Consider the following 72,089-nt stretch of genomic DNA (forward strand, 5'->3'; position numbering starts at 1 on the left):
AATTATCTAATTTTCCTCTTTTTTATTGCTTTTTTTTTGTTAAAACATTAGGAATTTATCTTCTTTTGTGTATTTTTTGTAAGAAGGCGAGAGGTTGACTCTCTAAAAGGGTCATTCATCCCAAACTCAAAAGGAAAAATAATGGATCTCAAAAACCGGAATATAGAGAGAAGACTATGAGGCACTTAAAGCCTAATATGAAGCATATGTGTTTTGAAATGCATTATGATGAATGAAAAAAGACATGCGAACTGCACAGTGAATGTAGGCTTTGTACCCAGCAATGCAATGCAAAAGGTTTTGATTCATGAAAACTGTGCAACACTCATGACATTCTTTCTCTCTTGTTATACTTTGCTGGTCTTCTCTTTTTTTTTATTTTATTTTGAAAAGCACAGATTGACTGTCTCTTCCTAAAAGATGTGATGATTCATGCAACCTCATCTTGTCTTTTTTTTATTCATGTAATCAATCAATTGAAATATTGATTGTAGGGTTTGTCCCTTTCTTTTTGTTTAAAAACTTTGATTACTCTGCGCAACAAGGAAATATAAGGCTTCGGGACTGACTGCGTGAACCATTGAAAGATGACAATGAATTGTTACACTTTGGTATATGACCAAGTGAAACTTTCTTGATTTAAGATCATAAAGGAATGCCATGGGTCCATCAATCCCGTTGAAGATTGATGATATGGGCCGATCCCGAAAGGAGTTACGTAACAATGACTACCCTCAGATTCGAGAGAAACCCTAAGGACTTTCCGTGAGCGACTGACGTTGAATGAACCCCACTATCACAATTGCCTTTGGGCATCTTCTGCAAGCTTCTAGTTGAATGATTTTTCTTCTCAAATGTGCAAATGTAAACCTCGGGATTCTTTTTTTTTTTTCTCTTTTTTAACAATCACAAGTGTGTGTGTGTGTTCCATTTCAGAATCCAAACTCAAAAGAAAAATTAGTCCTTCCTTGATCCACATGGGCTTTATTGGGCTTGTAACGTAGTCAAGGGTTAAGAGGACTATGAAAGAAAAGGTCAGAGAGGCTCAAAGAGTATTTAAGGGTTACATAGGATAAGGACCTTGAGCGCCTTGCTCACACTGCTATTCATTTCAACTTTTTGGGTTGGGCTCTACTCCATTTGTCTTATACGTTGACCATCATTACACTTTTGTGCCTTCCTTGTGAAATTTGGAGAACTTTTGTCTCTTTTTACTTCACTCACCTTTGGCAAATTTGCTGTCTTTAACATCATTGGGGCCCAACCTAGAGCTTAGTATACCTCATGCATGAGTTGCTTGCATTGCTCTTCTTGCCAGTTTGGCGGTAGTTCCTACTCTAGTTTTTTTTTGTTTCTTTAGAAAATGGTTATACTTTGGCTCAGAGTGGTTAGCAAGGGATAAATTAGTGTTTAGGATGAAGAAGCATAACCATGTGTCATCTCAAATCTTGACTGGAGACTTTTACAATTTGGATTTGGGGACAGAACCTCTGATAAACATGCTCTTGATTGTTTTCTTTTATTCCTTCTCCCCCCCTTTTTTTATATACATATACCCTAACTTTTGCTTAGGCTTCCCTTTTGGGTTTTCAACCTACCGGGTGAGAACTTCTTATTTGACCTTAGGTTTGCTTGAAGCTCATGCATGGTGTCTGCCATTGCCCCAGTGTAGGGCTTGGAGGTATCCGATGATGTCGTTAGTCACGCCTTTGTAGCAAGAAGAAATAAAAAAAAAAAGAAGAAATGAAAGAAACTGTGCAAGTTCTTGAAAGAGAATTTTCAAGGACGAGAAATATTTAAAATATATTCAATTGACAGATTAAACCAAATGACTCTCACTCTTCACAAACTTTTAAGAAAGATAAGATGAGATCGCATGCATGTTTGTATTTATCATTTATTAATTTGAAACAAAGTCAGACAATTTTTTATTCATCATTTATGACACCATCACCTAGCGTGTAGAATGTGCAATTTCTGATTGGGCCGACTTAGAGATCAACTCTTGGAGCGTAGGTCACATGAGCAAACAAACTAGTGACATTCATTCATATCCTAGTGAAAGTTAAATAAACATGCAAAGATATAATCGTGAGAGAATGAGAGATGATGGAATCAAATTCATCCATATTATTAGCATTGAGATTGCTGTTTACAATAATAGCATCAACATGAAAATCCTAATTCATCCCTGGATTGTCCAACAACAAACCTTCAAATTTCCCCAAGCATCATGTATAGTATTGCTTGACGACATCAGAATTCATAGGCGAAGGAAACTCTTCACCATCCAAGTTTGTGAGTATCAATGTTCCATCCAAGAAAGCCTTCTTCACCATAAAAGGTCCTTCATAGTTCAGGCCCCATTTCCCTTGAAGATCTTTTTGAACATGTGACACCTTCTTCAAAACAAGGTCTCCCTCATAGAATTTACACGAGGGCATCCTTTTGTCAAAAATGTTCTTCATTCTTCTCTAATACAATTGCCCATGACTCATAGAATTCAATTTCTTTCCTTCAATAAGATTCAACTAGTTAAAATGCGCTTGGACCCATTCTGCTTCCTTCAATGTTGCTTTTGACAGAACCTTCAAAGAAGGAATCTCTACTTCGACAGGGAGGACAACTTCCATCTTATACACCAATGCAAATAGGGTTGCCCTAGTAGAAGTTCGCACAGAAGTTCGATATCATGCAATACGAATGACAACATTTCGTGCCAGTCTTTGTTTGCCACTGTCATCTTTTGAATGATCTTCTTGATATTCTTATTGTGGGCCTCAATTGCACCGTTCATCTTGGGTCGATAAGGTGTCAAATTATAACGTCGAATCTTGAAATCCTCACACAACTCCTTCATCAACTTGTTCATGCTCATCATTGCTTCCATCATCGTTGTCATCTGCTCCTCCATGGTCTCAGTATAAGTCTTCATCTGCTCTTGTACTTGTTCTATGTCACTCATTAGCTTAGTCTTGGCACGTGTCTGGTATGGGTGTCATAAAGCGCAATCTTTCTTACTTATCACTGATTTATTTTTCTGGTTTCAAGGAAAGAATGTAATGAGCAATGTGTAACAATGCTGCAAAACAAATATGCATGAATGCATGTAAATGATAAGTTGCTGAAGTATTGCAAATTTTACATGGAACGCTTAATAGAACATAGGGTCATATCAACTCTAATTTTTATTAAAAAATATCACATCATGTTAGGGTCAAAGTACAATTGGAAATAAAATGCGGGCACATCAACAGTTCCTAATTATGTAAGTCACTAGCTCAATCCGCTGCCCCAAATTTTGCAAGTTGGTCACTTCCAGACTTTTGACCATGACTTGATAAAACCTTTTCTTAAAAGACTAAGCTTAGTTCGACCCCATGTTCCAAGGAATAGAAATTTTGATGGTCAATACTTCGGCAACCTATCATAGAAGAGATATGATGAATGAGTAAGATATACTTATGCAATGCATGGCAGATGTATTTATGAGATCGACACAAAACACCCGAAATACCACCCTTTCTTGCTATCAAACACATTGGGTACCATGTTCACACGATTTTCGATCATTTTCAGGAAAAAAGAGTGTATAACTCCAAAATGGTTTGCTTATAGCTATTACCATGGTAGCCAACGCACATGACCAAGAACATGGTGTAAGCTTTCACGCATCATTGTGACTTTGGCAATACAAAAGAGAATGCAAGGCATGGGCAAATATATGTCAGGATCATGCATGAGTGAACATGGCATGCGAATGATGATGGCAGAATGTATGTGATTGTTTGAACAAAAAAAATCATTCTAAATGGATATGTATGAATGCAATGACTTAAGCGAATGCAGTTCATGAATATGATAAATGATGAATGTGGAAATGATATGTCCATTGCGATGCTATGAAGAGATGCATGATGTGATCAAGGAAAAAAGGTGGGGTGAGTCTGCTCTATGTCCTTAATTTAGGAATCTAATGGAAAATGTCTAAAATTTCATTATCTAGTGATAACTTCCAAGGGTAGTTTCATGTAACCTCATTGACCTTTGGAGATATCATCCTCTTAAGTAACAACATTATGGCGATAGGGACTTCCAGCGACAATGCATCACAAAAAGAGGAAAACTCTAGATGAGACTTCATTGTCATCAAGCAAGTTGGAGACCCAGCATGACCACAAATTGACCTCCAGTCCCTATGGATCACATAGACCCAGATATATGTTAACTGATATTTATGGATTACATGAATAGAGTTTTTCACCTCTACCTTGATAGCTCGTGGTAGTATTCATAGATGATATTTTGGTATACTCCAAGACTAGAGAGGAGCATGAAGAGCACTAGAGGATTGTGCTGCAAACCCTTAGGGACCAACAACTTTACACTAAGTTGTCCAAGTGCGAGTTTTGGTTAGAGAAAGTTAGTTTCCTAGGACATGTGATATCCTAAGGAGGTATAGTTGTAGATCCCTGTATGATAGAAGTTGTTCTTAAGTGGTAGAGTCCTAAGTTTGTGTTTGAGATTAGAATTTTTCTGGGTTTAGCGGGATATTACTAGAGATTCATAGAAGGTTTCTCCAAGTTAGCTTTTCCTTTTACCAAGCTAACTCATAAAGGTCAAGCTTTTTTGTGAGATGCCCAATGTGAGCATAGTTTTCAAACCCTTAAAGGGAAGTTGACAACTGCGCCTGTGTTAGTTTTGCCTAACCCAAGAGAACCTTTGAGGTGTATTGTGATGCATCAAAGATGGGTTTAGGAGAAGCGTTGATGCAAAATAGCCAACTAGTGGCCTATGCTTCTAGACAACTTAAGACTCATGAGAGGAATTATCCTACCCATGTTTTGGAGTTAGCTGTTGTAGTTTTTGCTCTTAAGATGTGGAGGCACTATCTATTCGACTCCATGTTTGAAGTGTTTAGCGATCATAAAATCCTTATGTATCTGTTTAGTGAGAAGGATTTGAACATGCATTAAAGGAGATGGTTAGATTTTCTTAAGGACTATGATTTTGAGCTTAGCTATCATCCCGACAAAGCCAATGTAGTGGATGATGCTTTGAGTAGGAAGTCCCTACATGTATCTGCCTTGATGGTTAGGGAGTTGGATCTCCTAGAACAATTTAGAGACTTTAGCCTTGCGTGTGAGGTTACCCCTAATAGTGTAAGACTGAGAGATTTGAGAATTACTAGTGAGTTGCTAGGAGAGATCAGAGAGGACCATAAGTTTGATCCTTTTATGAGAACTCAATTAGAAGACACAGTGTCAAGGAGAGATAGCAGTTTCAATGTGGGATCGAATGGAGTCTTGAGACTTTGAGGTAGAATCTGTGTCCCTAATGTACCCGAGCTTAGGAAGATGATCTTAGAGGAAGGGTATAAAAGCAACTTGAGCATCCACCCTGGTGCTACCAAGATGTATCAAGGTCTCAAGACAATGTTTTGGTGGCCAAACATGAACAAATAGATTAGTGAGTTTGTGTATGTGCATTTAGTCTGCCAGAAGGCTAAGATAGAACATCAGAGACCCTCAGGCAAGTTGCAACCCTTAGAGATACCCGAGTGGAAGTGAGACAATATCTCCATGGGTTTCATTGTAGGACTACCTAGCACCCCTAGAGGTTTAGATTCTATCTGGGTTATTATTGACAGGTTGACCAAATTTGCTCTTTTTATCCCCATCAATATCAGGTTTTCCTTAGAGAAGTTGACCTCCCTGTATAATGGTGAGATTCTTAGATTACATGGTGTGCTGTCTAGCATAGTTTTATTGAACCTTACGATATCGATTTTGTCAAAACCGATGTTGTTATGCATCGTATAACATCGGTTTTGGTCAAAACGGGTGTTGTAAGTTGAATTACAACATTGGTTTATCCCAAAACCAATTTTTTTTTTTGTATATTTCTTACTACACGACATCGATTTTCATAAAAACTGGTTGTATAGTGGATTTCAACATTGATTTTTATAACTGATGTTAACATTGATACACGACATCAGTTAAAAATCGATGTTGAAAGTCCAAAATAATTGATGTTAATGCCAATTTTCTAGTAGTGGAATGAGCACTCTTGATTTTAGCGCGTTGGACGCTAGTGAATAATAAACAGAGCATTTTCATCTTGATTTTTGATGATTTATGTAGATAACATTAAGTCATTTAATAACGTTGATCATGTCCACTTATCATAAAATTATTAATATATCAATAATTTATACTCCTTATTAATCATCAAATACCTAAGGTGGGTATGAATGGTCGTCTAGACCTAACAAAGCTAACATAATATTCTAAGACCAATTTTGATTAAAATTCTCAATTTTTTATTATGAAATTAAAATTATGAATTTGAAAATGTAGTAATTTTTAATTCTCACTAATTTATTATCAAACCAAATAAAAAAAGTTATGAATTTGGAAATGTAATATTTAATAAAAAATATAATATTTCAAATTCTTTCTTTCATCCTTTTATATGCATCCATGCCTCTTTCTTCTATATGACATTTGTTTTTCTAGTCTTCGGTTTGTTTCTTTCGTTTTATATTTCTCTCTTTTTTGTATGATTAGATGATCGTATTATATATATTTTTTAGTTTTAGGGATGCAGGAGAGTCACCACAAGAAAAATGTGTTATACCTACAAACACCTTTTACCTACGAACATGAATTAGTGTAGATAAAATTCAAAAATACTTTATTACCTACAATTGTTTAATGTAGGTTAAACTCAAAGACTTGTACCTACGTTTTTGGAACAGGTAAATCTCGGTAAAATATAAAAAGATTTTTACCTACAACTACGTGTTGTAGGTAAAATCCTATAAAAACTTATACCCAGAGTCAATAGTAGGTAAAACAAAAAGGTTTTTACTTACAAATGGATAGTGTAGGTAAATTTTTTATAAAAAAATACTTATGCCTACAACCACTTGGTATAGATTAATTAAAAAAAACTTGTACCAACGATCAATTGGTGTAGGTAAAACTAAAAAAATTAATTAATTATAAAGATGAAATGTATTAATTAATATTTTTAAGAATTTATTTTGATTTAGATTAATAATTATTTTAATGGATTAAATTAACATACACTAATTTTTAAATTATTGAATATGCATGTATGCAGAATTAATAAATGAAATTTTAAAATATTAGTAGTATTTAACTTAATTAGGTGTTTACTCTTATTTTACTTTTTCACAAATCATGATCGTTTTAATTATAACTATAATTTAATAAATAATAGACTTAGTCCATCTCATTCTAATTCAAAATATAATTTAATAAATAATAGAGTTAGTCTATCCCATTCTAATTCTATTGTAGCATTTTGATTCTATAAGAGAGAGTTGTGGAAATGTAAGGTGGGGTACAATGGATGGCCAAGTCCCAAAAAGAAAAATAAAAATCAACAAAAGAAGGACAGGGCAAAATAACACTCACAAGTCATAACATTAGAAGTAATTAGTAGAGATACATCCCTTGCAGGTGAATCCCAAATTTTCTTTCCATGCCCATTGTCGCAACGTGCCCTTTTGCGGGCGGGCGACACGTGACTCGCGGGATGCGTGTTCCACGAAAGGAATACGCGCGGAGTCGCCACCAACGTTTATTTGAGGAAAACGTCGGAAAAACCAAAGAAAAACTGGTCAAAATGAAAATTCTAAGTTCGGGAGTTGTATTTACGCTTGAGGAAGGTATTAGCACCTCTCACGTTTGTCTCAAAGGACAACAGCCTTTAATCGAATGTGCAAACATGACTTTGATTTTTTATGTTCCCTTTTATGTCCTTATATCCTTTATATTTTTTTCTCTTTTTGTGGTCGACAAGGATGTTCCCCTTTGCTCCTACGTATTCCTCAATTGTGATGGGGAAATCAGACCTACGTAGTTCTTGCTTATGCGTGAATCAAGTGATTCTTTTTTACTTAAAAGGTGATCATTTTAAAGCGTTGGACCTTGAAAATGATCCATTTTACTTAGTAAGAAACATAAATGATAAACTTTCAAAATCCTATTTTTGTGGACGAGCTTGACTAGGCGAGTCGATTTTAGCCTTAGTTTCACTTTAGTTATTTAGTCAATTCAATTAAGAATGAGAAATCCCAAAGAGAAAACGTCCGATTGATTTTTCGCTTTATTTTACTAAAAGGTATTTTTTTATTATTATATTATTATTTACCTCCTTTTTTGATTTCCAACCTGGTTGCGGCACGACCGATCGGTCGGAATTCATTTCAACCAAAATTAACGGATGATACAATTCAAACGATCGGTGGAAATTTATTTTATTTTTAGATTAAGCGAGAAATGACTTAAATAAATGGCTTAAGCACGTCAAAAGGGGGTATAAAAAGTAAATGAAAACAAGAATAAAAATGCATGCAACAAAATGTGGACCACCACGGGTACATAGAACGAATTGAAAAGCTTGGTTTGAGGTACTTACCCGTTGTAGACTGAAGAAAACGAAGAACGAACGATGGATCTTGAAGAACGGTCGAGAATCTTCGCGTAATTACTCACGGAAACGTTACAGAAGCGTCTTGGCTTGGATTTTCTTCACGGAAATAATTTTCCTCTGCAAATTCGAGAGAGAGAGAAGTGCCTAAGGGGCTGAACCCTTTTCTACTTCACTTCTCCCCCTATTTATAGAAAATTGGGGGAGAAGCTTGCCACCTAGCTCGCCCAGGCGAGCAAGGTTGCTTCCTCGAGAAGGTTGTTGCTTCTGGAGGAATCTTCTGGAGGGCCCAAGTGGGCCTGGTTGCTATTTGCGCCCCCATTTTTACTAAACACACTCCCCTTCCCTTTTTTTGTTGATTCTTTTTTCGTAAAGTTACGGAAACTTATGAATTTCGTAACGATACTTGTTTTCTTTCCGTAATGTTACGGAACCTTGCGGATTACATAATCATCCCCTTTTTGACTTACGGAATGTTACAAACCTCACTATTTGTGCAACGATGCTTCCTTTTGATTTCCGGTGTGTCACGGAACCTTACGGATTGTGCATCAATATTTTCTTTTGATTTCCGGCACGTCACGGAATTTCACAAATTGCCTAATGATGGATGCCAAGCACCTCAAAATGACCAAACACAAGTTGCATGCCACCAAGCAAAGGTCCCCGGACGAAATTAGGGTATGACACCCATAATTGAATCTCCATTTAGCAAGCCAATCTTAGCCGAGTGTGTATCCAAATCACCCCAAATCTTATTGTACATAGTTATGTATCTGTTTAATAAGTCTGGTAGTATGTTTGCTCCATTTCCTCGATGGATGGTCAATACTTATATATCATGAGAACAACATCATTCATAGTTGTGACTTTTCCAAATCCTAGCTCTCCAAGCTCCTTAGGCCTTTCATTCGACTCATATTCAGTGGTTGTTAGAGATACTCATTCTTTTCTTCTTTCAATTTGCATCTCTTTTTTCTCTACCTTAGGGTTTTCTCATTCCTATCTTCTACAAATTTGATTTTGATTTTTAGGTCATTTCATTTGTTTCTTACTTTGATTTCTATGGATGAATTTGTTCTTCAGAATAAATTTTAGGGTCTGCACGTCTTCATCTTATCATAATTATTTGCTTTACTTTTCATTTATTGTATGCTATGTTATGTACATATTTTATTCTATCACTTTTGTTATTTCTACATGTTTAATGGTTCGATATGTGTTCCAGTATGTACTCTACACTTTGTGAATATGTGTCCATCCTAGATTTATTGTGAAACATGTCTAAATTGGTGGTGGCTATGACCTGTTTGTGAAAATGCCTAAGAGAGACCTAAAGCACAATGACCATGGGTTAGCAAATAAAAATAAGGATATGATGTTTACAAGAATGTCTTAAGTGATCGAATATCAATAAAGGGCACAAAGCATGTAATTTCAAACTTCCATTAATTATTTGGTTTGCCCAAGTCACATGCTTACAATTCTTTGCCTTAGCCATGTTCTTTAATATAAAATGATTACCTTTATTTATAGTTTTGCTTTTCTAGGCTCTAATAATTGGAATACAATTGATAATGCTATTGAGGGATACATAATGAAACTTTGAGTTCTGGTAGCTGAATAATGACCAAAGTCATTTTATAATGTGATGAGAACTTGAGAAAAGTCGAGCATGTCTTTGAAATGATCTTTGGTATTATTTGTCATTACAATTCCCTAATTCTCACATATATTTTGTTGCAGCTCACAAGTGGCTGAACATCCGAGGAGTAGATGAAGAGAGCTTAGTTAAGACTTCCAAAAGATCTCGGGAGAGATATCAAAAGGCATCTTTGTTTGAATTTAGTCATAAGGGTGAGTATACTGGCCTGTTCTTTATGAGATATAAGTCTTCATTTTTTCATAAGCCTTGTGTACATTCATTCAGGTTCCTCTCTTTGCCAACATGGATGAACGCTTGCTTGATGCTATATGTGAGCGATTGAAGCCTAGTTTTTATATAGACGACATTTACATAGTGAGGGAAAGGAACCCAGTTAATGAGATGCATTTCATCATACGTGGGTGTCATACCCTAATTTCGTCCGGGGACCATTTTTTTGGTGGCATGCAACCTTCGCTTGACTGCTTCAGGGAACTTAACACCCATCGTTAGGCAATCCGTGAAGATCCGCGACATGCTGGAAGTCGAAAGGAAGCATTGTTGCACAATCCGTAAAGTTTCGTAACATTCCAGAAGTCGAAATGAAGCATTGTTGCGTAATCCGTAAAGTTTCACGACACTACGGAAAGAAAACAAGTATCGTTACGTAATTCGTAAAGTTCCGTAACGTTACGGAAAAAAAATCAGCAAAAAAAGCAAAAGGGGGTGTATTTAGTAAAAAGGGGTGTGCAAATAGCAACCAGGCCCACTTGGACCTTCTAGGGTGTTCCAACAGAAGGCAGTGCCTTTTGGTGGAAGCAACCCAGCTCGCCTGGGTGAGCTAGGCGGCAACCACCTCCCAATATTAACCTATAAATAGTAGAAAGAGGGTAGAGTAAATTCGTTCAACCCTCCTGGTATTTAGGATTCACTTGAAATTAGTGAGAAAAATTGTTTCCGTGAAGAAAATCCAAGCCGAGGTGCTTCCGTAACGCTTCCAAGACGTTTACGTGAGCGATTTCGTTAAGATTTTCCACCGTTCTTCATCGTTCTTCGTTCGTTCTTCGTCGTTCTTCGGTCTTCAACCGGTAAGTTCCCGAAATCGAACCTTTCAATTCATTCTATGTGCCCTTAGTGGTCCTCACTTGTTTCGCGTGCTTTTATTTTTATTTCGTTTGCTTTCTGTACCCCCTTTTGACGTGCTTTAACCATTTATTTAAGTCGTTTTCTCGCCTAATCAATAATAAAATGAATTTTTACCGATCATTTGTGTGTAATATCTTTTAATCTCTATTAGAATAAAATCCAACCGATCTTTCACGCCGTAACCACGTTTAAAACCAAAAGGGGCAAAATAATAACAAAATAATCAAAAATATCTTTGAATAAAATAATAAAAAAAATCAATCGGACGCTTTTCTTTGGGATTTTTCTTAATTGAATTGACTAATAACCAAAGTGAAACTAAGGCTAAAATCAACTCACAAATCAAGCTTTGTCCATAAAAGTCACCTAAAAACCATTTTAAGGTCCAACGCCTTAAAATGGTCCTCTTTGCTTTTATTGGTTAAACGTGGACTTTCGAAAGCTTAAAGTCAACCCATAACTTTGTCACTACTTTCAAAAAAAACAAGAGATCATTAATGGTCCAATGCCTTAATGTTTTCTTTCCTTTCAAAAGAATCAAAAGATCATTTAAATGGTCCAACGCCTTAAAAACGACTTTTTGTTTGGTCATAATATATCTTGCAAAAAAGATAAAAACAACTTAACCAACGTTTAGTTCTCGAAGAACTACGTAGGTCTGATTTCCTTACCACAATTGAGGAATACGTAGGAGCAAGGGAAACACCCTTGTCGACCACAAAAAGATAAAAATACAAAAGGCATAAAAAGACATAAAAAGCGTAAAAGAGAAAATAAAACAAATCAAAGTCATGTTTGTGAACTTGATTAAATGTTGTCGTCCCTTGTGACGGGCGTGTGGGGTGCTAATACCTTCCCCATGCGTAAATACAACTCCTGAACCTTTCACACTTAAAGTTCGTAGACCACACCTTTTCGGTTTTTCCGACGTTTTCCTCGAATAAACGTTGGTGGCGACTCTGCGCATTTTCCTTTCTTGGAAGAGGACCTGTGAGCCCCGCGTTGCCCTCCCGCCGAAGGGTAGGTTGCGACAGTTGGCGACTCCACTGGGGACTGTTTTTAGAGAGTTAGGCCAATCAATCAGTGTGCTTTCCTTACCGTGACTTCTCCTTTATGCTTTTATCTTTATCTTTTTCCTTATGTTCTTGTATAGATAAACTCTTTGATGCTTTTAGTGTGTTTTTAAAATGTATGCATGAGATAGATAGTTATTCATTTGATGCACACGAACACCAACACTATTTGCACACACGGTGAGTTGAAAAGGGGGGGCCCTATACCCGGGTCCATGGGAACATAAGGAGTGAAGGTGAATCTGTGGTCATGCTAGGTCTCCGACTTGCTTGATAACAGTGAACCCTCATCTAGAGATTTCTCTTTGATAACATATTGTTGCTGGTAGTCCCTACTGCCGCAATATGTTTTTCGAAGGGGATGATACCTCTAGAAACCATCAAGAGAGATATGACCACCTTGGGAATTATCACTAAAAGCCTTTTAGTTCCTCCAGTGTAGGTCCCTAAAATAGGGGCACAAAGCAAACACGCTGTGTGCCGTTTTAAACACTGCCATGCATGTAGTCCTAAATGTCATGTACGCCTTTGCTTATGATTATTTATGGATATTGTCGTACTATGTGCATCCCGTGTTGTGCCCTTTTTTCGCATCTGCATCATGCACGGATTGCGTCTTGATCCCCTCACTTTGTCAAACCGATGGAGGGTCCGTGTCGCCTTCTTAAATGCATACGTCGGGCGCCATGCTGCCCGAATGTTGTATCTAAGAAGGGGACAATTTCTCGGGCTCCCATATTCATAAAATGCATCTGTGTCATATTCATTTCTTCATGCATTCATCCATTCCACCCACGATAGATGTCGGAGTCTTGATTCACACTGGGTTTTGTTTCACTTTAGTAAAACATGGGATCGAGTCAGGCACCTTCACTTAAAAAGAGGTTCTATCAAGTCAAGGTCAAGAGCCTAGGAATCACCAGTCTGAAAGAGTTAGGGCAGTTGGTAGGTCAGCTCCAGCGACAAGCCCTTCGCAAAGCTTACAATAAAATCTGGGACCTAGCCATGGCAGAGGTCTCTACAGTGGTCATTGCCTCCCTCGCCTAATATTATGACCAGCCGTTAAGGTGTTTCACCTTTGGGGACTTCCAGTTATCACCCATGGTGGAAGAGTTTGAAGAGATCCTGGGATGCCCTCTAGGGGAAAGGAAACTATACCTCTTCTCAGGATTCTATCCCTCTTTAGCTAGAATTTCTAAGATAGTCCAAATCTCGACGCAAGAATTAGACCACAGAAAGCCAGTCGAAAATGGGGTGGTTGGAGTACCGAGGAAATGTTTGGAAGCAAAAGCAAGAATCTTGGCAGGCAAGGGCAAATGGGCCCCGTTCATAGACATCCTCACACTTTTGATCTTTGGAGGAGTCCTCTTTCCAAATGTGGATGGGTTGGTGGACCTAGCGGCGATCGACACTTTTCTCACCTTTCATGACCGCAAGGAAAGCCCGGTTGTCGCTATCCTAGCCGATCTATATGACACCTTCGACTGAAGATGTGAAAAGAGCAATACAAGGATTATTTGTTGTACTCTGGCCCTCTACGTATGGTTGGTTTCGCACCTTTTCCGCCAAGAGGTGAGACATGCTTGCCCGCTAGAAAGCCACCGCTCATGCACAGAGAAAAAAAAGGCAAGTTGGGACCGACTCTTAGCAGGCAAAGAAGGAGCGTCTGTCAACTGGTTCCCCCGATGGAAAGAAGGAAGAACCGGGGTTCTTATTTCGTGCGGAGGATTTCCAAATGTTCCCTTGATGGGGACAAGGGGTTGCATCAATTACAATCCCGTCCTTGCTATAAGACAACTTGGCTACCCTATGAGAGGGGCACCACTAGAGGAAGAGCTCGCACCTATTATTGCACGAAGTTTCAATAGCACCAACGCGGAGGCACTTCAGAAGGTCTGCAAGGCATGGGAGATGGTGCAAAAGAAGGACAAGGAACTCAGAGGCAGTAACAACGGGCCCATCGATGGCTACCGTAGGTGGTTGAAAGCACACATGCAAGGTCTGGATTGGCTCTCGAGTTTGAGAATCACTAAGGGGGTGGAAGTTGAAGCTCTGGTGGAGGATGAAGAGGTGCAGGCCCTCAGGGCAGAACTCGAGAAAGCCCAAACAATCAAGGAAAAGTTCAAATCAGCAGCTCTTAAGATCCGAAAGGAGAATGCCAAACTGAGAGACGTAAATATATCCGCCACCAAGGCCTTGGAACAAAAGGACCAAAAGGCAATGCTGTGGATGGACCGATTTGCTCTTACTTTGAATGGGAGTCAAGAACTTCCCCAATTGCTGGCCAAGGCCAAAGCAATGGCGGACGCCTACTCCGCCCCCGAGGAGATCCACAGACTTCTCAGCTATTGTCAGCATATGATAGACTTAATGGCCCATATAATTAGGAACCACTAGGAAGTTTGTATTGTCACTCAGATCTTGACTGGTTATAACTTTCTGAATAAAAAGAGTTTATCCCACGTTTTTACTCCAAAATCAGTGCGAATCAAATCACTCCCACATTTTATCTCTAGCATGCATTCATTTTCTTTTTACATACTCCTCACGTTTGGTTTTTTAGGAAAGACGCCATAACTAAACGCGCCCCAAGGCATCCCTATCGCACCAGATCCAAATCTAGGACGATGGGTGACCAAGAGGAAGTAGAGGAACAGATGAAAGCCGACATGTCGACTTTGAAAGAGCAAATGACTTCCATGATGGATGCCATGCTAGGAATGAGGCAACTAATGGAGAATAACGCGGCCATCGCTGCCGCTGTTAGTTCGGCTGCCGAAGCAGACCCAACTCATCCAGCTACTGCGCACCACCCTATCCCAAACGTGGTAGGACGAGAAAGAAACACACTGGGGCACATCAGCAACCCCCATATGCAATACAACTGAGTGGCTTACCCTTATGGATTACCACCTAATTACACACCGCCAGTCATACGTGATGACGCGGGTCATGTCCCTCCCCCTATCCTTGAAGGGGAGCCTCCTCGACAGTCGGACAAGGTCCACGAGGATCGTCGAGAGCATGCCCAAGGAGACATCGATTCCTACTCCCCGTTCCCCGCCGAGGGGTCGGCACCCGACGCACTACCTCAGCCCAACCTCATGGGAGAACCTCGAAACCCCCCAGCACAGCCAATATTTTTGTCCGCAGGAGGGCCACCCCTGGCAGCAAAAGAAAAGAGGAAACTCGATCTCATCGAAGCGAGATTGAGGGTTGTTGAAGGCTTTGGTGACTATCCGTTCGCGGACATGGTTGATCTTTGCTTAGTACCGGACATCGTCATCCCTCCGAAATTCAAGGTACCTAATTTCGATAGGTACAAAGGGACAACTTGTCCTAAGAACCATCTCAAAATGTATTGTCACAAGATGGGGGCGCATTCCAGGGATGAGAAGTTGTTGATGCACTTCTTCCAACATAGCTTGGCTGGGGCCGCGGTCATCTGGTACACCAATCTAGAAGCTTCCCGCATCCGCACTTGGAAGGATCTGATTACCGCCTTTCTTAGGCAGTATCAGTACAACTCTGATATGGCTCCCGATCGGACTTAGCTGCAGAACATGGATAAAAGGGAAAGCGAGTCCCATAAAGAGTATGCTCAACGTTGGAGGGACCTGGCAGCGCAAGTAGCCCCTCCCATGGTCGAAAGGGAAATGATTACAATGATGGTAGACACCTTGCCGGTGTTTTACTAAGAGAAATTAGTGGGCTACATGCCCTCCAGCTTCGCAGACTTGGTATTCACCGGGGAAAGGATCGAAGTGGGCTTGAAGAGAGGGAAGTTCGATTACGTCTCCTCCACAGGTACCAACGCTAGAAGGAACAAAGCAACTGGGGCAAAGAGGAAGGAAGGAGATACTCATGCCGTCACTTCAATGCCCGCATGGATCAAGCCGCCGCAGATCTCCCACGGTACCCATCAGTAGGCGCAACATCACCCGAGATTCTTAGCTCGCGTCGGGGACTCCTCCAACTTGGCCCATGTACAATCTAGGGCACCCGCGCCCATCCAGAGGGAGGCCCCTGATGCAAGCTCAATTGGAGCTTGTAGGCCTAGGATCTTCTTCATCAATGGATTCCTTTGCTTCTTGGAAGATGAATGGCAGCGGAATGGAGAAAGGAAGAGAGAGAGGAGACGCCACTTCAAGGAGAAGATGAGTCTAGAAGAAGCTCACCACCATAGGAGGCCATGGATAAGAGCTTGGAGGAAGAAGGAGATGAATAAAGGGAGAGGGAGAGAAGAGCACGAAATTTTGTGCTCTAAATGAGCTTTGAGATCTGAAGTTTAATATTCAAATGATCAAAGTTTAAAAAAATGCACACACATGACCTCTATTTATAGCCTAAGTGTCACACAAAATTGGAGGGAAATTCAAATTTCACTTGAAATTGAAATTGAATTTGTGGAGCCAAACTTTGGAGCCAAAATTTCACTAATTATGATTAGTGAATTTTAGTTATGGTTCAGCCCATTAATCCAAGATCAATTCCAAGATTCTCCACTAAATGTGCTTAGGTGTCATGAGGCATGAAAAAGCATGAAGGACATGCACAAAGTGTGACTATATGATGTGGAAATGGGGTGTAGTAAGCAAATGCTCACCTCCCCCTCTAAAATTTAATTGGATTGGGCTTCTACCAATTCAATTAAATTTATTTCCAACCACACACATCAAATATCCACTTAGTGCATGTGAAATTACAAAACTACCCCTAATACAAAAACTAGTCTAGGTGCCCTAAAATACAAGGGCTGAAAAATCCTATATTTCTAGGGTACCCTACCTACATTATGGAGCCCTAAATACAAGGCCCAAAAATAATGAAACCTTAATCTAATATTTACAAAGATAAGTGGGCTCGTACTTAGCCCATGGGCCCGAAATCTACCCTAAGGCTCATAAGAACCCTAGGGCCTTCTCTTGCATATCTGGCCCAATCTACTTGGAGTTTTCTATCCAATGCCCTTGCGGGGTAGGATTGCATCAGCCCCCCAAGCTCCAGCTCCAACCCCAACTCGCCCAGCCGGCAATGCCCACTTTGGCGCTAGTTCCAACGCGATAAGGAATTTTCCCCCGAGGCCAACTCCAGAATTCACCCTGATCCCAATGATGTACGAGGACCTCTTGCCATCCCTCGTCGCCAACCAGATGGCTGTGATATCTCCCGGAAGGATCCACTAGCCTTTTTTCCCAAAGTGGTATAACCCTGACGCAACCTGCGCATACCATGGGGGAATCCTAGGCCACTCAATCGAACGGTGAATGGCCTTCAAACACAACGTCCAAAGTTTGATAGAAGCAGGATGGCTAACGTTTCAAGAGGACCGGCCCAACGTAAAGACAAACCCGCTTGCCAATCATGGAGGGGGAGTAGTTAATGCCGTCGAGTCAGGTAGGCCCTGCGGGTCCAAACCTTTGAAGGATGTGACGACCCCCAAAAGGTTTATCCACTAGGCCCTACAAAAGGGGGGCGTAATTCCCCGCGGCAGGCACGAGAAAGATTCCTATTTGATGCATCTCAAAACGTCACATAACATTGAAGCATGTTTAGCAGTAGGAGACCTGTTGCAACAAATGATAAATCTGGGTCGGCTGGAAGTCAGCGATGAGGGGGGTGAAGAGCAGCACATATGCATGCAGTTCGCAGATGAAGAAGGTCTTAGAAGGCCTAAGCCTTTAGTGATACATTTCACCAGAGACGCTGCTCCCCAAACGCCCCGATAGCCCTCGGTAGTTAGACCTATTCCATTTCCATACAAAAACAGTCATGCAGTTCCGTGGAGGTATGCGGCTCCAAGCGAAAGGAAGGAAGAAGCCACCGACATCAGCTTGTTGTCAGCCAAAGTAACTAATATCACGGGGCTGAGCGGCATGACCCGCAGCGGTCACGTGTTCGCACCCCTTGACCTGCCGACACAGCTCGTAAACGCTAAAGGGAAGGCGAAGATAGCGGAAGGACAAAATGTCAAAGTGATCCCCGCTCCGGACGAGGATGTTCCAATGAAAGGTCTTTTTGAGAGAAGGGATGGCTGCGACAAGAAAGAAGTATCGCTCGAGGAGGCAGGCGAGTTCCTACGCATTATTCAACAAAGCGAGTTCAAGGTCATTGAGCAGCTTAACAAAACCCCGGCTAGAGTCTCTCTTTTGGAACAGCTCATGAGCTCTGAGCCTCATCGAGCTTTGCTAGTAAAAGTCTTGAATGAAGCCCATGTAGCCCAAGACATCTCCGTAGAAGGCTTTGGGGGACTTGTCAATAACATCACCGCCAACAACTACCTCGCCGAGGGGAGAGGTCATAACAAGGCTTTGCATGTGCCAGTCAAATGCATGGACCATGTCGTGGCCAAGGTACTCATCGATAACGGCTCCAGTTTGAATGTAATGCCCAAAAGCACGTTGGAGAAATTGTCGTTTAATGCTTCCCATCTAAGTCCAAGTTCCATGGTGGTTTGTGCCTTCGACGGCAGCCACCGAGAGGTGAGGGGAGAGATCGACCTCTCCGTACAGATAGGGCTTCATACCTGCCAGGTTACGTTCCAAGTGATGGATATTAACCCGGCTTACAGCTGTCTTTTGAGGAGCCCGTGGATCCACTCAGTGGGAGTCGTTCCCTCTACACTCCACCAAAAACTGAAGTTCGTAGTGGAGGGGCATTTGGTGCATTGTATCGAGGGAAGAAGACGTCTTGGTAAGTTGCCCTTCCTCTATGCCATATGTGGAAGCCGCGGAGGAGTCATTGGAAACAGCCTTCCAATCTTTCGAGGTAGTAAGCATTGCCTCCGTAGACTCCCTCTCTGGGTAGCCTTGCCTATCCAATACGACAATGATGGTGGCCTGAGTGATGTTGGGGTACGACTACGAGCCCGGAATGGGTTTGGGCAAGAATAACGGCGGCAGAACCTGCCTGGTAAGCACCAGAGGAAACCGTGGGAAGTTTGGGTTAAGCTATAAACCTACGCAAGTTGACATAAGGAAAAGTATCTCAGAAAGGAAGAACAGAGGCCAAGGCTCGCGGTTGGGGCAACAAGCCGAAGGGGCCCCACCCTGCCACATCAGTAGAAGCTTTATAAGTGCGGGTCTAAGATACGACGGCCAAGTCGCCACGATATGCGAGGATGACTCCCCGAGGAGGTCGGATTTGGTACGGTCATGTCCTCCTGGTTTTGGACTAGGAAATTGGCGAGTAGAGGAGCGCCCAGACTTTTACGCGACAAGCATAATGTAACCCTCTGTAGTTTTAAAGCTCTACCGGTTGGGCCTAGGCTTTAGAGTTTGCTTTTGTTAAGGCATTATGTCTTTTGTTCTTGAATTTATAATACAAAGATCTTTCTTCATCTGTTCCTGCGCCTCTACCCATTCTCATTCATTTGCATGTTTATTTCTTTACGCTTAAAACGCTAGATCCGATGACAAGTCCCTCGAAGGTACTAATACCCGGGACCCGGCCGTTGATTTTGAGCAAGAAGCGGGTCGAATGAAGAGTGAAGAGGACGAGGATGTGGGACTTCCCCCAAAGCTGGAGAGGATAATCGCTCAGGAAGACCGAGAAATGAGGCCTCATCAAGAAAAAGACAGAACTAGTAGACTTAGGAACCGACAGTGGGAAAAAGGAAGTAAAGATAGGCACGAGTATGACTGCACCCATCCGTGAAGAATTAATGGCCCTGCTAAAAAACAACCAAGACATCTTTGCTTGGTCATACCAAGATATGCCCGGTTTGAGTTCTGACATCTTACAGCACAGATTACCTCTAAATCCTAAGTGTTCCCCGGTAAAACAAAAGCTGAGGAGGATGAAGCCCGAGACGTCCTTGAAAATAAAAGAAGAGGTAAAGAAACAATTTGATGCTGGATTTTTGGCTGTCGCTCGGTACCCGAAATGGGTTGCCAACATTGTACCAGTCCCTAAGAAGGATGGGAAGGTACGAATGTGCGTGGATTATCGGGACCTGAATTGAGCCAGTCCCAAGGACAATTTCCCTCTGCCACATATCGATATCCTCAAGGATAATACGGCCGATTTCGCTCTGTTTTCCTTCATGGGCAGGTTCTCCGGCTACAATCAGATAAAAATGGCGCCAGAGGATATGGAAAAGACTACCTTCGTCACCCTGTGAGGGACGTTCTATTATAAAGTGATGTTCTTTAGGCTCAAGAACGCCGGGGCAACCTATCAACGGGCTATGGTGGCTTTGTTCCACGACATGATGCACCGAGAAATCGAGGTCTATGTGGACGACATGATCGCCAAGTCTAAAACCGAGGAGGAATACCTTGTCAACTTGCGGAAGTTGTTTGAAAGGCTTAGGAAGTATCGATTGAGGTTAAACCCTGCTAAGTGCACCTTCGGGGTCAAGTCAAGGAAATTATTGGGTTTCATCGTAAGCCAGAAAGGGATAGAGGTGGACCCCGAAAAGGTGAAAGCCATCCTTGAAATGCCAGAACCACGCACCGAGAAGCAGGTCCGAGGTTTCCTGGGGCGTTAGAACTACATTGCCAGATTCATATCACAGCTCACCGCTATCTGTGAGCCATTGTTCAAGCTCTTATGCAAGAACCAATCCATTCGCTGGAATGACGACTGTCAAGAGGCGTTTGGCAGGATCAAACAGTGCCTCATGAACCCTCCCGTGCTTATGCCGCCGGTGCCCGGAAGACCTCTCATCCTGTATATGACGATTTTGGACGAGTCAATGGGGTGTATGCTGGGGCAACATGACGAGTTCGGGAAAAGAGAGCGCGTCGTTTATGATGGAAGCTTGCTTGTGGGGCTTCTATGGAGGCTGGATCTTTGAGCTTCAATGGGGTCCTTTAATGGTGATTTTCCACCATGGAGATGCAGCGGAAGACAAAGGAAAAGAGGTGAGAGGAGGCGCCATCCATTAAGGAATAAGCCATGGAAGAAGGAGCTTCACCACCAAGATGAGTCTTGGATAAGAAGCTTGGAGAGGATGCTTCAATGGAGGAAAAGAAAGAGGGAGAGAAAGAGAGAGGGGGGAGCACAAAATTGAAGGAAGAAAAAGGGAGAGAAGTTGAACTTTGAGTTGTGTCTCACAAGACTCTCATTCATCAAAGTTACAACAAGTGTTACACATGCTTCTATTTATAGACTAGGTAGCTTCCTTGAGAAGCTTCTTTGAGAAAACTTCCTTGAGAAGCTAGAGCTTAGCTACACACACCCCTCTCATAACTAAGCTCACCTCCTTGAGAAGCTTCCTTAAGAAGATTCCTAAAGAAGCTAGAGCTTAGATACACATACCTCTCAAATAGCTAAGCTCACCTCCTTGAGATGAGAAGCTAGAACTTAGCTACACACCCACTATAATGGCTAAGCTCACCCCAATGACAAAAAACATGAAAATACAAAAAAAAAAGTCCTTACTACAAAGACTACTCAAAATGCCCCGAAATACAAGGCTAAAACCCTATACTACTAGAATGGCCAAAATACAAGGCCCAAACGAAGGAAAAACCTATTCTAATATTTACAAAGATAAGCGAGCTTATACTTAGCCCATGGGCTCGAAATCTATCCTAAGGCTCATGAGAACCCTAGGGCCTTCCATTGGATCTCTAGCCCAATCTACTTGGAGTCTTCTACCCAATGCCCTTGCGGGATAGAATTGCATCAGTTTACTACTTAAATAAAAAGTTCACGGCCTATGAGATGAACTACTCCCTGCTGGAAAGAACGTGTTGTGCTTTAGTCTGGGCATCCCACCGTCTAAGACAATACATGCTGAGCCATACCACCTGGCTGATATCCAAAATGGACTTGGTCAAGTACATCTTTGAGAAGCCTGCTCTGACGGGGCGGATCACCCGGTGGCAGGTTTTTCTATCTGAGTTTGATATAGTCTGTCACCCAAAAGGTGGTAAAGGGAAGCGCCTTGGCGGATTATTTGGCTCAGCAGCCTCTCAACGACTATCAACCCATGCATCTCGAGTTCCCGGATGAGGACATCATGTCCTTGTTCGAGGAAAAACTAGACGAGGACAGGGACAAGTGGATTGTGTGGTTTGATGGGGCCTCAAACGTTCTAGGCCATGGCATTGGGGCAGCATTGGTCTCTCTGTATAATCAATGTATACCATTCACAGCCAGGCTGGGGTTCGACTGCACCAATAACATGGCTGAATATGAAGCATGCGCTCTGGGCGTCCAGGCAGCAATTGACTTCAACGTCAAGCTACTCAAGGTGTACGGAGACTCAGCACTGGTGATTCACCAGTTGAGAGGAGAATGGGAAACTAGAGACCACAAGCTGATACCTTACCAGGCCTATATTAGGGAATTGGTTGGCTTATTTGATGAGATCTCCTTCCATCATGTTCCCCGAGAGGAAAATCAAATGGCGGATGCGCTTTCCACTTTAGCATCCATGTTCCAGCTGACACCGCACGGAGACTTACCGTACATTGAGTTCAGGTGTCGTGGCAGACTTGCACATTGTTGTCGATAAGCCTTGGTATTTCGATATCAAGCGATACGTTGAAAGCAAAGAGTACCCATAGGAGGCTTCCGACAACGACAAGAGGACATTGAGGAGATTGGGGGTCGGCTTCTTCTTGAGCGAAAGCATACTATACAAGAGAAACCATGACATGGTTCTGCCACGCTGCGTGAATGCTAAGGAAGTTGAGAGCATGCTCGAGGAGGTCCATGAGGGCTTTTTTGGTATGCACGCTAACGAGCACGCCATGGCTAGGAAGATCTTAAAGGTGGGTTACTATTGGCTCACCATGGAGAGCGATTGTTGTCTCCATGTGAGGAAGTGTCACAAATGTCAGACATTTGCAGACAATGTCAACGCTCCGCCCTTGCCTCTAAATGTCTTGGCCGCACCGTGGCCATTTTTCATGTGGGGAATAGATGTGATTGGGGCCATAGAGCCCAAAGCTGCGAACAAACACCGTTTCATCCTAGTGGCAATCGATTACTTCACTAAGTGGGTCGAAGCCGCGTTGTACGCTAGCATCACCAGGAGTGTGGTGGTCAGGTTCATTATGAGGGAGATTATCTGCTGGTATGGTTTACTGAGGAAGATCATCACAGACAATGGCACCAACTTGAATAACAAGATGATGGGGGAAATGTGCGAGGAGTTTAAGATCCAACATCACAATTCCACACCCTACAGACCAAAGATGAACGGAGCCATGGAGGCAGCCAATAAGAATATCAAGAAGATTATCCAGAAGATGACCATGTCATACATGGATTGGCATGAGATGCTCCCATTCGCGTTACATGGTTACCGAACCTCAGTACGCACATCAACCAGGGCAACATCGTTCTCGTTGGTATATGGAATGGAGGTTGTGCTATTGTTTGAGGTGGAAGTCCCGTCATTGAGAATCTTGGCAGAGTCCGGATTAAAGGAATTAGAGTGGGCCCAAGCACATTTCGATCAGCTTAATCTCATTGAAGGCAAGCGTTTGGCTGCCATGAGCCATGGGCATTTATATCAGAAATGAGTGAAGAACGCTTTTGACAAGAAGGTACGCTCGCGCAGGTTCAGCGAAGGGGACTTGGTGCTGAAGAAAGTCTCCCAAGCTCTGAAAGATAATAGAGGAAAGTGGGCCCCAAACTACAAAGGGCCTTTCGTTGTAAAAAGGGTTTTCTCTGGAGGGGCCCTGGTGCTCGGCGACATGGATGACGAGGAGCTACCTTCACCCATGAACTCCGATGTTGTTAAGCGATACTATGCTTAAGATCTGGGGCAATTGAGGAAGTCGCTGCATGTTTTTATTTTTGTGTGTTCTTCTTGGTTTCCCCCAGGGATTCCTGTCCTCTGTAATTCTCTCTCATCGCAGTCTTTTAAAAAGAACGTAGGATTGAGGTTGCGATCCTTGCTTTGTGCTTTAAAAGATGTGTAGTATTTGATAACCTGAGCCTTTTCGCGCAGTCCATGGGATGCCCCAAGTGCTTAATGGAAACTGAACCTGACAAGCTTTTGCTAAAAGATTATTGCATTTGAAAATGCTCATGCATACGCATACACATGCATATTTGTTATCTTGTGACAGGGGCAGGGTCGTTTTAGGAAATAGTCAGACACTGAGCCAAATCCAAAGACAGAGACGAATCGAGGTAAGCGGTAACGCGGCCACGATGTGCTGCGCAATGTCATTTCCTGCTTTTAGGTACTTAGGGACGGGCACGATTGGAGGCTAGGCCCATGATCAACGGATCGCCGTCCCATGTCCAGCTCCGGGTAAGCGAGGAGCGCTACTGGGAGGCAGCCTAGTATCCTTTAAATTCCTACTTATTATTGATGTTGTTTCTTTAAGGTGATGGTCGGATGCTAATTTACCCTAGGGGGTTCGAGTAAGCGAATGCCGACCCATAGAGAGCACGTACCTTTGTTTTTTAAAAAAAAAATTGCAGGGTTAGCTCGCCTGAGCGAGCACCCCCTGCACGAAATGATTTAAAAAGAGAAGGGGAGTGCAGTTTTCACCCAAGCAACTTCTCCCCCTCACTTAAGAACACTGCACTCACAGGATTGCTAGCTTTTTCTGACCCTATGCCACAATTGTGTGCTTTTTTGCTTCCATTTTAGTGTCCTTGACACTCCATACAAGTAAGTGCACTATCCTTTGGTTTCTAGCTTTCCATTGATGCCTTTTATGCTTTAAATTGTACATGATTTGACCAATTTCGTGAGACAACTTGGGGAAAATTTGTGCTTTGATTCATTGAATTTGGGGGTTGTAGGGGATGGCCTTAGGCCTAGGTTGTGTTCTGAAATGATGGGGCAAGCCACATTGCCCCCATTCCCTTGTTGTTGGTACCCAAAAGTGCACCCACCAAGTGCTCGGTGAAATGCCTCAATGGTGTTTGTGCATAAGTTTGTGAATGTTGCTTATAGATTGGGTTTGTGCATGTATGATTTCCATTTTTTGGATGTGGGGACAGCTTGCGGAAGTTAGGATAAATGCCAAAATATGATTTAGGCCTAGGGACCCAAGCCTTTTATTTTAGAAATGCAAGAAGGCATGAAAGTGAGAGCATGTTGGTAATGTTTCCCCTTTAGGCCGGCACTTGGTTTGGGCTGCACCATGATGATTTCTTTATACCTAGATGGTGTGAAAATGTCCTTAACCATGTACATGTGTATGTTGAATAGGTAGCCGAATGCTTTGCAAATGTGCATATATGTTAAATATGGCCCGAAAATGCTTCTCAAAATAGGAACATATGGCGCGAAATTGCCTTTCAAAATGTGAATAGTAGTACAAAAATTGCTTTTCCAATGAATGTGTAACATGAAATTGTTTTTCAAATGAATGTAAATATGTGTGACTATATATAGCATGAAGTTGCCTCTCAAATGTATGAACATGTATGTGAATGAAATGTGAGCATATAGCAAAAAATGCCATTCAAAATAGAGTAGGTAGGTAGCAAAATGCCTTGCAAAATATGTATGGATAATATTGACATATAGCGTAAGGAATTTCATTGCAAAAATGAAAGTAGGTGCACCTCATACGATGTCGTTCATCGAGGGAAAGATAGGTATAAATATATGAATATCCTAGGAGAACCTGCGTATTAACGTGTAAGCATTCCTTTCAAAATTCGTGTGGATATTCATGTTTTGTTGGAAAAAGGGTACGCTGTTTGGCTTTATCTGGCTTTCATTTTGATTAAGTTTTCTTGAACTAACTTTCCAAATGTTTTTGCAGGAAATGGCTCTGAAGAAACTCTCCATGAAGAGGTCTAGAAGAGACGCCACAGGAGAAGAATCCAGTGCCGACCCAGAGTTTGATAGTCATCGTTTCCGGAGTGTCGAGCACCAGCAGCGCTTCGAGGCCATCAGGGGATGGTCGTTCCACAGGGAGAGGCGTGTCCAGCTCAGGGAGGATGAGTATACGGACTTTCAGGAGGAGATAGCTCGCAAACGTTGGACACCGCTAGTGACTCCCATGGCTAAGTTTGACCCTGAGATAGTCCTAGAGTTCTATGCTAGTGCTTGGCCCACGGAGGAGGGAGTTCGGGACATGCGTTCGTGGGTAAGGGGTCAGTGGATTCCCTTTGATGTAGATTCCCTCAGCCAGTTCCAGGGCGACCTGCTAGTTTTGGAGGAAGGCCACAAGTGTGAGTTCAGCCAGAAGAGGAACCGGGCCAACGATTTCGATAAGGAAGCCATCGCCCAGCTGTTTGCATACCGGGGCAGGATTTCGCCCGGACCGTTGCAGGGAGGCGGGTGCGGATCATGCACACCAGCATGACCACCTTGACCCAGACATGGATGATAGTGCTGCTCAGCAATGTCTTGCCTAGTGATCACAACTCCGACCTCCCTCTGCCTAAGTGCCAGTTGGTGTATGCCATCCTGACACGGATGAACGTCCACGTGGCCCAGGTGATTGCTGACGCCATTTATTTGTTTGCAGGTATGGCGCCTACCAGGCACCCTCTGGACCCAGATAAGTCCAACAGGGCCCTGGGGTTTCCGGCGCTAATCACCAGCCTCTGCCAGTCCTACGGAGTTCCCATCACCCCCAGTAAAGTAATCCGACCGCCAATCACCCGAGCCTTCATCGAGAAGTACTGCACGCCTAGGCAGGCGCAGGGTGATGCACATCAGGCCGCAGACGCATCGCCACCACCTCGGCAGGCCGATCCAGCTGGGTCACTGGGCGTGGAGCGTTATCTACAACATTGGGTTCACCAGCAGGCGGCCAACCACCGTGGATAGGTGCAGATACATGAGTGTCTCTACCGGTTCAGCCTCAGTCAGCAGGAGCAGGGTTCCACCCCTTTTGTATGCCCTACTCCGGAGCAGTTTAGGGCTGAGGTTGCATGGCCCGGAGACTGGCCCGATGCCCAGGCAGGGGAGGAGCCTATAGGATCCCCCGGTGAGGTAGATGAATCCCATATGAATGAAGATATGACTGACCTGCTCGGTTTCTTGGGAGGCAGCGGAGCCACGTGACCAAGGTCACCGCACTTTTGTTATTAACATTACTGCTTTCGGTTATTGTTTATGTTGTTATTAACATTACTGTTTTCAGTTACTGTTTCTGTTTCTGCTAGAATTTGGCGTTATGGCTCTCAGTTATTTCGTCACTGTTTTTATTGCGACTTACCATTGCGTGTTTTTTCCATTTACCTTGTGGTTAGACGTGAGTAGGCAGTGTGCGCCCTCATCCACACGACCTTTTCAAAAAAAAGAGGAGAGAGAGAGAAAAAAAAAGAAATAAACAAATGATAATAACTTAAAAAAAAGAAAAAAAAAAGAGAGAAAAAGAAAAATAAGTTGTCTAGCTGAAAAGCCAACATGCTTTTGAAAAGAAATAACTTCCAGCTTTTCTTTGAAAACAATTCATTGATCATGTCCGGTTTTTGAAAAAAATGTGTATATACCTGAAGGGTGAATGTTGTGAAAATTTTCCCAAACGCCCCAAAATGGACTCGGATGAATGCATGAAATGATAAAAGAACATATTTTGGAAACACTGGGTTGACTTAAATAAGGAAAATGAATCTTGAGCCCTAGTGTCACATGACCATAAAACTTGATGCTTGAGTGTCCACATGGGTGCATGCATGACCAGTTTTGCATAAAATTTTCTAATCATCATTGTTGCATGTGTATCATGGAAAAAAAGTGGGACATCCCCTTTATCCCCAAACCGTTGGCCAAACCCTGACATATACCATATCCAGCTGTTCTACAAGCCTTGAGCCAAAATCCAAACTTACCATAAACCTTGACCCAGGGTGAGAATGTCAATCCTTGCCCTCGGAAGAAAACAAAGAAGGAAAATTCCCAATCAAAGAGTGAGAGAAAGCAAAAAAGAAAGAAAATTCCCAATCAAAAGAGGGGAAGAAAGCAAAAAAAGAAAGAAAATTCCCGATCAAACATCGGAAGAAAAAGAAATATGCAAAAAGGTCTTTGGACCAGACAATATCTGAACAATACAGAATTGTCACCAAGTAAACAAGAAAAGAAAGGAAACCACGACCTAAAGTGGTCCTCTCCCTTTGATTGCCAACCAAAATCCTGTGCGTCGGTGACTTGTTCGCCTCACACTAAACAAAAACAGAAAAGGAAAAGGCCAAAAAACACTCAAAGCCAAATTTCCCACCAAAAAAAAACTCATTCCCAAGAAGAAGTCCTATTGATCCATGATCACGCATGTAATCTTTGATTTGATAGGAAATGATTTGCAAAATCAAGTCATGACATATCTATGGTTCGGAATTAGGATGAAACACTTACCTGTGTGAGGTTGATACACTTTGAGTGATTTTCTTCTATTTTTGTTGGACCCAGTGTTTCCTCTAAATGGTCGTTTAGAAACAAAATGCTAACATCCAAAATCTCATTTATGGTTATCAGAAAATTTCATCAGCATACTCTCATTCCCCAATAGACACATTGTTCTTCATAAAAAAAAGCATATGTTGCTCTGATCAGTTGGAAGTTTTGTTTCTTTACTAAAGCATGTTCGCATATTAGTGAAAAAACATCGAGACTATTTTAGTCTCACAGTTATCAAGAACTACGTAGGTCTGAGTTCCTCATCACAAATTGAGGATATGTAAGAGCAAGAGCCTCGCTTTTGTCGGCTGCCCCATAATTTCTATCACACTGACACTGAAGTCAGGTGACGTGCGGAGATTTACATCGTCTTCCTCACAGTCAATCTCTGTCAATACCAACCCGTGAAGTTAGGGGGCAGGCAGAAATACCCAAGTGGTTATCCGTATAAACTTTCTTTTGCTATCCATTAGACCCAGAGCACGATAGCACGCAGAGACTAACGTCATCTTCTGCACCCTTTGTCAATCGCGGTCCGAGCCCGTTGACACGCAGAGACTAATGTCGTCTTTTGCACCCTTTGTCAATCGCGGTCCGAGCCCGTTGACACGCAGAGACTTACGTCATCTACCGCGCACCATCAATCTCTGTCAATACTAACCCGTGAAGTTAGGGGGCAGGCGAAAATACCCAAGTGGTTATTCGTATAAACTTTCTTTTGCTATCCATCAGACCCAGAGTACGATAGCACACAAAGACTAACGTCGTCTTCTGCACCCTTTGTTAATCGCGGTCCGAGCCCATTGACACGTAGAGACTAACGTCGTCTTCTGCACCCTTTGTCAATCGCGGTCCGAGCCTGTTGACACGCAGAGACTAATGTCGTCTTCTGCACCATTTTTCATTCGTGATCCGAGCCCGTTGATATGCGGAGACTTACGTCGTCTACCGCACACCATCAATCTTTGTCAATACTAACCCGTGAAGTTAGGGGGCAGGAGGAAATACCCAAGTGGTTATCCGTATAAACATTCTTTCGCTATCCGTCAAACCCAGAGCACGATAGCATGGAGAGACTAACATCGTCTTCAGCACCTTTTGTCGTCCTGACCCATGAAGTCAGGTGACATGCGAGGTTACCTTATGGTTACTCGCACCTTTCGTCGACCAGGGGCAAACAAGCCCGTTGACACGAAGAGACTAGCATCGTCTCCTGCACCTTTTGTCATCCTGACCCGTGAAGTCAGGTGACGTGCGGGGTTACCTTATGGTTACCCGCACCTTTCATCAACCAGGGGCAAACGAGCCCGTTGACGTGAAGAGACTGACATCATCTTCTGCACCTTTTGCCATCCAGGGACAGCGAGTCAAGTGGCAGGCGGAGATACCTTATGGTCATCCACGCCTTTCATCAACCGAGGGGAACCAATTCGACGGTATCAGGATGATGTTGGTCGTTCGGTGCTGATCATTTTCAAAATTTTTGTAGGTTTTTACACTCGTCGTCTGGAAACATTCAAGCCCAACAACGCACAAGATTCTTCTCTGCTGGGCAGGGACGATCGAGTGCAATGGCAAAAGGAAGTGTCGTGGTTGTCCAACTTTGTCATTTTCGAGACACTGAAGTTTATTGGCGCTTCTGATGCCTTTTCTTTTCTTTCTGAATGACAGGTTCCGCTGGCAGGGATATTGACCGGCCGAATGATGTTCCGCTCGAACAAAATTAGTGTCTTATCTTTACTTCGCTTTTTTCTCCAATAAAAGATAAGTAAAGAGGGGCAACTGCCATACCCTAATTTCGTCCGGGGACCATTTGTTTGGTGGCATGCAACCTTCGCTTGACTACTTCAGGGTACTTAACACCCATCGTTAGGCAATTCGTGAAGTTCTGCGACATGCCAGAAGTCGAAAGGAAGCATTGTTGCGCAATCCATAAAGTTCTGTAATATTCTAGATGTCGAAAGCAAGCATTGTTGCATAATCCATAAAGTTTCATGACACTACAGAAAGAAAACAAGTATCGTTACATAATCCGTAAAGTTTCGTAACGTTACAAAAAAAGAATCAGCAAAAAAAAGCAAAAAGGGAGTTGTATTTAGTAAAAAGGGGTGTGCAAATAGCAACCATGCCCACTTGGACCTTCCAGGGTGTTCCAACAGAAGGCGGTGCCTTCTGGTGGAAGCAACCCAGCTCGCCTGGGCGAGCTGGGCGGCAACCACCTCCCTCTTTTCCCCTATAAATAGGGGAAAAAGGGCAGAGTAAATTCGTTCAACTCTCCTGGTATTTAGGATTCACTTGAAATTAATGAGAAAAATTGTTTCCGTGAAGAAAATCCAAGCCGAGGCGCTTCCGTAACGCTTCTGAGACATTTTCGTGAGCGATTTCGTGAAGATTTCCACCGTTCTTCATTCGTTCTTCATCGTTCTGCGGTCTTCAACCGGTAAGTTCCCGAAATCGAACCTTTCAATTCATTCTATGTGCCCTTAGTGGTCCCCACTTGTTTCGCATGCTTTTATTTTTATTTTTTTTGCTTTTCATACCCCCTTTTGACGTGCTTTAACCATTTATTTAAGTCGTTATCTCGCCTAATCAATAATAAAATGAATTTCCACCATCATTTGTGTTGTAATATCTTTTAATCTCTGTTAGAATAAAGTCCAACCGATCTTTCACGCCATAACCACATTTAAAACCAAAAGAGGAAAAATAATAATAAAAATCAAAAATATCTTTGAATAAAATAATAATAAAATATCAATCGGATGCTTTTCTTTGAGATTTTTCTTAATTGAATTGACTAATAACCAAAGTGAAACTCAGGCTAAAATCGACTCACAAATCAAGCTTTGTCCATAAAAGTCACCTAAAAACTATTTTAAGGTCCAACGCCTTAAAATGGTCCTTTTTGCTTTTATTGGTTAAACGTGGACTTTCGAAAGCCTAAAGTCAACCCATAACTTTGTCACTACTTAAAAAAAAAACAAGAGATCATTAATGGTCCAATGCCTTAATGTTTTCTCTCCTTTCAAAAGAATCAAAAGATCGTTTAAATGGTCCAACGCCTTAAAAATGACTTTTTGTTTGGTCATAATATATCTTGCAAAAAAGATAAAAACAACTTAACCAACGTTTAGTTCTCGAAGAACTACGTAGGTTTGAGTTCCTTTCCACAATTGAAGAATATGTAGGAGCAAGGGAAACACCCTTGTCGACCACAAAATGATAAAAATACAAAAGGCATAAAAAGACATAAAAAGCGTAGAAGAGAAAATAAAACAAATCGAAGTCATGTTTGCACACTTGATTAAAGGCTGTCGTCCCTTGTGGCGGGCATGTTATTGAAATTCCCCGTATGTAAATACAACTCCCGAACCTTTCACACTTAAAGTTTGTAGACCACATCTTTCCGGTTTTTCCGATGTTTTCCTCGAATAAATGTTGGTGGCAACTTCGCACATTTTTCTTTCTTGGAAGACGCACCCGTGAGCCCCGCGTCGCCCTCCCGCCGAAGGGTAGGTTGCGACAATGGGCGTTTAGAGAGTGTTACTACAGATGGTGGAAGAAGTGGCTTTTTCAACAAAGGTCTTTTGAAGGAAGCTAACTTTTATAGAGAAGAGCTACTAACATGGGCATTGGACCCCAAATCTGCTGCTAGCTTACCAACATCCACAAGGACAATGAAAGCTATAAATGAGGTGGAAGCATTTGCTTTGGAAGTAGAGGAGTTGAAGTTTGTTGCTTCCCAATTTAGGCATATTCACAACAGATAGGTTTAGCATACCTTCTGTTTCTATTCGTAGCAGTGGAGAATGTGGGCTGTTATCTACGTTCAAGCTGCATGGAGGAGGCATTACAGGAGAAAGATTGCAAAACATCGCAAGAGGGAGGAAGAAGAATTTTGTAACAGATTCCTTTGTTAGGTTAGAACATTGATCATATTCTACGAGCTCAGCAGCACAAACCAGACATGTTGTAGGTGATGCTACAGGCTGGATCATCCCTCTCGACGGTGGCACCACCTACACCACCTAGGCTTCCAACAAAACCTTCATCGTAGGCGACACTCTTGGTAAACAAAAAGTTTCACTAGTATTGTAACTGGAAAACTTTTTTATGAATTGGCTTAATTAATCATGGTTACATGTTATGTTGTATTACATGTGTTGCCTGTAGACTTAAAAGTTTTGGATTTCGTTTTTTTTTTTTTTGCAGTGTTTAACTTCATCACAAAGGTAATATGATGGTTCATAACTAATGGTATATGATTTTTGGCATAATTTTAATAATCAGAACTACCACAAAGGTATGCATGTGATGTTTATTGTGAAGGTCAATATCTTATATATATTTGCTTCTACAAGAGCTTCTAGAAAAGGATGGTGGAAGCAAGATTTTGGCTGATCTAATAGAAGAACTTTAGGAGCCAACTTTTGTTTTAGAATTGAAATTAAAGATAAATCCAAAACCATCCATATCTTAAAGGAGGGTAAGCTAATTTATAAAGGTTCTCTATTTGGAAGTACATTAATGTAATAAAATTATTGACGTTTCTCGGATCTTTTCAGGAATATGGAGAAGTTGTAATGAAATAGTTGGAGAACTTAATTTTTTCTAATCCGAGTTTGCATAAGGCTCTTCTGAACTATGAAGGTATGTTAGTCTATGCATATTGCTTCAGGAATGGGTGCTTCTGGTTCTAATTTTTTTACATGATTATGGTTGAATTAGTATAGAAAATGAGTGGCAGCAGATGAAATGGGGAAGCTAACTCTTATTTTCTTTCTTTTGTTTTGTTTCATTGATTGCATAGACATTTAATTTTCTTTTTGTAGTCTCATAAAAATCACTTGCTTTTATTTTTTTTCTTGCATAATTGTACTTAAGCTTGAGAATATGTTCTTTTAAATTGAAAGGGTACTTGATGCAATGAATAATACGTGATGAATAGCTCCAACTAGCAAAAGGAACTATTTGTTTTCTTAGTCGGTTTATAATTCGTCATCTATTGTAGGAAGAACTTGGAGAAATAACAAGGGACTTTGATTGCCTTAGTCACTTATATATTAGGCGGAAACTATTACAGGTTAGTATTCTACCTTTTTAAGCCACCTTAACTAAATTTTTGAAGTATGTGAAACATTTACCTCTGGGCTATTATATAAATCCAAGAGAAACATTCTTACTATTTTTGAACTATCTCTACTCTCCACTAGGAAGTTTTGGATCTCTTCTTCAAGGTTTGTAATTAGTTTGCAGTCTTCTCGCATCTAAAAACTTGTTTGGTGATAAAGAACTCATTTGGTAGTCGAGCCTCACATAAATGTATGTACTCCTATTGTGGTTGCTATTTTGAATTTCAATTGCTTGAACAAGAAAGATGGATAGGACAAACAAAAAATTTTCCCTTGACAATTCTCAACAAGGAAAAAAATAATTTCTAACAAAAGTAAGAATGATCACGAGCATTCAACATAATTCTTGTTTTGTTTAAGGGTGAAGATTTAACATTCAACATGAGTCTAGAGGTGGGGAACATGAGTTTAGTGGTTGCATTGTAACAGTATATCATCTTCTTTCGGATAAAGTTCATGGATGGATGAAAGATACTTTTTTGTGAGTTTGTGTTGTTAAGGCATAGTGTTTTGTTATCTTTTGAAGATCAATTCTCATTGTAGTTTAACTAGCAATTTTTTTCTTTTCTTTTAGCCTATTCTTATTTTTTTGTTAAAAATCATAGTAATGTTATATAGTGCAATTTATGGCTTTAGGGCTGTACAAATAGTTGTTAGGGGTAATTGCAAGAATTTCAATTTTTATTATTTTTATAATGTGATTGTTATTGAGATTATTAAAATCATAGTGTTTTTTATTTGTCTATTTTTTTCATCTTGATAATATTGGTTTTTATTTTTCTTTTCCTTGTTTATTTTATTTTTATAACTTACATATTCTTCCAATTTAAATGTCATTTTCCACATGGTAATTGAAAAAAAACAGCCGTGATCATAACTAGAAAATTTATTATTATTATTATTATTATTATTATACAGTTTTTATCTATAATTGAAGACGATAGGTACAAGTTAAAGACTTTTACCTATAGTTGGGAGATGTAGGTAGAAGTCAATGACTTTTACACACTACAAACACTTTTACACACTACAAACAGTAGGTACCATTTATAGTGACAATGAAATATAGTTGTAGGAAAAATTATATCCGTAGGTAAAACCTATAGAGACAAACTATTAGTCATCACTATATGTCCCCTCAAAGTTGACGGAAGAAACATATGCAAGGACAAAGTCTATCATACATTTATCCATAAATTTTTTATTTAAAGTGACCGTTTTTGTCCATAGGTATAAGTCATTTTATTCATCAAGTAATGATTTCATTCTCTTCCATTTTGTTGGTCATCCGCTACTTCAAAAAAAAAAAATACACATTCTCTTTTACAATAATTTTAAAACTGATATATTCTCTTCCGTGTTGTTGTGGTGATGAGATTTTTTTAAAGGTGGTGGGCTTTATATGACGGGGGTGTATGAAGCAAAATTATGATTGTAGTTATTGGTGACTTTGATGGTAAAGACTTGGTGATAGTTTTACAGTGTTGCAGTGGTTTTTTTATTTTTCCTTTTTGTTTTCTGTTTTCTTATTCCTCTTATTCTTTTTTTATCATTATCTCCTTTTTTTTATCTATTTATCTCTGGTTTCTTTTTCCTTCCTCTTATTTTGGTTCATTAGATATGTATTTTTTATTAGAAATCGAGACCTTTTGAAGTTGTATTAGATTCAAGTATGATTAAAGTATGCAATATTTCTTTATCAAATTGTATGTACTTATCGAAGAGATAATTAGTTACTCTTTTTTTTTTCTTTTTTGAAACAATATAACATATAATGTTTTGTCATATTTTTATTTTTATCAGGTTATGAGTTCGGGCTGTTTTGTGATTAAAAAAATAGATAGGTGATAGAAGATAAATAAGATGATTTGACCTCGCTTTCTGCAATTGGTGTAGGGGAACATATTCATGTTAGAAGTTCATATTTTTCTGCTATATTGCATAAGTTACTTTGTCTTCTAATGTAGGTGCTCTACACAACATTTTATTAAATAACTATTTGATGTCTATTCCTAAAAAGTTACATGTTAGAATAATGCTAATATCTGAAAATTAAAGTTTTCATTTTCATTTTCTTGTGATGACAACTTTTTCTTTTTAATTGAAAATAGTTTCTTCTCAATATAACAACTTCTCCTTTTTAATTGAATATTTTTTATCTTTTATATTTCATTTTCAAAGTTCGCTAGTATAAGATTGTTCAATTTTGATTTCCATTTTCAAAATTTATCTTTTAAATATATCATTTTCAAAATTTATCTTTTAAATATTTATTGATATATATATATATATATATATATATATATATATATATATATACTAGCATACATTTATCAAAATTTAAACTAAATAATAACTATATGTTAGAAATTTAAAATTTCCCTAAAAAAATTAAAATAATATAAAAAAATTTCCTATAAATTACAAAACGTAAATTTTCGTAAATTTAATATACATGCAAAACATGGGACACTAAGCTAGTAAAAATATAAAATAATGTTTTATTCTATGGGATGATGTCATACGACATACCATATTTACTTCCTTCAAATAATTAAATTAATGCATATTTTTTATAATTTAATTAATATAGATTTTGTATTTATTCTATTTCCAATAGAATATTAAATTAAGTAAATAAATTACAATAGATATAAGAATCGTGTAAATAGATATGATATACTTTTATATTTATTCTATTTTTTAAATTTTATATAATAGATCATGTAAATTGATATGATATATTTTTTGTTGATGAAAGTAAAATGTGAAAAAAATATCCAATTACAATTATATTGTAATAAAACATCACTCAATTTTGTTATCCCAAATCAATGGTACAAAAAAGATGAATAAAATAAACTTTTTTAAAAAAGAAAGTCAAAAGGAACATTCAAGATATCGCTAAAGTGAATGATAGCCTAGGTAGGATAATACTCTCAATTATAACAATTTTCTGAAATATGTCTATATGTAAAAATATATTTAAATATTTATTGACATATCTATTAACATATATTTATTAAGATTTAAACTAAATAGTTAATAATATATTAAAAATTCAAATAATATAAAAGTTACTTCTATAAATTATAAAATTTATGCTGCATGATTCAAGCACAAATTTAAACAACCTATGTATAGAGTAATGATAAATCCTCCTATGTGATAAGTATTAAAGAAAAAATAAGAATATTTATTGTCTTGAAATTAAGTATAAAACATATTTAACACTTATCCTAAAAGATAGTAGGAGGATTTGTAAGAAAATATAGTAAGAGGATTAAGTATTCTATATTGCAACTCCATACGCATAATCCTAGAGGAAATATCTATTTCATTTTATTTTTAAAATTAATTAAAGATATTGAATATATGTGTTTTTCAATCGTTATACCAAACTTTAAACCAAAACTATTTTAAAAAAAAAATGCAGAGTATTAAAATGAATCAATGTAGAGATACCATTGCTTGGAAAGGGCAACCACGTGACACTACCGAACAAATGCTCCGACCAAGTGATTAATTAAAACTAAAGACTTCAGTTTCGAGAGTGAGAGAGAGAGGGTTTTGAAAATCCCACTTCAGTCAAAATATCCCATTATTAATAATTAAAAAATATAACTTTTTTTTTTGTAGTAAACTAATAGTAATACTTTTGTTTTCCCCTAGTTAGGGTTACGCCTATGGATGATGTTGCTAACACAAGGGAGATCTATGTGGGATGCCTTTCCTTCTACTAATGCTTGTAACCATGTCTTCATCCGAAACCTTGTTGTTCATTGATCTTGCACAAACGTTCCACCCACTACGCCTCTTCCTAACAATCTCGCTGCAAGCCATGCCCATGCTCTCTGACCCTGAAGACGAGCTCATGGGCTCATCACAATCCACAATGGTTGAACGAGTTGTTTCATCATCACCCATCTCTTGTGGGATTAGGAAATCGGGACCAAGTTGCAAGGACTTGCATGTTCTCAAATAGGGAGAGAGGTCCTTGTAGTGTTTCAACACAAAATCCACCTATAAATATAAATATGCACATACATATGAGCTATACAAAATCAAAGGATTTGTGTTGATACTTAAATTCTCACGTTTGATTCAATGGGAAAAAGTTAGATCACTGATCGATCACTTGAATCATAGCTATTCATTTTATTTTTTTGTTATATAAAATCATTCGTGTGATTTTTCCTATCTATTTAAGTTACGGCATCTCTAATAGTTTGAAATTTTAAGATCGGGGGTTCATAACAATATGGAAAGTGATGCGTGAGTGCTTCATGGGATTGGACACCCATTGATTGAAGGATAAATGAGTGTAATTGTGATAAGTGATATATACGATGCAATAAGAAAATAACGATAAAGAAAAAATGTGTTAATGAAGTGCTTGCACTTTGACATATCCAAAGAATATTACTCTAATAATATATACATTCTTAAATCGTTGATGTTCTATTTCAATCAATGTTTTAAATTACAGTTGTGTTGTCTATAATTTTTACATTGTGGAAAATAGCAATCAATGTGGTTATAATTGCAATCGCAGAGAGTGAAAAAACTTTGATGTTGCAGCTAAAATTGTGGTCACAGATCATCTCTTAAAATCATGATGTGGCCACAATTACAGTCCTAGAGAAAAGAAAAGCCTTGATATTGCGACGCAAATTGCTGTCCCAGGCCAATTTTAAAACCATGATTTTAATTAATTTGCATGTATGTAATAAGGGGCACCATTATAAGTTAAATTGCAAAAGGGTTTTAGATTGTTATTCACATAAGCAAAAAGGCTGGAATATTTGTTTTTGAGTGTACCTTGCATCCTAAAGAGCAATGGATAAAAGATTCTTGGAGACTTCTATCACAGGAAGTGCAGTAGTTTGCTGACCCCTTGAATTGCCGGTTTTGTGGTCTCTTCTTGATGAACACCACCTTAGCACTATTGATGGTATAAGGCTAATAGAATTGAAAAGTTTTTGAATTAGCAAACCACACCATTGAATCATAAGTTTAGTAAGAGCTAAGAAACATTGAATTGGAATAATATTCTAATGAATCAACCTCTCATATATTGCACTAGCTACTACTTAATTATCTAGAGTTATACCTGCACGTTTGAGCAATCTATGAGTTTCTGAAGATCTTCCAATCTGACAACATCATGATAAACATAACGGCGAACCTGAAGAAGCCTATGAAAGCGATGTGATGGCAAGCAGTGAGGGCAAATACTGGTGCAACAATCTAAGCAACATATGTTCTTCTCATTCTTTTTAGCATTCTCATGGTGAGAGCACCCGACAAAGAACTTTTGTGCATAAAGGGCTTCCAACCATGCAGGTTTTTGGTGTCCCTACATCAACCACAACCAAGACAAACCTTGTAAGATACTTGAACCAAAAGGGTCATCATAATCATTAAGAATTTGTACATATAGACAGAGGAGAAAACAGGGGAATTCTTCAAACCATGATCATGTGTGTGCAAAGTGCAAACACTTAATTGCAAGGCTAACTCAATGATCTTCTCCTTTTGCTGTGACCAAGGCAGTGAGAGAGAGGGACTAGAGCATGGGAATAACAGTATTTATGGAGAATCACAAGATAAGAAAAGGATATAAATTTATTCTTCCTTGAATAGGTAGACACCATTTTGTCCATAGGGGAAGGGTTATTATATGAGAGAGAGAAAACCGTAAGTCATAAAGAATCAAGTTGAGATACGAGAGAGGAACGTGCGCGTTGTTTCCGTGTTTCTCATTTCTCTATTTTTTGGCCTCTAAAGTATTCCCTGCTCTCCTTGGCTTAAGAGCTCTTTTAATATGTTAAACAACCTAAACTTTCTTTGAACCAGCTGCAATTGCAATTTTTTATTTTTAGATTAAGTATCAAATTGATCTCTGAAAAAAAAATATGGGAAACACTTTGGTTCCTCCAAAAAGTTAAACATTAGTCCTTAAAATCACAACCGTTATATATTTTAGTATTTTAGTTATTTTCCTTAACTTTTATTACATGATTAGTCCTTGAAAAAATCAATCATATACCAAAAATAAAAAGAAAATAAGGTAACTATTTTGAACATTGATAAGTTAAAACTGAATGAAAATCATATAATTTTGTGGAGTATTTAATATTTAACGAGTCTCACTCATAATTTTATAATTTTAAATAAATTTTAATAAGTGATAATAAATATATTAAAAAAATATGTTTAATTTCAAGCATTCTTCATAACAAAATCATCGATAATCTAAATTAATCTCTTCAAATACAACTCAAATATATGGAAAGACTAAAGCATATATATAATCTCAATTTAGGGATTATAAATTGTGATGCATAAACTAAAGTCTTTGCTCTGAGTAGTACTGGATTTGGTATCTTTAAGCAAAATCTTAAATTCAAATCTTGTGGACTGAAAAAACGTGATTGGGAGTAAAAAAAATTTCCCTAAAGGTGGCCGGTGAGGATTCTTGATGGAGATTAGTCATCAACAAAATTGATAAATACTTCATACCAATAACATGAATAAAAAAAAATTGGAAATTTTTTTAGCAATATGGACACTTGCTCTGCTTTTAATTGTTAAATCATCACCACTTTGATTGTTTTTCAATTTTTAAGAACAAGTTACTATTGGACTTTGAATTGAGAGAGCATTTGTTTTTTTTTTTTTACTTAATCATATATTCGATTTCATACTTCAATAATGCATGTCGTATTTTATTTTCTTGGTTAAACGCATTCATGCTCTGCCGCATGGGCTTTAAACGCACTCTAGACGGATTGAACTTACTTCATAAACTCACCTAATCCAACATAATTTTATTAGATTTTGTGGGTTGGATTGAGTCATTAGATTATATTAATTTTAATTTCTTAAATTCAATTAAAATTAGATTTGTGGGTTTAGAATTTTGGATCCAACCAAAATCCAATCCAACTGAATTTAACTCACATATAATTAAATTATTAATATGAAAACCTTAAACTGAATATATTCTCAAGGTAATACATTAACACATTATTCCAAAGTTTATCTCTTTTTCTATTTATTTTAAAATAATATATTTTTTATGAATGATATTGTAAGTATATATTTATAATTTTTTTTTCTATTGATCATATGAATAGTATAACTTTTTATGAATATTAATTTTTAAAAATATCTTTACTATTTTTAAATTTGATGATTTCTTTAATTTTCTTCTAAGACATAAAGATGACAGTTTTTTTAATGATCACTCAATCCAATCCAATTAAAGTTAGATTGAGTTGAATTGGATGACAAAATAAAAAAAGGTAAACTCAATCTAAGTTAACCTAATTAAATTTAATAGAATTGAGTTTAAAAAATAGATAAAATTCAATCCAATTTGGGTCAGTTACATCCTTACTATCTGGGTGACATCAAAATTGAATGGACATTTAATTGTACGCGGGAGGCACTGTAACATCCTGGAAATTTCTACCCGGAATTTTTGGAAACGATGTATTTTGAATGATTATATATATAAGTATTATTCAGTGTATATGCATATATGTTCTTGGTAGAAATAGGAGTAGTGGGGGCAAGATACGCGGGTTAGGCTAATTAAGGAAGAGAAATCCATAACTGGGAGGTTATGGGTTAATTCTTAAGTAATTAGTCTAAAAATTATCGTTTTGCGTGCGACTTAGAATTTAACGAAACCAACCTCTGAACCACGCTCGGGGTTTTATTCTGAGCGTTTTGATATATATATTGCTTGCTTTCGAAAACTGGCCCCGGCGGACACAGAGAAACGCGAGGAACTGGAACCAGAGAAACGACATGCAAACCGAGGCAGGATTTTAGCGTTTCAAAGGTCAGATTTTCCCCACTTTTGTGGCTGAGTATGGGTCACAGTCAAAAGGGAATGTGGGCCCTTCTTGCTCCACTCAAATGGAGACATGTGGCATAGCTTAAATAAAATAATAGAAAAAGAGAAAACCCTTTTATTTAAAACCAAAAAGCTTTTCTCTCTCTTCACTCAGCCCCCACACTTTTCAGACAGCTCTCTCTCTCCCTCACGTTGCCATTTTCTTCTTCTTCATTCTCCATTGAAGCTCCAAGCAAAGCTTCAACCTTTGGCCATCATTTCTGCCCCAAATCGCGAAAGGAGGGCATTTTCGGGGTCGTGAAGTGCGTGGCTACGAGTGGGACTTCGAAAATTCAGGTTTGGGTGGACTTCTTTCTCTCTTAAATTTCGTGGGTATGGGGTTTTGGGAGATATGATGGGTAGTCTTGCTAGGTTTCTGCTGTATGATGATTATTTGTGAAGAAATTTGTTGAAAGCTTGTTGAAATTGCCATGTTGGATGAGTTAAACATACCCATTCTGTTTTAGGGTTTTTGTGATGATGTTTGTGATGTTTATATGCTAAAATTGCTGATGGAAAACTGTTAGAGATGAAGGGTAGAACTAACCTAGGGTTAGAAAGTGAGAATGTGATGTTATGAGTGGAAAAAGAGTGAGGCTTTGAGGGTTGGAAGGCTAAGTCTGAATTCTGTGGTAAATGGAGGTTAAAGTGAGTTAATACTAGCTTGAAATGTCATTTAGGACTTGGGAGAAAGCTTGGACTGTGCTAGAGAGAAAAATAAATGACCAAAGTGAACAAAGAGCCATTTCTAGGGCAAATTTGGGTGTTGAAGAGTCAAACTTTGATTCGGTGAGATTTTAGGTGTAAATCCATTTTGAACAAGTCTAAATAAATGTTATGGACTGGTGTGAGGTGAGACTTTGCTTTAAATTTACCTCATTCTAAATTTCACTTTTCAAACCTAGAAAACCCATTGAATTGAGGGGTTTTGGACACCTAGATTCTGTGTTGCTGTGTTTTGAAGCTTGACTTTGGGTTAGACATGATTGATACATGATTTGGGACTTGTAGGAATTGATTTGGGCAAGATTGGATGAGAGGAAGTGTGATTTTTGAAATCTGCACTTATGCAGAATTTTGCTGTCAAAAATGGGTGCAGCAGAATTTTGGCTTTGTGTAGAAAAACGCTTGTGTGTGGTTGGCTGTGGGAAGAGTAGTACAGAATGAGTTCTGGATGTTTGCTAGTAGATCCCAACGGTCACAATGTAGGCTTATGTACTAAAGACTTCCAGTAAAATTTTTGAGTCGATCCAACGGTTAATGATCCGGAACGAGGGAATTGTTACTAGGGTCTTTAAGTGAGAAAAGCTGTGATTTGGTTGGTGTTTTGGCAGAGTTTTCTGCCTTTGCTCTGTCTTGCTTGGCTGTGATAGCTTGTGCTGTTTGAATGTTGTTTTGCTTGGATGTTGTGGAAGCTTGGGAGGATTGATGGGGACCCGGTGTTGAGAGAAACGAGGATATGGGCTACGTGGGAGTACATGAGCTCAGTTGGAGGTGGGCAACAGGGGATGGTGGGTTTATGCGCGCTTTGTGGATGTGGAAAACTTGTTGTGCACCATCGCCCGACCGCCACCTAGTACCACATGTGATGGGTACCCCATAATCCTACAAGCTTGAGATGAGGAAGTGTAGAAGGGTGAACTTCCTGCTTTTATTGTTGACCACAGAGTGGTACCTGGAGATATGTCACGGGGGTCAGGAGACCTTGGGGACGTCAGGTGGGGTGCTATTGCCCAAAACCAAGCTTGACCAATCCCGATCCAACCCGGGCATAGTCGGTCAGTGAGAACCTGTGATGTACCTAAACAGGCGAGCTCCTGGCAGTCAACAGATAAAAGGAACAAAGACCACAAAGCAAGGAAGCTTGTGGTGGCTGGCCAGCTGTGAACTTTGATTGATATGTGGGTTATGGCCTCTGGTAATCGATTACCAAGGGTGGGTAATCGATTACAAGGCTTAAAAATGAAGACAGGAGGCTAAGATGGTCTCTAGTAATCGATTACCAAGGGGTGTAATCGATTACCAGGCTTGAAAAACGAAGTCAGGAAACTAAGGGAGCCTCTGGTAATCGATTACCAGCCTGTGTAATCGATTACACAGAGGGATGGGTCACTGGTAATCGATTACCAGGTATGTGTAATCGATTACACAGTGCATTTTTGCATATTTCATGTCCTGAGGCTGTGTAATTCAAGTTTAGCCTCTGGTAATCGATTACCAAGGCTGTGTAATCGATTACCAGAGATGGAAAGCCTTAAAATACCCCTTTTACTTGCATGTAGTGGTTATGAGACAAATTGTGTGTAGCGCAGTTAGATTCTTGTGAAAGAGTCTACCCCTCTCTTTTCTTTCTTGTAGATCGTGATGGCGGCGCAGCTAATCCGTGATCGAGTAGAGATGGAGTGCCTAGAGGGAGCTTGGGAGACCCTCGAAGGCAACACGAGGTGCCGATTTCGGGGCACCATTCGATTCACGGCTACTTCTTTGGTGCATCCAGATGAACCTGCACGGACGCTTCAGCGCACGGTGGAGTGGATACTACCCACGCCTACACCCTATCGTCTAGTGAAGCCCGTCCAAGTGATCGAGGTAACGTCATCCGAGGAAGACCCTGAGGAGGATCTTGAGGAGCTACCTCCTGAGCCTGCTGTGGATACTCTTGACTTTCTAGAAGGTGATGAGGATCCATTTCTTGAGGTGGATTCTCCCGAGGAAGTCATGTCGGCATCTGAGGCAGATTCTACGGAGGATAGTGGCCCGGGGGAGATGGCGATCAGCGGAGGCTCTTCATCATAGTGGATAGCTCTTCGGACTAGTTTTATATACTTTTTGAGGGTGGGTGTATCTAGGACTGACTGTTAGGTTTACTCTTTTGTTTTTGTATGGGTAGACCTGATGTATAGGAAATTTGATAATTGTATACATGTGGCTGAAGCCAACACTGTGGACACCTTTGCTCTGGATGACACTATATATTTTGTAAAACTCCCATATTTTGGACAGCTTTAAATGATGAATGCATTTATAATCGATCTTGTTATTTGAAAAGAAAGCATTAGCAACTTTATTTGTAAAAGAGTTTATCGACTGTATTTTATCCTTTATTTTCACGTGACGACCTAAAGTAATGGCTGGTAAATTCTTCCTTTTGAAACAGCAAAATAATTTAGAGAATTATGAGCGGTAAGAAAGAAATGACTCCGAATAGAGTTGTGAACTGGCCATTCAGGACTTTATAGTGAGGATTTTCCTTCTACACCTAGTTATTGTGAAAAAAGAGAAAGATATGAAAAGGGAAAAGAAGAAAAAAAAATTTACCATGATTTTTGTTTATTTAAATTATTACTATTAAACCAGTCATTAATTTAGGGACGCCACAGGCACCAACAAGGGATGAGGGGGATTGTTCAATATTTGGTAAAAAAATTCTTGTGAAAGAAAATTTAGTTGAGTATGAAGATTAGGGTAAGTCTCAACTCTTAATACTTAATGAACACTTAATATAATATTTATCAATAAGGTTCTCATATTTATAGCGGAAATCGATCCTATTTCCTTGTGACATATGAATTCGTTTTCTTATTAGCTGAATCAACTTTGTTTTAATTTAGGTTATGTCTCACAGAACTAGCTGAAAGCTAAAAAAGTTAGCTAATAATTAAAAATTGAAAAATGATTTTATTAAATCACAAGTATTTGATAAAAATTATATATCAAAGTACCTGGAAATTATAAAAGTACATAAATGGACGTATTTATGCAATGTTTTAATACAAATTTTAATTTGATTTCATTAATAAAAATATATTTTGTAGTATTTTATAATTTTAGTATTAAATTAATTGTAAACACTTGTAGCTTTTTGTTTATAAAATATTTAAAAAAACAAAAAAAATACGTAAAATTATTATATATCATTGTCAATATCATATATAATAAAAAGCTAAAAATACGAAAACCCTATCATAGGTAAAAAAAAGGGTAAAGAAACATAATAAATGTTCAAGGATAAAAATGGAATAAATATAAAAAACTAAAAGCCAACATTTTATAAAACATTACTTGAAGTAATGTTTTAAAAAATAATAGAGGTTACTAAAAAGTTTATTTACTAAACAGTAAAACAAACTTTTCAACTAATAAAAAAGTTAAAAATTAGATAAAATGTTTTATCAAACACACTCTTAATATTTGCTCGATGCCTCTTAAAATATTGAAGATTGTTAGAAATATTCTATTTGACACTCTCTTTCTAACACTTGTTATATGATTAGTTAAAATTTGTTGAAAATACCAATTTTAATGCTCACTTCTCATTAATAATTTTCTCTTTGATTTAAAACTGAACACCACCAAAATTAGTGATTTCCATCAAATTAAAACCAATTACAGAACAAGTGTTAAAAAGAATATTGCTACCATTCTTAAAAAAATATTTGCTCCGTAGGCTAAGCTTTAAGCTTCTAAAATAATCGTATCCCCAATTATATAGAGTTATATATGCATCCATTTTCGCTATAATAATAAAAATTATTTTAATAAAGATTTAATTTTTTATATAAAAATAAACAATTTATCATGCTCAATAGTTTATGATTAAATATAAGCATAAAATATCTTTTAACTAATGACATTAATTATTTATCCTTATATAATATCACTACTAGAAATAAGAGATTCTACATCGATTATTTTCAGCATACTACATCGATTTACGACCGTCGTCGTTGGGGACGTCGTAAAAAGGAGAAGCCTATTCTACGACAGTTGCTTAAGACCGATGTAGAAATGTTGGGTATTCTACGAAGGTTGCGTCTAAATGACCAATGTAGAATGCTCAACATTCTAAGACGGCCCTTGACATGTGATCATCTTAGAATGGTTACCATTCTATATCGGTCTTTTCAAAATCGATGTAGAATGCTCAGCATTCTAAGACGGTGTTTGACACGTGACCGTCTTAGAATGACTATCATTCTACGTCGGTCTTTTCAGAACCGATGTAAAATGTCTTTTTTTATTTTTTATTGGAGCTACTTTTTATTTATTTATTTACACAATAGAAAGGTTCTTCAAATACCTACAATAAACACATGAGAATATGAAATTAATTAAATTTTATGCAATGAATTTAAAAATTTCAAATCTTTTGTACTTTCTAACATACAAGTTTGTTGACATTACTTATTTAAAGTTCTTTTCAAGCTGGACTAAGCCAGTTCCATGCATTCACAAGAATAGGAATAAATACTCACTTTGCTAAAGAACAATAGTCAGTGTGGATAAATACTCACTTTTTCTTCACAATTTTCACAAGAACATGAATAATTCCTGTATCAATCACTAGCTGGTGAACAAGATCTTCAATATTGTGCATCAACATTTCCAGCAACTAGAAAATCAACAGATAATACACAAGTTAGTACCACACCATAGTACATGAAACCAATTAATATAAATACTCAAAAGAAAATCACATAACCAATCTTCTCCATTTAAGGTATGGTGCGGGTAAAAACTATTTAGAAAATTCTCATGAAAAATTCAAAGATTTCAATATTTTTTATCCAATCAATTTAAGTCAGTTTCTCACTTGTTGTAGCATTGACCCGAGCTGCCATCCTTTTCTACATAAAAAATATAGGAATTCAATCAAATATAAAATTTATAAGATAGTTCAGAATAGAAAGAAAATATTAAACAAAGAGTAAATATCAATTAAAATTAAATTATGTCCACTTTCACTAACTAGAAACACACGAGATCTATCTATATAGAGACAAAATACAAACTTAAATAATAATTAAGCCAAACTGAAAACCAAAGAGAAAATAAGCATTTGTACCCTTGAATGAACAACACTACAGAATATAGTACTATAAACTAAAACTTGGATTCCATATTACATTAGACTATTAACCATATATATAATTTCACAAGGGAAGTGCAAGTTAATTGATCCACATCACACAAAAAGTTGTTATCGCAAGACTTAGAATTATAAGACAATTAAAGTGACCTCAGAAATAGATGAAACTCACATGTTGTGGCAGAAGCAGAAGGGTAGTGCTAAACTAAATGGTTAGCAAGTAGCGACAAATTCTGAATTGCCTGTATGTCATGAACGACCTGCAACACTGAAAAATTTAAGGCGAGCTAATTCAGCACTTAAACTCAATTTCAATGTCAGTTCAAAGAAATGGAATTTAGAAAAATGGGCAAAAATTATAATCTTCATGCCCATAACCCAAATGATCAGATCTTAATACTTGACACATCAAACAAGTAAGTGGAATAAAAGAAAAAATGAAACATCAAAAATCAAACTTGCAGTGCGTATGATGTATGGCCAATATAGAGCACACTCAATAAACAAAATAACTACAACACTAATAATAAAAAAAATATTTTTACCTTATACAAGGACAAAGATTATGAGGAAGATACCAAGGATTCGCTTATAAGCCTCAGAGCTTCAGCATTTCAATTGCAACCCAGACCGAAGATCAATTTGGTGTTAAGGTAATTGTTGAACAAACAAACTTCTTTAGCACCGCCATCAGACCTGTCCCTATCCCTACTCTTCCAAAGGAGAAGCTGCATTTTGATAACCACACCTTCCCCTTGTCCACTCGCCTATGCTTCATGACATGTATGATTCAAGTTTTTAATTTAGAAAAATCTTGAATTCTTCGATACTTTCTTTTTGGGCTGATTTAGTATCTATTTATTGGCATTGTCAGTAACAAAAAATTGCATTAAAAAAGTAAGAGAAAATAATATGTACATATACTGTGAGTATATTTTATTATTATTATTATTATTAAATCATAAATTATGATAAATATTAATTTTTAATTTTAATAATAAATATTTTTAATAGGAAATAATAAATATTTTAAAAGCTATATAAAAAGATATTTTTAATTAATTGAAAACTTAAAAAGGTAATAGTTATCACATTTCTTAAAAAGCCAGTGTGAGGGATAGATGATGGAAACATATAAAAAGATAATGATTTTCTATTAAGACATGTAGAGAAGTGGAATTACAAACTCTTACTGACGACTCTTGCTTCTTAGTGAAGAATTCAATTAGTTAAAAATGTCAGGTAAAAGGGTGATGTTACGTTAAGGTAAGTTAAGGTAAGAGGGTGATGTTTCGTTAAGGTAAGTTTGTAGAATAAATCCAAAAGAGCTAAAAGAAAAACTATACAAAAATATGAAAAAGGAAATAATAGCACAATAACCTATAATGTCATCTCACAACCATGAGCTACTCAATGGCACATACACAATGATAGCGCAGTAACCATGCAAGTGAAACAAAAAGTATAATATAGACGGTAAATTAGGAAATTAATGAAGAAAAATTATTATTCAATCAAATGTTTAATTATTTTAATGAGTAAAGGAAATAAAAATAAATATTACTATACTAGTATTTTATGTTATCAAATTTGTATGACTTCAAAAATATAGATTAACAATATTTATTTAGCATGGATAGATACTCCAATTTTCATAAGCCAGGAGTAGTTTCAAGGCGGTTTAATTTCATCTAAACCTTGGTTTCCTTGTAGAAAATGAAATCAGATGCACATATCAAAGGAAGTAGTTTCAAGGCGGTTTAATTTCATCTAAAAATCTCTTACCTTTGACTTACAATTTGCCACTTTTCTATATCTAATGCATCCATCCCCACATAGAGGAAGATAAAGATTTCAACAATGAATGACAAAGTGGCAAAAACATGCCTGCGACAGGGAAATTAAAATAAGTTAAGTAGTATCATTAGTAGCTATCTTGTACATGTCTAATGAATGTGTTGAAGAATTTCATGTACTTGGTTGTCACTCTTGAACTCTCTATCACATTATGCCACGTGCAGTGAGACATTACAATGTCGCAGAAGAAAACAGTCAGAATGGCACCTAAAGAAAATAGCTGCCAAAGAAATAAATTGGTTAGCATGGGAATTATTTACACTAAAAAGGTGGCCAAGTTTCAAAGAAAATTCTTACCTCATATAGTATATACGAAAGGTATGCCATGTGTACTATGAGAGCAACCTCATGGTCTGTAGAATGCCTGGGATTTGTCATAAAATTTGCAGTTCAATAGAAACTACATGAAAATTAGAGTATGTAAGAACCAACAACTAAGAGTTACAATGGATTCTAACAACTTTTTTAACTGAATTGCAGAGTAGCCTTCTCAGCTACCTGTATGTCTCTAACACAATAAAAGCAAGAATACAGAAGACTACAAGAGGGAGAGGGAGAGAGAGAGAGGCACATCATTCATGCATGCTTTTAAAAAAAGTATAATACCTTATTGGTACTGGAAGCATTAGTAGGTGTTAGAACTAAAGATTTCCCTAGAAAAGACAACAATGGTTTTACATCAGTAGATGAACCAACATAAGCTTTGTGACGATCATCCAAGGGATTTTCACATCTTTATTGAAGCTGTAGTGACAAATGTTGCTGCCCAGGTTGTATAACACTAGAGCCACTGAGCTGCTACAAGGATACAACATGAACAAGTATTACCTTAAACAGATAAATAGACAGAAAGTGAAAGGATAAGCAAATAACTTGTCTATTATAAAGACAGAACATAATCTTGTTATTCTGCTATAACCTTATCAAGTGACAAGTATTAATAATAGGATTCTTTCCCTACAATTAGCACAGAAAAACAAATACCACTGCAATAGGTCTCCACTGAATAATCATTAACAACCTACATAAAAGGATAGTCACACATAAATGGGAAACAAAAACACCTCAAAGCTATCTAGTTGGATATACAAATATACTTCGAAAGCTATGCTCACACCAATCTTACCTAATGCTCAAGCTAAACAACAGACAAGTTAATAACAAAAAAATGAACAGTCTGGACAAACATCCAGGTTAGTTTAATGAGAGTTTCAGATACCAGTAGGACAATATAAGAAAATAAAGATAGTATAAAATGTTTACAATTAATGGTTTGTAAATTGTAAGTATAACAAAAAAATATATACGGAAGGTAGGTGGCAGAATTCATTTAACATCACATCACACAACAACTTCAAACAAAATTAAAATCAAAATCATAAATTTGAGCCTTAAGTTAGAAAAGAGCATACAAGTCAAATACAAAGGGAAAAAAGAATTTACTTTTACCTCCACATGTCCTATTGTAGCCTGTGTAGAATGATGATTACTAATAACAGAAGCATGACTCGCCCCATCAACATCCAAATGACCAGAGGAAATCCTAGCGAGAGCCAGCTCAATGAAGGAAACTATTTCTGAATGTGTATTGCACAAATGGAAAATTTGAAGAATATGATTGCAATACTGAGGCCACTCAATAAGACGATCCAGAAACTGTTCCAATGCCAAACTTCCAAACAAAAACATCTGTAACATGTGAAAGCAAGGTCAAACCTGATATTGAATGAAAACTTGAAAGAAATTCACTCTTCAAAACAACACAAACTTTAGAAATCTACAGGCATGCACAATGCATCAAGAACATAACGAAGAGCAATCCCCAAAGATAGATGAGTTACAAGCTGATGCCTGATCACAAAACCTGAAACATGTTAAAAAACAAAAATGGATTGTAAAATGATTAAAAAAAAGGTATTAGAGAATAGGCATATAATTCCAAAATCGTGCAAAGATTATAAAATGATTATAAAAGGTGAATGTCTTCAATCGGATGCAAGTATTTGCAAATTCTTCAACCAGCACATGATCGATATTCACGTAACTGATTTTTTTTTACTTTATCCTAGTCTCGAACTAACCCTAAATTTTAGGACTTCGGGTATCTTTCCTTCCTTCCGCGTGACCATAGTCTTAGCGAAAACCTTAGGGTTTAAACATTGTACAAAGCTAAGATGGCAGGTTTGTATAATCCAAAAAGGGATTATTACTTACAACTAAGTAAATTTAAGGTTTAAACAAACAGAAACTCACAATGTCAACAAATTGATAATATGATAAACACCAGGCATGTATGAATGAAACCTATTTTATCGAGGACAACACGAACAACAAACAATGGCAGCTGAAAATAATATTGGTACTTACCGCACAATGGTCGGAGTGAAGGAGGTACGACCAAGCTTGTGGCTGGCTGTCGAGACTTAGACAGACAATGGCAATGGCGACACAATTTGAAGCTCACTGCAGAGTAAAGGAGGTATGACCAAGCTTGTGGCTGCATTCAGAGGTTTCCAGAATATGTCAAGAGAAGCTGATCGAACGTACGTAGGCTAGTAGCAACGAAAGTGAAAAATCGTGAATTAAAATATGATAATTTCAACGACGGTGATGGGTATAAACCGTAGTAGTCTTGTTACAAACAAACACGGTTCTTATAAAATCGCCTTTGTAGCATTCACATCAAAGGCGATTTTATAAAAACCGTCAAACACCTTCATAAAGTTGATTAAAATTTCAAAAATGCCACAAAATCGATGTAGATTTAACGATGTAGATTGTTTATTTTGTAGTAGTGTATCTAGCCTATAATTTGTAATCTCGGGGTTATTGTGATTTGATGACCGCTTGTATAAAAATACTATCTTTTTTTATTATTTTAGGAATGTTATTGTCATGTACGTTACGCTGTATTTCTGTCCATGTTGTAATAACAACTATAAGCCTGTAGTTTTTACACACCTAAAGTGCTAGATCTGTCGTTACACCCACAAATGATTGTTCAATTTATTAGTTAAAAATGTGTTTCAATTAGTTAACAGGTTAACAACATATTTCCTTTCCTTAAAAGTGCTAGATCTCTCGTTACATCCACAATATTATTTAGGTGTTGGTAAAAGAAACATTTTCTAAAAATAAAAGAAATATTTTGTTCGCATGATCAAACTTCAAACAGTTTAAGTAATATTTGCATGTACGTAATCTATAATTAAATTCTTAAAATTATTATTCAATAACAAATGGAATAAAAGTAGGCACTCCTGTGCTTTCTTGTTATTATTATCTTAGAAGGTAGGTGAAAAAGGATGAGAAAAGGTGAAGAAGCAATTTAATTGAGAAAGCGTAACAAAGTTTATTTTAAGTCACCGTTTATGCAGACAATATGTTGGGAGACTGGGAGCTCTCCGTTTCTTTAATCAACTCAGTTTGCATAGTTAAAATATCATTTATCGTATGATGACTTCAATTTGTTTTGTTTGGGTACATGACTTGAAAAAAGCAGTTAACTACGTTCTTAGCAAACCATAGCATAACACAAACAATTTCTTTTATCCGTAAAAATTAAAGATAGATACCAAAAAAAATTATAATAATTCATCTACCATGATTAACCAATTATTAAGCTCTACCCTTTAGTAGCTTAATATTATTTATGTCGTATTATATTATTGCTTATAAAATCAGTTACTTCAAGCTTATATTAGAAATTAATGTATCCAAACTATACTGTTTGGGAGTTATAGATCTGAAATATAGATAAATTTTTTATATTTGCTTGAAACAACATAATGACCATTGAAAATATTATTTACCCAAATTTTGATCATTTTTATACGAAAATAATTGAAGGTACGTAATTTGTCGTTTTTAAAGTGATAATAAATTAATAAGGTTGAAATACTTCCATCAATAAGTTTTCTTAATTTTCTAAGTTTTTGTATTCTTGTGTTTTGCTAGCCAACCTCTATGAACAATCAGTTACAAAATGTGAGTCAATAATCTTTATAATATCCACCCGGAATCGAGGGTTCATGCATGCACCTTTATAGCCATTTGATTTGGCATAAAAAGACATCCACGATTAGTGGGGGTCACCAATAATAGAAGGCCAAATAAAAATTCTAATTGCAGGAATGCACTGGTCTAAGAATGACGCATGTCTTAGTTCGAATTCATGCGTACTATTTAACAAAATTAGAAAGACACATGCATCAACAGTCATTAGCAATTACTGTTAGAAGTGGAGGATAGGCCAGCATAGACATCAAGTGGTTTCAATCTCTTGCTTTAGATTTTTCTAAAACACAAATACTAATCAGCATCCTAAAGGCAATGATATGATTAAGAAGTTTAAAGTAAAAATATTTCTATTGAAAGATGAAAAATTATGCTGTTTATGATTTTTTTTATGTTTTCCTATGATTTATATAATAAATATTTTTTTTTAATTTCTTAACCAATATTCTAAGAAACACCGGTAAAAAGATATATCCTTTCTAAACAAAGTTATTTAATATTTCTATTTTATTAGTATTAACTATTTTAGTGTAGTGGTAGCTAAAGTGCATGGAAAGAAAACTAGTTTTTATTTTGTGTAAGACTCCTGGTTTTTCTGTTGTTTTAATTAATTTTAAAGAAGCTTTCACTTCAAAAGTTGTCTTATGCCTAAAAATACGTTGAGTTAGCCTTAGTAGAGGGTAAAATATTGACTCAAGTAAAGTTCAATTCCCACTCAAGATTGGAGCAAACTACTTAGCTTGGCAATAATTCCGACCAAGGTCCAACCTAGTAGGTAACCATTCTTGACTGTGACGTATCAAGGAATGTATTCTTAACGAATAAAGTTACACGGTTAAGAATGCTGCCGACAGCAACAACAAAATGAAAATTTTCGTTTGTGACAGGAAAATCTTTTGTGGACCACCCATATGTTATTTCAATTAATCTTCTTTTTCATCGTGAAATCTTTTTCTGTGCTGCTTTCCCATTTGACTTTGGAAAATGAAGAAGCTATATAGATTTAGATGCAGTTGTTTATTTATTTATTTATTTATGCAGTAAGATTCACTTTTAGTCTCTTTTCTAAAACTTTGAAAAAAAATTAGTTAATGAAAATATATGTATATATTTTTCACAATTCCAAGTGTGTCACCTAATCATCACATATACAAGTCTTTAAGTCATAAAACATAAGGTATTTGTGCCCTAGAGCACTACAACATCAAAACATCACAAGAAAATATACAAAGTATAATCTCAAGGGTTCCTTAAAGGAATAACTATAATATAGGTTCATGATGATATCTAATTCCTTAAGATTCCACTAAAACAAAACAAATAAATGACCAAGAGTTAAATCTTGTCCTTAAGTCCACCACCAAGTTCACATTAATCATGAATAACATGTTTCTCAGAAGTTACATCATTATATGTTCTCGTGCCAAATAACACGATCATCACATTTTAACATAAAATGCAATGTAAGTTCATTTTAAAAGAAACATCATTTAGAAGAATAACATAAATAGCTTAAATTCATGTCAAAGAGATGCATATAACTATGAAATCCATTCACATTATCAATATGAACACATTTTCACAACTCATCAAGTAATATATCCTTCTATAAATGTGAGTGTACACGTTTATGCATCATGATATGTCATGCTGACACTTTACTCTAAGGAGATTTCACCTTTGGAGTGATTAATTTGACCAAGTACATTCCTTAACATAGTCATCTCTTTGGCCATTCGAGGAGACTCAGATTAACCATATGTAGGAAGTGTGATTTTATCGAACATAAATAAGTGAAGGTAATGACTTACATCGATAAGGCTTGTAAAGACTGATGCAATCCTATCCCACAAGGGCATTGGATAGAAGATTCTAAGTAGATTGGGCCAGAGATCCAAAGGAAGGCCCTAGGGTTCTCATGAGCCTTAGGGTAGATTTCGAGCCCATGGGCTAAGTATGAACCCGCTTATCTTTGTAAATATTAGAATAGGTTTTTCCTTGGTTTGGGCCTTGTATTTTGGCCATTCTACTAGTATAGGGTTTTTAGCCTTGTATTTCGAGGCATTTTAAGTAGTCTTTGTAGTAGGGATTTTTTTTATATTTTCATGTATTATGTCATGGGGGTGAGCTTAGCTATTATAGAGGGTGTGTAGCTTAGCTCTAGCTTCTCATCTCAAGGAGGTGAGCTTAACTATTAGAGAGGTATGTGTAGCTAAGCTCTAGCTTCTTTAGGAATCATCTTAAGGAAGCTTCTTAAGGAGGTGAGCTTAGTTATGAGAGGGGTGTGTGTAGCTAAGCTCTAGCTTCTCAAGGAATTTTTCTCAAAGAAGCTTCTCAAGGAAGTTTTCTCAAGAAAACTTCTCAAGGAATCTACCTAGTCTATAAATAGAAGCATGTATAACACTTGTTGTAACTTTGATGAATGAGAGTCTTGTGAGACACAACTCAAAGTTCAACTTCTCTCCCTTTTTCTTCCTTCAATTTCGTGCTCCACCCTCTCTCTTTCTCTCCCTCTTTCTAATCCTCCATTGAAGCATCCTCTCCAAGCTTCTTATCCAAGACTCATCTTGGTGGTGAAGCTCCTTCTTCCATGGCTTATTCCCTAGTGGATGGCACCTCCTCTCACCTTTTCTCCTTTGTCTTTCGCTGCATCTCCATGGTGGAAAATCACCATTAAGGGACCTCATTGAAGCTCAAAGATCCAGCCTCCATAGAAGCTCCAGAAGCAAGCTTCCATCAAGTGGTGGTAATCAGAGCACAAGAGCTTCAAGTAGGTGCTCCTTAAACCTCCATTAATTTTTTTGCTTTACCTTCTCTTCCATTGTTGTTTCTTCATTTTTCTCCATGTATCTCCTCACATGTCTTGTGCTAAATTTTGTTAACATGATTCTTTAGAGTTTCCACCGATTAAACTTGCTATAGAAGCTAGATTTGATTTTCTATGGTTCAAATTTCTTATTCTTGTTCTTGAACCATGAATTGTGTTGAGTTTAGGTTCCTTTGAGTTTTGTCTTGTTATTTTTGTGTGGCTGAAACCTAAACCATAAAATTCTTACAAAAATATTAAAGTAGAAGAAAACCTCAAAAATCTAGACTGACTTGTTCACCTAGTGTAGTTTTGTCATAGAAGTCATGTCTAGTCATGAAATTTGTCACATAAGATTTCTTATGTTGTGCTGAATTTTATTTTTCTTGTTTCTTTGTCTAACTCATTTGTTCATGAGTGTATGAAATTCTCTTAGCCTATTATTTGATTTGAGTCAAATCTTTCATGTTAATTAGTCCTTAACATGTTCATGCAAAAATTATTAGAGAGTCTTTGATTGTGAACCTTTTCTTGAACTTTTAGGTTTCCTTATGATTGTGTCTATTGTGAATTTGAGTTTTGGTGATTGAATTACTGGCTGAAATGTTGATCCTAAGTGAATATTGAACTTCTAAAACTGTGGTAAACAATCCTAGTGAGTTCAACATACATAGGAAGGTTGAAAGTAAGCCCAATGCAATCAATATACCATGCTTAAAATAAAATCGTTGGTGCTGGCATCTTGGACATACAAAGTTGTAAAACTTACTGAGAATTGGTTACTTTGAATTTTGAGCTGAACTTTTTACTGAATTTTCTAGACATATGGAAAAAAGTTATAGAAAAAGAACCAAGTGATTTGGATAAAAGGAAAAAATACTAAAAATCACACAAGTTGACAGCAAAATCAGTATCAGGAAAAAAAGTGAAAGGGAAGTGTGCTTGTTGTTTTGGCTCAAAATTTATTCTATAATTGGTTCCTATGTTATACCAATCTTAGTTCCAAAATTTCAATTGAAAATTACTGTGAAAACAAGTGACAAAGCTAGAGGATTGTTGAGTCTTTTTTTATAGTTTTTTTACTCTACTCTAGAGTCATTCTAGGTTTCTCTTTGAGTCCTAGCTTGCTTCTATGTCCTTTTAATTGCTTTAATTGTTGAGTAATCCTTGAAAAATTGTCTTGTTAAAACTCCATTGGTTTAACTTTCATTTCATTCTTTTTTGTCTTTGGTTATTGCTTGTCTCTTTGTTTCCTTGTTTGTGGGTTACCATATAGGGAATTGAAAGGAGGATTGGTGCCATCCCTTGAAGAATATGAGTCAAGAAGAAAAGGGCCAACCATCTTAAGAGCTATTGGACTAAGAAGCACTCCAAATTGAGTGAATCACCAAACAGAGAACAACCACCAAAATTGAGGACCGTTTTGTAATTTTGTAATTTGTAATTTACTTACCTTCATTGCTTTCACGTTTTGTAACAAAAAGGCCTTTCATTGGAAGTGTGTTGGGAGCCTCCAATAGGTTACCAAACTTCCATTTGTGTGTAATAATTTTAGGCAATTTTTCCTTAGGATACTGAGTGTTTTGTTGGGAACCTTGAATGTGGTCATCCAAACACTCTTAGAATTCTCCTAGTTTACATTTCTTGTTTACTTTCATAGCTTATTTCCTTTACCTTCCATTGTCAAACCGCCTAGATAGCTTTCCTTTTACCAATTAGTTTTTTTACCTTATCTTTCACACCTCTTTTAGTGTTTATTTTGGCTAGTTTCTTTTACCTTTTGTTTTCAAACCTCCAACAAGAAAGAACCACAACTTAGGAACCAACATGAGTCATCATTCATCTAGTGTTAATGGCAAGGGACTAGTCATAAAGACCATTTATCTAGAATCTTAGATGAGTTGAGTTCCCTCAAGTTATGGAAAGAAAAACAAGAGAAAAAAGAAAAAGGAAAAAAAAGAGTGGAAGAAATAAGTCAAGATGAAAGAAAGAAAATAAGAGAGGAAGAAAGAAGAAAAACAATGAAAGAAATGAAAAGAGAAAAACATGCCTTCTATAGTAGTCATAACTCTTGCAAGAGCCTAAGTGAAGAACTTCGTGACAATTACGAAGGAAGGCATAGGTCACATCTTAGACCTCACTCCCATAGAAGAGAAAAGGAAAGAAAGCCTCAAGAGGCTAACATTAACATCCCATACTTCCATGGGAAGGACAATATAGAGGCTAACTTAGTTTGAGAAATAAGGGTAGAGCAACAACTTAAAAAGAAGTCTACATCAAAATCTTATAGCTCTCACTCTTATCCAAAGAAAGACCAAGGTCAAGGCATCTTAGGGGTGACACCTTCTAAGCCCATAGATGATAAGGGGAAGACAATAGAAAAGCAAGCCCCTAAGGCTAGTATGCAAGAGAAAACTAGCTCTATAAAGTGTTTTAAATGTCTTGGAAGAGGACACATTACTTCTCAATGCCCCACCACAAAAACCATGATTATGAGGGGCCAAGGCATTTATAGTAGCCAAGATAAGGCTACTACTTCACCTTCCTCTAGTGAAAGTGAAAAAGCAAAAGGGGAAGAATCTAGTGAAGAAATCTACCCCCAAGAAGAAGGACAACCATTAGTGGTTAAAGAGAAGTGTAAGGAGGTAAGTGTCTCCTCCAAGAGGTTAGCTAAGAAGGAAACTCATTTTACAATAAAGACAAAAATTAAAGAAACTTTCCCTCTTAGACAACCTCCACATTTTTTCTTTTGTAAAATGACACTTGCTAGCATTGCCACACCTCTTGGGCTTGAGTTTATTCCTCAAGTAAAGAAGTTGTTGGATGAGGGTTTGGTTCGCAAGAGCTTAAATCCTTTTGCTTTGTTGGTGCCCGAAATAGGTATTATTAGGCACCAAGTCCCTAAAATAGGTGGTATGATGAATGTTTTGAGTGGTGCAACCCTCTTTTGTAAAATCACTCTTGCACCTAACATCTTCATGGTGTGTGTACATAGGGACCCATTAGGTAGGTTTGTTCTTATTTTTAGTTTCAATACAAACTTAGGTACTCATATGGAACACCTTAGGTTTGTCATACTTATTGGTAGGAATAATCAATATGAAAATACAGAAAAAGGTATGTTTTATTGTATTACTTTTCTTAATTATTCAAATAGTGATCAAGGGGTTCCCATGAACCCTAAGAGAATAAAGGTCATTCCTGAGTGGCCCAGTCCACCAAGTATATGAAATATTTGGGGCTTCCATGACTTAACAAACTTTTACAAAAAGTTTGTACCATATTTTTCTATACTTGTAACACCACTCATTGAGTTGGTGAGAAACCATGTTCCTTCATGGGAAGATGCCCAGGAAATGGGTTTTTAGACCTTACCTTACTTCAACATACCAAACACCACTAATACATATGTTTTTGTTCTTTTTACAGGTGTTGGGGGAAGGAGCCCCGAGTATGAAGAACCTCAAGATTTGAGGTCAAATCCTTTCCAAGGTGGAGGGAATGATGCAATCTTACCCCACAAGGGCATTGGATAGAAGACTCCAAGTAGATTGGACCAGAGATCCAAGGGAAGGCCCTAGGGTTCTCATGAGCCTTAGGGTAAATTTCGAGCTCATGGGCTAAGTATGAGCCCGCTTATCTTTGTAAATATTAGAATAGGTTTTTCCTTCCTTTGGGCCTTGTATTTTGGCCATTCTAGTAGTATAGGGTTTTTAGCCTTGTATTTCGAGGCATTTTGAGTAGTCTTTGTAGTAGGGATTTTTTTTTGTATTTTCATATATTTTGTTATGGGGGTGAGCTTAGCTATTATAGAGGGTGTATAGCTAAGCTCTAGCTTCTCATCTCAAGGAGGTGAGCTTAGCTATTAGAGAGGTATGTGTAGCTAAGCTCTAGCTTCTTTAGGAATCTTCTTAAGGAAGCTTCTTAAGGAGGTGAGCTTAGTTATGAGAGGGGTGTGTATAGCTAAGCTCTAGCTTCTCAAGGATTTTTTCTCAAAGAAGCTTCTCAAGGAAGTTTTCTCAAGAAAGCTTATCAAGGAAGCTACCTAGTCTATAAATAGAAGCATGTGTAACACTTGTTGTAACTTTGATGAATGAGAGTCTTGTGAGACACAACTCAAAGTTCAACTTCTCTCCCTTTTTCTTCCTTCAATTTCGTGCTCCACCCTCTCTCTTTCTCTCCCTCTTTCTTTTCCTCCATTGAAGCATCCTTTCCAAGCTTCTTATCCAAGGCTCATTTTGGTGGTGAAGCTCCTTCTTCCATAGCTTATTCCCTAGTGGATGACGCCTCCTCTCACCTCTTCTCCTTTGTCTTCCGTTGCATCTCCATGGTGGAAAATCACCATTAAAGGACCTCATTGAAGCTCAAAGATCCAGCCTCCATAGAAGCTCCACAAGCAAGCTTCCATCAAAGACCTTATCTTCTCTATGGATTTACCCACCCATATATCCTATAAGTCCAACGTTAGCCACCACGACAACCTCCAATACTAGGTTGAGGGCCTACTAAGTACCCCCAACTTATGTGCTTACTCACATGCAATGTCAACAATTTATGCATGCATGTTATGATAACCAACATCAAAATATCATACACCATCAACATTGAATTTATCAATCATCATCATATTATTTCATTTCATCATCAATTCATCATTCATATCTATCTCGCCAATCATGAACTCTCACATTGTTCATTAATCATCATGAGACTTTTCTCACCATAAGTTCTCATAATCGAATAACAACAACATATTAATGTGAATTACATGAGAATAACAAAAATTCAACTCAAATAATTTCATTTATAGATCATCCATTCAACAAGAACCATTTAAAATTGAAGTTCACTTGGAATGCAACAAAATAAATTTGACAAACACCCTTGCTTAAGCGCCATTTTGTTTGCGCTTAAGTGTGACACATTTTACCTCTGACAGGCCACACTTAAGCACACACTAGGTGACACTTAAGCGTCACCTCCTGACAGCCATCCCACGTTGTCACACTTAACTGCCACTAATTTAGTTCAAATTAAAACTTTACTTCGACAATTCATGTAATATCTACGTTAACATATGTGATTGTATCCTCTCAGTTAGAAATGATGAACTAGTTCATTAAAGAGCTTAGTTTACTTTAACCTCTTTCGTCTTTCAAGTTTAATTTAAAGCTAAAAAGTTGTATACTCTTTGAACTTTAAGGTCTACTTTATATCCCTCAAATCAATGAGACTTTTGAGCAATTAAGGTTTAAAGTTTAAATACTATGTCTCATAATGCTCAATTGGGGATGATGTGGTGGTGGTTGATATGAGTGCATTGAGAAAAGTATACATAGTGCATTGAGAAAAGTAATTGCCACTTGATTTCAAATTGCCACTTGATTTCAATTAAGGTTTAAAGTTTAAATACTATGTCTCATAATGCTCAATTGGGGATGATGTGGTGGTGGTTGATATGAGTGCATTGAGAAAAGTATACATAGTGCATGATGAAAGTAATTGCCACTTGATTTCAAATAACTACGTTAATACTATCGATATGTTTAGTAGAGTGAAATGAAATAGAATAAATAAGTATTTAAATTAAAATAATATAATAGATGTGTGAGTCATTTAAAAAGATGATAAATATGTGATATCCACACTATTTTTTTGAATTTTTTCATTCATTTTCCTACTATAGAGCACACACCAAATAGGAGGTAAAGATTATCAAAACACAATTTTAGATAAAACATACATGGTCGATATTCAAATTGATCTTTACAAATCTTCCTTAACTCGAACAATTACTAAAGTAAAACTTCAATTATCATTTTAAAGAAGATAAATTAAAACCATCAACGTTTCTAGGCTTTAACAACTAACAACTAATGAGACAAAACAAAAAGCCAAATGAAAGTGTGTACTTGTCCAACCTTTATCATCTTCCATTCTCTCCCTCATAAAAGCAACAAACTGTTCTAACCAAACCAAATTATTCAGCCACATACCGCAGCAAAGATTGTCCTTGGTGCTATGTGCTGTGCATGTGACAATACAAGAATTGCAGGATCGCCTAAACTGAGCAGCAAAAATCAGAAAACAAGACATGTACGACGAAATTCCCTGTTTTGGGGGGAATCAATCAGCAACGGGCAACATTCAACCAATCGGCCACTCCAATTAAACCAATCATCACTGAGCAGTGTGTACTTTATTAATTATGTGGATTTGTAACCAACATTTGACAGACAGTGACAACACATTTAGCACTACCCAGGAAAAAAATATATAATGTCAAATTAATTATTTAAGCGGCTTGATTTAGTGCTAATTTTGAGGACCTTAATTACTCATTGTGTCTCTACTCTCTAACCATAAGACCTTTCGTTTCTTGGGTTTTGAAAGAGTTGTTTGTTTGTTTCTGCTTTATCCCTTTGATATAGGTTTTGTAAAACCGGTTCCCGTGATCAGATAAATTTAGAAAGATGATAGGATTTACAAGTTGATCCCTAATTTAATTTCTGTGGAAAGTTCAGCCATGAATCTATAGGTCCTAATCTACCTTTTTTTTCCACCGTTATTATTTTTCACTAAAGAAATTTGGTTGGTTACCTTACCTTTAGTGAAGGTATCCTTTTTAAATCACAGCTTTTCCTAACTATTATAAAGTTTGAACTTAAGATATTGTTTAAGAGATTTAAGTTCAATTTTCTTAAAATTAATGACATGTTGGTGTTCTAATCTATGTTTTAATAAGTATGTTGACGTTGTTTTTTTAAAAAACAATGTTGGCGCAATGTCGCATTACAAATAACTGTATATTCCTTCTCCGAATCTATTTTATTTCACATTAGAGATTTTGATATTAGAATTAAAAAATATAATTAAAATTTTAGATGTTATAAAAATTGTTATACTAATATATATTTTAATATATTTTTTACTTTGTCTTTTATATCAATTATATTTTCTCTCCTTTATATATATTTTTTATTTTCTCTGCAATAAATTGTTAAAGATATAATAAGAAAAATATTTAATAATTTATTAATAAAATAAATGGTATATGCACTAACATGTAATTCTTTTTTACACTTTTTTTCATCAGAAATTATAACTATTGATTTTAATGGCTTTAATAATCACTTTAAAAGTCATAATTACCATAATTTCTAATTGATTGGTAGTATAAATATTTGTACATTAATACATAGAAATTAAAATCTTATTAATATATAAAAATTAATAAATATATAGGAGAGATCAAATGACATGAATGTAATGCATTAAATATTACATCATTTAATAACTTTTAATAACTTTTAATTGAATAATTTTATTTTAAAATTCATATTAGATTGAAAGTTCCTTTCATGCATATCATATTTATCAAATTTTGCATTAATAAAAAATTATTTGATAACTAATTCATATGTAGATAAAAATTCAAAAAAATTTAAAATACACTAAAATATGAATCATTTGAAGATTATTTTGATACTAATTTTGGAAAGTTTGCACTAAGGAAAAAAAACTGTTAAGCTTGATGAATTTTAATTAGAAAGTTTTTTTTCACTCTCTCGTATAATATATTGGATCATTAAAATAGTTGATTTTCTTAAAATGTTGATTAGTGTATAATATGTGGATTAAACTTAATACCCGTATGTGCAATTAATGGCTCCACACAAAATCTAAAGCTCGCTAACGAGCATAATCATCCTAACAAGAAATCCATAGTGACAGTGACGGCTTAATGTATAATTTATTCCATTTTTGGATGTACCAGGTTCCAAATATTACTTTCAATGCAACTACTTTATCTCCTCAATTAGTGGCAACCCCGCTGGTCGCCTCTTGCCCCTGGCTCGTTCAAATGTAACATTGATGTAGCGTTTATAGCATATCAGCACACCTGCACCCCGGGATTGGGTTTATGCCTTTGTGATGCTGAAGGGGTATTTTTTTCGAGCTCTTAAAGAAACTAGAAACTTCCTTCCCCTGTTGCTGAAGGTGAAGCTATTACTGTAAAGGAAACTATCAAATGGATCCTCAGTTCAGATTTGGTGAACGTAACTATAGAGACTGATTGCTAGCAAGTTGCTAATAGCATAAACAAAGGGTCGAAGGATGTGTTCGAGTTCGGTAGTATCACCCGCATATGCAGGAGCTTATTGCTTGATTGCCCAATCCTCAAAGTTCTTTTTGCTAGACGACATGCAAACTCTGTGGCTTATGGATTAGCTAGATCTTCAATAAACTTTGCTAATCCTCATGTTTTTCATCCCGTTCCAAATTGTATTGATGAATAAATTTCTTTGGATCAAATCATAGGAGCCATTTCCTTTCAAAAAAAAAGAAGCAAAGTATATCTACATGTTCTCTTCTTTGAAGGGTAGTCATTTAGGAGTATGTACCAATCACCACTACTACACAAAAGGGTTTTAATATCGGTTCCAGAAGAGTTTCAACATCGATTCTAGAACCAATGTTGAAACGACCGTCATTGAATGTAAACATTTTTAACATCAATTTTAAAATTGATGATAAAAATCTCTTTCTACATCAGTTTTAACTGAAACCAATATAGAAATGTGGTCAAAATTATGTATTCTGAAGTGTTTTTTATATGGGTTCTAAAAAAACTGATGTTGAAAGTCATATACATCGATTTTTAGAAAAATTAATGTTAAACATGCTTACGATATCGATTCTGGCCAAAACCGATGATGCTTTTAATGTAGTCTTTACAAAGCTTCCATTATATTGGGCCATTTATTCATGACATGAGTAGTAAGAAATTCAATATAAATTGACATTCATTTCTTTATTTAAAGAAAAACATTTGGCTGGTAGAAGAAAAACCTTGTGTTTGGTTTGGTAGGCAAAAAGCGATATTGCTGCTTCAGTGTGTCAACAATGGAATACTTAGACGATGCTTCAATCTAAATTGAATAAAACAAATGTTGAGAAACATCATAATAGAATAATTTATATATAAATAATAATACTCCCCTCCCTTGAAATATGCATAAAGTAGATTTCCTTCGCTTCTAATTTTAAAATTACACACTCCTCCGTTAGGAGGTGAAATGTTATGTGCTAACCTCAAAGCAACGGTGAGCAACTATGAATGGGCCTCTCAAGGACATTTGTTCTTTTTGTGAGACTTCCGGTGCCAACAAAAACTAATTTTGAACACCTTAATTATTGTTGATTTTAACACCCTAAAACATGAAAAGAAGTTTACTTTGGTTTAAAACTAGCTATCACTAACACTAAAAACAGAAGATAAAAATTTGTGCTTAGGAAGCTTGTTTATCTTAAAATGAATTGAAGTGAAAGATGTTAATTTCTCAAGGGAAGGGTGATAAATTTTGTAATTAAAAACACACTATTAGAAAATACACTTTCAACATCGGTTATTTAGAACATTCTACATCGGTTCTAAAACCGATGTTGAAAGTGCCGATGATGAATGTATCAATGTTAACATCGGTTTTGGAGAACCGATGTTAACATGTATATGACAACATCGGTTCTCTTAATACCCGATGTTAAACACATTGAGCAACAGCAAAAAAACTGTACGCATGATGAACGTTGACATCGGTTTTCCAGTAAAACCGATGTTAATATGTTATATTAACATCAGCTTTTTAGCAAAACTGATGTTAATGTAATACATTAACATCGGTTTCTTACGAAAACTGATGTTAATATATTCCATTAACATCGGTTTTGCTAGAAAACCGATGTCAACATTGATGATGCATACATTTATTTGCTGTAGTTCTTTGTGTATAACATCGGTTATGTGTACATAACCGATGTTAATATTCAAATGTTCACATCGGTTATTTACAACTAACCGATGTTAATGTACAAGAGTTGACATCGGTTATCTACAGATAACCGATGTTAAAATACAAACGCTGACATCGGTTATACACAAATAACCGATGTTAATATACATACGTTAACATCGATTTTCTATTACAACTGATGTTAAGGTTCATATCGACATCGGTTTTTGTAAATAACCGATGTTGTTTATGATATTAACATCGGTTTTTGTTAATAACCGATGTTGTTTTCAAGTATTTTTTTTTATATACACTTTCTGTTTTTACAGTAAACTCAAAATTGTACCTGTCAAATGTAATTTCAAGCCCAATTCACAGGAAATAAACATTTTATTCTGCTTTCAAGCAATTTTGATGATAATAAACATCAAAAAATTGATTTATCATAAAGAACAATCATCAAATGAATTCAATGTTCATATTACATAGAAAATGTCAAAAATGTTAAACCAAAGTAAACTAAAGCTAAAGATAATCTCCCTAAATCCTAGGTCTGATCTCTAACTCGGAGATAAAACTGTGCCCACTGGATCCGCAATGCCTTTAATCTCTCTGGCTCCAATGGTCTAGGATCGCTAAAATAATGCATGATGAAATAAATCATAATAAGTTAATAATGTAATACAAATTATAAATAAATCAATTTTGTTTGAAATAAACTTACCGCTTCCCAATTATTCCTAAAAGTTCCTAAAATGATGGTGGACATCCAATGCATCACATAGTAGCCGCACTCAGTACTTCCTTTTTGTCTATTACACTAAATACATAATGAAATTTGAATATTAATTAAACAACTAGTGTACAGACACATAAAGAAATATATATAAGTGGAAGTTTTATGTAAATGACGTACCTTGACGACAATCCACCTAGCAAAAGCCTTTGATTTAGGCTGTGGAGCATCATCAAGACCTTTTAAAGCACTGTTCCATATGAGTAACAATTAAAAACTGGTGTTGTACGTTGAGGTATTACAATGCAAATGTATTGCAAAGAACACTAACCTATTAATAATCCCCATAAGGTAGTTGTCTGGCCTGTTATGCAATGAACAAAACCAGACAACTAGGTGTTCCTTGGGCAGGATGACCACCATCTGCCAGTGTCCACTGCAGTGGAACCTAAAATGGGTTAGTACATTAGTAAACATTAATTAAATTTAGTTATTTTGTGACTTACCCATTTAGGTAGGCTCCAAGATAGACATCGCGTTGTGAACTATGCATCCTACTCTTTATGTAACTTTCAGACTCAAACTGCGATTGCCCAGACCTCTGAATGGACTGTGGCTCGAGGAATCCATAGATATCAGAATTCCCCACTCGCATACATGTTTCAGTGAGATGCCTGTTTATGTTAAGTCAAAGTTAAATATTTATGAATTGAAAGCCATAACTTAGGTAATTAAAAGCCTTTTATATAAAGACTTACAAAATCCACAACTGTAACACTGATATACTGAGACATTGACCACCGTGTGCGATTTCAGAGAGGTCTTCGTGCTTTATGTAGAGGGGGAAATCTGGATTAAAAACCCCGAACACGGTGGCATCCCATATAACCTGATAAGGCCTCGAGAAAAGCTCTGGGATGGTCAATGTCATCAGATAAAGCGGATCATCGACCTCCGGATCGAGCTTCATAGGTGGTTTTGCCAGAGACACAACTACCTGTTCATGAAACAAAGTTAAATAGCCTAATTTGAGGCACACTTAATGAATTAATTTAAAAAGAAGAAACATATAGTAAGGACAATAAGTACATGCTGTGATAAAGACTTGACCAGATGTGTCGGTCAAGCAAGGAAGGTGTGAAGTGCCAGCCCCACTAAGGAAACCTCATCAGTGGGTACAGGAACTGGAGCATCTACATCTGTAACCTCCTCCACACTCACCTTTACTTGGCCAGGCAACAAAGGAGTGTTATGAACAACAGTGGATCCCTCATAAACTCTCCCCATGGCAACCAGGCGGGCAGGATCTGCTTCTATGTACAAGCTGCACCTGTCAGAGTCACCCGTCTCAGGATCACTTCCTGAGGGATCAACACAACTCCCCTTTGTGCTCACTCGAGGACCTGAGGGACCAACCAGAGGCTCAGGAGGCACTGCAAGTCCCTGAGATTGCATCTGCAACTGAAGCTGGCTGAAGGATGCCATGACCTGCCTCGTCACTTTCTCTGTGATGGACTCCTCTAGGTGGTCCCTGATCTGCTGGTTCAACTACTGTAATTCGTCAGGAGGCAGGGAGGAAGCGTTGCGGGACGTCCATGGAGCATATCCAAAGTATTGCTTGATGGTGACACCAGCTCCAGCAGCACGGACACGTCTAGGGTGCTCTGGACGTCCAATAGCAGCGGCGAGAACATCCTGACGTCCATGGGGGACGAACGATCCCTGTGTGGCCTGCTCCTCAAACGAATCCTCCACAGAAAACACACAGTGGTACATGACATTCTCAAAATATTGAAACATAATTGTAATGGTTAGTTGAAAATGACTTACAATCTTCTCAGTGATTTCCTTTGCGACCTCAGTCGTCATCTCCCCTGTCTTCTTTGTGCGGACCATCTTCCACTTCACGTGGCGTTTGACCGGGGATGGAGGGTCGATGACGCCATCAACGCTTCCTGAATGTGCAGCTTCCTTCAGCTTCTTCTTCGTCTTCTCAGCCAGGAGCTTCTGCTCCAAATAATCATAACCCCCACGAGACAAAATGTGGGGGGCAGTATTCTTGTTCTGGATGGCCTGTGCCTTCATGCGCACATCCTGAAAAAATTAAACAATAATGTTTGAAATGGGTAGAATGAAGTATAACAATATCATGTTTAATATGAAAAACAACTTAAATGGAAAGGAACATACCTCCCAAGAAGGGTCTCTGCGAGTTTGGCAAAACTGGGCCCACTTTTCCTTACTGATGCCGTATTTCTCACAAACAGTGTCCTCGACACCGTCTTGATCGGCTGCAAGGGCTCATTTCCTTGTGAGGTCTAATTTAAACTGCCTCCATCTCTCCCCCATGGTCTGTAGTAACTTCCTTTTCGTCCTACTGTTAGAAGCCTCTGGGATATCAAATTCCGTCTGACAACATCAAATAAAGTTTTTTTGTTACAATAATGTATTTGTTGGCTATTAATTAAACAAAATCAAATAAGAAAAGAGAAATACCTGAATATCCTCCCAAATCAGGTCCTTCTGAGCAGTAGGGACCTCCTTCCAGTTCTCGTAGGTGATGTCCACCTTATCACGCGCCACAATCCCCAAATATGTTCTTAATTTCTTCCTGTGGGGACCATCGGCCTTCCCGGTAGCAGGATCAACATGCACCACTGGTCTCTTTGCACCAGGTGGTCTAGTGGACAACGATTGTAGACGTTAGGCTTTGCGTGCCCGCTTCACGGCAGACGGCGAAGCCGATGCGTCGGAAGTAGGAGGAGGAGGAGGAGGAGAAGGAGGAGAAGGAGGAGAAGGAGGAGAAGGAGGAGGAGGAGGAGGAGGAGTGGAGACAGGTGGAGAACCCATGATATTTTATACAATCACACAGATGACCACATTGGCCTCTGCTCATCAATCACACTTGGGGTCACTGAATGACGAGGTGCGGATAACCGTAAGGTGTCTCCGCGGGCTACCAGCTCTTGGGTCATGGTAACAGAAAGCGGCGCGGTCGACAAAAGCGAGGCTTTTGCTCCTACGTATCCTCCAATGAGGAACTCAGACCTACGTAGTTCTGGATAACTTGTGAGACTTGAAAAAGTCTCAGTGTTTTCTTCACTAAAAAAAATGCAAACATGCTTTAGCAAAGAGACAAATATTCCAACTGTTTAGAGCAGCATATGCTTTTTTGAGTGACAAACAATGCGCCTACCAGGGAAGGAGAGTCTGCTGATGGGATCCCCCATAACCATAAATGAGATCTTGGATGTTAGCATTTCGTTTCTAAATGACCATTTAGAGGAAACACTGGGTTCGACAAAAATAGAAGAAAATCACTCAAAGTGTATCAATCTCGCACAGGTAAGTGTTTCATCCTAATTCCGGACCATAGATATGTCATGACTTGACTTTGCAAATTATTTCCTATCAAATCAAAAATTACATGCGTGATCATGGATCAATAGGACTTCCCTTGGGAATGGGTTCTTTTGGTGGTTTTTTTTTTCCGGCTTTTGTGTGTTTTTGGCTTTTGATTTTTCTGGCTTTTTCTTTTTCTGTTTTTTTTTGTTTAGTGCGGGGCGAAAAAAAAAGTCGCTAGCGCACGGGATTTTGGTTGGTAATCAAAGGGAGAAGACCATTTTAGGTCGTGGTTTCCTTTCCTTCTTTTTTTGTTCATTTGGTGACAATTCTGTATTGTTAAGATATTGTCCGGTCCCAAGACCTCTCTGCACATTTCTTCTGTTTTTCCTTCGATCCCCGATCAGGGGCTTTCTTTCCTTCTTCTTCTTCCTTTTTACTTTCGCCCATTCTTTGATTGGGAATTTCCTTTCTTTTCTTTTTGCTTTCTCCCACTCTTTGATTGGGGAATTTTCCTTCTTTTCTCTTCTTCTTCTTCTTCTTCTTTTTCTTTTTCTTTTTTGCTTTCATTGGAAATTTTCCTTCTCTTTTTCTTTGATTGGAAATTTCCCTTCTATTCTTTTTTGCTTCCGAGGGTAAGGATTGACATTGTCACCCTGGGTCAAGGTTTATGGTGATTCAGGATTTTGGCTCAAAGCTCGTAGAATGGCTAGACATGATACATGTCAGGGCTTGGTTTGGTTCAAGGATAAAAGGGATGCCCCACATTATTTCCATGACACAAATGCAAAAATGATGATTTGGAAATTTTATGCAAAACTGGTCATGCATGCACCTATGCGGACACTCAAGTGTCAAATTTTTATGGTCATGTGATGCTAGGGCTCAGGATTCATTTCCTCTATTTTAATCAACCCAATGTTTCCAAAATATGTTCTTTTATCAATTTGTGCATTCCTCCAAGTCATTTTTGGGCGTTCGGGGAAATTTTCACAGCATTCACCCTTCAGGTGTAGACACGTTTTTTCTTCAAAAATCGGTTATGATCAATGAATGAATTTTTTTTCAAAGAAAAGTTGGAAATCGTCTCTTTTCAAAAGCATGTCGGTTTTTAGCTAGACAACTTATTTTCTCTTTTTCCACCTTTTTCCTTACTTGCTTTCTTCTTTTCCTTTTTGTTCTCTTTTCCATTTCATTCATTTCATTTTTTCTTTTCTATTTTTATCTTTATCATGATTTTTGTTTATTTTACACATATATTTTTTGGACGATGTTCCTAAACGAAGAACTCTACACGGTTCCAGAATTTCAAACATCATCAACAGTAATGATATATAAACACTAACGCAACAATCTAAACAAAAATGTATGCGCTGTACAAATGACAATCGAAACAACAAAAACAAACATTAGTCTCTCAAGTCAAAACAATAACATAGAATAAAAATGACAAAAGAAATATGAAAGAAAACATGAATCTGGGGATCTCCCAGTCACGTATCTCCACTCCCTCCCAAGAAGTCAAGCAAATCGGCCATCTCCTCATCCTCGTGGGCCTCTTCTCCATCGCCGGGAGCTTCTGGGGGTGCCTCTCCTGCTTGGACCTCGGGCCAATCTCCGGGCCATGCAACCTCTGCCCTGAACTGGTCTGGAGTAGGGCATGAAAAAGAAGCGAAGCCCTGGCTCTGCATGTTAAGGCTCATCTGGTACAGATAATCATGGGTCCGTACATGTGCTCGGTGGTTGGCCGCCTGCTGGCGAACCAAATGCCGTAAATACTGCTCCATGTCAAATGCCCTAGCCTGGCCAGCCTGATGAGGTGGTGGTGGCGCGCCTGCGGCCTATGGAGCATCACCCTGAGCCTGTCTCTGGGTACAGTACTTCTCAATAAAAGCCCGGGTGATGGGCGGCCGAATCACCTTGGTAGGTGCAACGGGGACTCCGAACGACTGGCAGAGTCCTGTGATCAGTGCGGGGAATCCCAGGGCCCTGTTGGACTTGTCTGGGTCCAAAGG

General features: G+C 37.7%; 1 protein-coding gene and 2 long non-coding RNA genes across 3 annotated transcripts; all 3 read right to left on the reverse strand.

The window, feature by feature from the left end:
* Positions 1 to 37,233: 37,233 nt before the first annotated feature.
* LOC114387453 lies at positions 37,234 to 39,408 on the reverse strand. The gene is made up of 4 exons (XM_028347647.1): positions 39,219 to 39,408; positions 38,858 to 39,103; positions 38,566 to 38,706; positions 37,234 to 37,767 (listed from the first exon to the last, which is right to left on the reverse strand). The coding sequence occupies exons 1-4, from the start codon at positions 39,225 to 39,227 to the stop codon at positions 37,444 to 37,446; spliced, it is 720 nt and encodes a 239-aa protein (XP_028203448.1). The 5' UTR covers positions 39,228 to 39,408; the 3' UTR covers positions 37,234 to 37,443.
* Positions 39,409 to 46,779: 7,371 nt separating this feature from the next.
* On the reverse strand, positions 46,780 to 48,428 carry LOC114386724. Its single transcript, XR_003661155.1, has 4 exons — positions 48,068 to 48,428; positions 47,695 to 47,790; positions 47,247 to 47,280; positions 46,780 to 47,045 (listed from the first exon to the last, which is right to left on the reverse strand). It is a non-coding gene; the product is annotated as an uncharacterized LOC114386724 (long non-coding RNA).
* A 730-nt stretch (positions 48,429 to 49,158) lies between these two features.
* On the reverse strand, positions 49,159 to 52,129 carry LOC114386449. The gene is made up of 6 exons (XR_003661090.1): positions 51,747 to 52,129; positions 50,829 to 51,243; positions 49,986 to 50,174; positions 49,677 to 49,779; positions 49,499 to 49,599; positions 49,159 to 49,409 (listed from the first exon to the last, which is right to left on the reverse strand). It is a non-coding gene; the product is annotated as an uncharacterized LOC114386449 (long non-coding RNA).
* Positions 52,130 to 72,089: the final 19,960 nt, after the last annotated feature.

This window comes from Glycine soja, chromosome 15 (genome assembly GCF_004193775.1).
Source record: "Glycine soja cultivar W05 chromosome 15, ASM419377v2, whole genome shotgun sequence".
Taxonomy (NCBI): domain Eukaryota; kingdom Viridiplantae; phylum Streptophyta; class Magnoliopsida; order Fabales; family Fabaceae; genus Glycine; species Glycine soja.

Excerpts from the sequence above, each read along its gene's own strand:
- LOC114387453 (XM_028347647.1), bottom strand. Across the intron at positions 38,707-38,857 it reads TAGATTGCTCAAACGTGCAG|CCTTATACCATCAATAGTGC; the intron begins GTATAACTCTAG and ends CAATTCTATTAG. Across the intron at positions 37,768-38,565 it reads ATTGCTCTTTAGGATGCAAG|GTGGATTTTGTGTTGAAACA; the intron begins GTACACTCAAAA and ends TTATATTTATAG.